The sequence below is a fragment of the Nyctereutes procyonoides genome, unplaced genomic scaffold, assembly GCF_905146905.1.
Source record: "Nyctereutes procyonoides isolate TBG_1078 unplaced genomic scaffold, NYPRO_anot_genome, whole genome shotgun sequence".
In the NCBI taxonomy this organism is placed as follows: domain Eukaryota; kingdom Metazoa; phylum Chordata; class Mammalia; order Carnivora; family Canidae; genus Nyctereutes; species Nyctereutes procyonoides.
The window spans coordinates 2,178,485-2,250,573 of NW_026575123.1; the positions used below are offsets into that span (position 1 = coordinate 2,178,485).

The 72,089-nt window shown below is 40.0% G+C and overlaps 1 protein-coding gene across 2 annotated transcripts; it reads right to left on the minus strand.

Moving 5' to 3' along the window:
* Positions 1-5,070: 5,070 nt before the first annotated feature.
* On the minus strand, positions 5,071-31,564 carry YBX3 (Y-box binding protein 3). Of its 2 annotated transcripts, XM_055336741.1 has the most exons (10): positions 31,043-31,564; positions 26,504-26,567; positions 25,425-25,458; positions 22,622-22,711; positions 19,784-19,906; positions 15,735-15,938; positions 10,006-10,103; positions 8,013-8,184; positions 7,257-7,356; positions 5,071-5,632 (listed from the first exon to the last, which is right to left on the minus strand). In XM_055336741.1, the coding sequence occupies exons 1-9, from the start codon at positions 31,317-31,319 to the stop codon at positions 7,291-7,293; spliced, it is 1,128 nt and encodes a 375-aa protein (XP_055192716.1). In that variant the 5' UTR covers positions 31,320-31,564; the 3' UTR covers positions 5,071-5,632; positions 7,257-7,290. The 2 variants fall into 2 exon arrangements, with proteins under 2 accessions (XP_055192716.1, XP_055192717.1); XM_055336742.1 differs by lacking the exon at positions 15,735-15,938 and having other exon boundaries at positions 31,043-31,560.
* Between the last annotated feature and the right edge of the window lie 40,525 nt (positions 31,565-72,089).

Consider the following 72,089-nt stretch of genomic DNA (forward strand, 5'->3'; position numbering starts at 1 on the left):
AAATCTTGTTCCTAACTACATAGAAAATCCCAAAGAATCTACCAAAATAAACAAACAAACAAACCCTGGAACTGACAAGTTCACTGAATTTGTAGGATAAAAAGTCTGCATCTAAAAATATATTGCGTTTCTATATACTAGTGATGAGGAAGAGAAAGCTGATATTAAGAACGATACTATTTGCAATTGCTAAAAACAAAATGAAACCCTTTGATACAGATCTAACAAAGCATGTACAGGACTTGTATGCTAAAATCTAAAATACTGATGAAAGAATCAAAGATCTGAAGCAATTAGACACATACCATGTTTATGGATTAGAAGACAATGTCAATCCTCTTCTTTTTTTTTTTAAATCCGTGAAATTTTTTAAGATTTTATTTATTTATTCATAGACACAGAGGGAGAGAGGCAGAGACACAGGCATAGGGAGAAGCAGGCTCCATGCAGGGAGCCCGATGTGGGACTCGATCCCGGATCTCCAGGATCACACCCCGGGCTGCAGGCGGCGCCAAACTGCAGCGCCACTGGGGCTGCCCTCTTCAAATTGATCTATAGATTTAATACATTTCCTATCAAAATCCCAGCAAGACTTTTTGTTAGAAATAGACAAGTTTATCCCAAAATGTACAAAGAAAGGAAAAAAACTAGAATAGCTAAAATAATTTTGAAAAAAGGATAAAATAGGAGGATTCACTCTACCTGATTTTAAGGTTTACAGTACTCAAAACAATGTGTTATTGGTGGAGGGATAGGCAAACTAGATCAATGGCAGAGAAATAAACCCACCTTCAGTATGGCCAATTGGATTTTAGCAAAATAAGTGCAATTAAGTAAGAATAGTTTTTCAAGAAATGGTTCTGGAATGACTGGAAATCCACAGGCAAAAAACTGAAACCCAACCAAAATCTTCCTCTCCTACAAAAATTATCTGAGAGGAAACAGAAGAAAATCTTCAAGACTTAGGTTAAGTGTTCTTAGTCATGACACCAATACTATGATCCCTAAAGAAAAAAAATAATTAGACTTCATCAGATGTAAACACTTTTGCCCTACAAAAAGTACTGTTAAAAGGATAAAAAGACAAGTCATAAACTGAAGGAAAAATATTTGCAATTCACATATTTGACAAAGAGCTCATATCTCAACTGCATTCAGAATTCTCAAAATTTAAATTGTTTAAGCCAAAAACAAAATAAAAAGTCCAATAAAAAGATTTACAGAAGACATGAACAGACACTTTACCAGAGAGGAAAAATACATGGCAAATAAGCACATGAAAATCTATTCAACATCACTAGCTATTAGGGAAATGTAAATTAAAACCAGAATAAGTATCACCAGACACATACTATAGAAGAGCTAAAATTTTGTAAGTGACAATTCCAAATGCTGAAAAGGACATAGAGAAATGCTCATACATTGCTGCAAATTAAAATGATATGTATAAGTCTGCTAAGTGTGCCACAGACCGACTTAAAGAACAGAAATTTATTTTCTTACAGTTCTGGAGCTGCAAGTCCAAGATCAAGGTGCCAGCAGTTTTGGCTTCTCCTAAGGCTTCTTTTGGCTTGCAACAGCTGCCCTCTTGCTGCCTCTTCACTTGGCCATTCTTCTGTGCATATGAGCCTCTAGTGTCTGCATCTTCCTCATTGTGTACCAGCACCAATTCTATTGGGTCAGGGCCCTACCTTAATGGGCCCATTTTAACTTAACCACCTCTTCAAAGATCTAATATCCAAATACGGTTACATTCTGAGGTACCAGGGGTTAGGACTTCAAAATTAGGAAGGAAACAATTCAGCCATAATAGCCATTCTAGAAAATAAGTTGAGGAATTTCATAATAAAACATGTAGGTGCACACATACATGCACACATGTGCAAGTACACACACACACACACACACACACATACACACACTATCCCCAGTATTTTTATTGCTTGAGAAGTTCTGTTCTCAACAGACAAAAGGGACTATTGCCAGCAGTGGTGTCATGTCCATGCAGTAAGCACAGGAGTCATTTTGAACCCCATGTGAAGTCCTCTATGAACTAAACAGTGAGATCAACACCCGAGAAGATATTATGGTAAAAACATAGTGATTTGTGGACTCTTATATCACATGCCTCTCTTCTATAACCCTCTTACCAGGATACTGGGCAAACTAGAGAGGAGTAGGGAGGGATCCACAAGCTAATCAAACTGTGTCATGTTACCAACGTGGATTTCAGTTCCAGTACAGTTTGCCATCCCTATTGAGAAAACGTGGGTGATTCTGGAGCTAGATTGTCAGATGAAATGCTTTCACCCAAAGAAAATGACAAAACTAATATAGTTTATCCACCTCTGCTGGATAAGACTACCTAATTTTTAGAGATTATATCAGCCAGTCTCTTTCTAGATTTCTCCTATTAAACAAGAAAGACACTTATGCCATGATTTACAAAATCAGTCCTCTGGTGTCAAGAGATTACATTTATTTTCTCCTCAACTGAAACCAAGTACTAGCTCCCAGAAGTTTCAATCTGCATCAGCTCTACGATTTAAAGAACTTTATTACTTCAAAATCTCAAAGTATTGGTCTGTCTGAATACATTTTTCACTCCTATGTGGAATATAAGAAATAGTGAAAGGGATTATAAGGGAAAGGAGGGAAACTGGGTGGAAAAAATTTAGAGAGGGAGACAAACCATGAGACTCTGGGAAACAAAGGGTTGTGGAAGGGGAGGTTGGGGTAACTGGGTGACAGGCACTAAGGATGGTACTTGATGGGATGAGCACTAGGTGTTATACTATATGTTGGCGAATTGAATTTAAATTTTAAAAATTAAAAAATACATATATACATACACACATTTTTCCATTCCACTGAAAGCAAAAGTACTTTCAAACATTGCACCTTTGCAATAAATGCATAAGTTCCTTAGAATACTGTGCCAATTAAGCTATTTTGTGATAGAAAAGCAGAGCATAAAAAGAAAGAAAGAAAGAAAGAAAGAAAGAAAGAAAGAAAGAAAGAAAGAAAGAAAGAAAGAAAGAAAAAGAAAAAGAAAAGCAGAGCATCACTCTTGGCAAATAGTGGGCCTGCAAATATTTCCAGTTGTGTGGGGTTTTCTCTACAGGTGCTGTTCCGTCAGATATGCTAACTCATGAGCTTGCTACCAATCACAGCTAATATGTGATCATGGGATGACAGCCTTCTAGTTAATCTCTGGCTATGTTCCCATCCAGATAGCCTTTGTTTCTTGATATAGCAACTGAAGTCCCTGATCTCTTGCTGTAAAAAACAAATAAAACAAAACAAAACAAAACAAAAAAACAAGAACTTATTTCAGGCCCATCCTCACATCAATCCAACTCCTATTCTTTCTTGTGTACCTTCAATGAGTGTTTTAGGGTTGTAGTTACACCCACTATCAAAGATTTTTTCCAACTCTTTGCATTCATTGTTACATTGTTTTTTCTCTACAAATAGATTAACTGTAAACCCAAAACAAGATAGAATTTAGAGGTAAGGATGTTGGCACTATGACATAAAGTGCTTATAACTGCAATTTTTTAAGAGCCTCAATATCCAATAAAAGGGCTGACAAAATTATTGATAGCTATAAAATGGAAATGTTGTATAGTCAGTACAAATGATAAAGAGGACTCTACCTATGCTGGATAATAGGATAGCAGTAAAGATAATTAGATGGACAAAAAATGTCTGCCAAGAAGTGTATGGTCTTAAGATATTTAAAAAATGTTTGAAAAACTTCACAAAAAAAATTGTTTAAAATGAGCAGGGAAGAGGAAGGGGGGCAATTAGAGCACCAGCTGAGCAGTAAACCTACCTACAGGATTTTAAAATCAGATATAATGTTTGTTGTTAGAATAACAACAATTAAAACCTCTCCCCCCCCCATCCCTGAATTGCATGTTTGCCAAACACACACACATACACACATATACCCAGGAACATAAAAGATCTGAAATACTTAAACAAACAAACCTGGTTGCCTTGAGGGAATCAGAACTAAGATGACATTTCTTCACAAAATACTTTATACCTTTGAATATTTTTGCCTTGTGTATATTACCAACTTTGTGTTTTTTTAAACTTGAAAGGCAATACAGGGGTTCTTGAACAATCCATTTTCCCTTGCTTGCCATTTCCTGAACAGGCCAAGTACACTCCCTCCCTGCAGCAGTCTTTGCATCTGCTCTCTCTGCCTGGAATGTTCTTCTCTCTAGCTATTCAAATGATTCTGAACTCCCACCTCATGAATCCATTTATTTATTGTTATCATTTAGAGACCCCCTCCCATTTAAAATGAACATATCTCTTACAATTATGCCCATCTTTATCCCTTTACCATGTTTTCTTTGTAATACTTATTGACATTTGACATTAAATTTCACATTTGTTTATTCTCGATATTCATTCACTAAAATGCAAGCTCATTGGGACTAGAATCCTTTGTTAGTTTGTTCCCTCCCGGCCACTAGAATAATGCTTGGCACAGACCCAGGGGTCAGTATGTACCTGATTTCAAGGATAAATAAATCTGAAAGGTGCATCTGAGAAGTGACTACATAGCACTGACATATACTATAACATTTCTCAATTTGAGGACACCATCTTCCCTGGCGAAAGAAATCTGTAGTGCAGTTGGAAAGGTGCCCCCCGCTTTCTTTTCTGAAAGACACACATGTAAACATACAAAACGGCAGTTGGTGTTGAAAATGTCAGGTAAGTTCAAGAAGGTCAGAACTCCTAACTCCTTCATTTATATAAAGAAAACTGTTCATCTGAAGGCCATCGAGTCACCTCAGCGAAGATTATTCAAGAGATACAGAGTACCCAACAAAGCACACCTACTGACAAACTCAGACAAGCGCTTGGCTCATTCCCTCTTCCAAGAGGAATCCCACGGTCTCAAACTCATCTGCCTGCATTTATCAAAGAGCACAAATGCACCTTTACAACACTTGGCTCTGAGTTTACTTTTCATGTGAATAAAATGATGCGAAAAGACAAACCATATACTAAGATAGGAAAACATACTCCACAGTTATACACCTCTTCCTTTCAAGGGTAAAAATTTTATTCTTGAGGAACTTCATACTGCACATTTTTAAAGAGTCACATAAGAAAGCAAAAATGTTATCCTCCCCTCATCCTAGAAATAAATAAGAAGGGCATAAAATTTCTTTTTAAATCACGACACTTGGAAGTTTAGCACCAGCATCCAAAATGAACAAAAAAGGAAAAAAAAGCATTTACTATATATTTCAGATTTCTTTGGTTGGGGTTCCCCCCATGTGGTATTAATATTTCTTCTTTCAATTCATATTACCAAAACAGTAAAAACCAGGAAAAAAATATAAACCTAGTGGTTGCTGAAACTGGGGAGGTTGCTCTCTTGTCTTTTGTGCAGGTATTCCCGGGATCTCAGCTTGCTAGAAATATTGGCTGACATTTTTCTTTTGTAGTTGTTTCATAAAGAATAATAGTAAACATTCTAATGTCCACATCTTGGTTATTAGTCTTCCACATTATTGCTTGGATGTTTCTTTGGTGTTGGTAAGGTCACGGTCTGCTTTATGCTTTATCTTTTCTAATGGTCATTAATTCTTTAGGTCACCTGGAAAAAAATGAAAACCAAACTTAGAATGACAAAATGACAAAGAGTTAAAGAATAAAAAGGCAAAAATATAATTCAAGAAGCTCTAAACAGAAATCTATAGATTTGTAAACTATACATTTAATAAAACATTTTTATAAACCAGAACATTTAGTACATGGTAGTGAAAACTTTATAAAATTATATGAAAGAAAATTACCGTCACTGAAGCCTTTTCAAATAAATGATACTACAGAATCAATAATTCTTCATATCATTTTAGTGGCTGCACAGTATCTCCTAATATGAATATACCCCCAAATTAAGCCCTTTCCCAATGTTAGAGTCTAAGTAGTAGAAATATTTGTTTCTCTGCATTTTAGATTCTTTCCTTAGAAGACCTAGAAATAATACTACTAAGTAGGTTACAGCCAAATGATGGAAACACAATTCTAAATCCGTTAATGCAAGCAGATTTAAAAGAGGGAGTTTAATTCTATGACATATATTGTCCATGCAACCCAGAGATAAAATACAATATTCCTAGCACAGCAAATATGTCTTGATGGAAGGCTATGAATCTTCAACCTCCTTTAACTAAAACCGAATTATTTATTTAATGAAAAGGGCAACAACCCAAGAAATACTCAAACATTTTAAGTCCTGGGAGTTACTAGGTAAAAAACTCAGAATGAAAACAACTATGGGCTTCAAAATTCCTTCAAGAGTGGCTTCACAACTGGGCCAGTCTTTCTAGTTCGATTTCTGCCTACATAAAACGCCCACGGTCTACACTGAGAAAAGACAGCAGGAAACACCAATGAAGACGGCAAGCAAAAAAAAAAAAAAAAAAAAGACGTCAAGCTACCTTTCCGGAGAGGTTGCACTTTACCATGCCCTGTTCAAGCGTATCACACCTGTTCTTTCACTAAATCTCTACAACCCTAGTGAGTAAATCTAGGCAGTATCCCTGTCTTATCAGCAGCAGACACAGCTGAGGCAGGGGATACAAACTGCAGTATCACCCAGCAAGTGCGGAGTAGCAGGTCCTGCACCAAGTATATAAACCTCTTGGTTCCCACTTATTATACTGCCCTGCCTCAAAATAAATTATACTGGTTACCAAAGGGAAAAAAACAATGTCTAAATTTATTCTGTAGATCAGTCTCCTGTTCAAACTGGCCACTGGGTGTCACAGAAGTAAAACCTTCAAAGTTTTCTTAAGAGATACTAGTATTACAAATTATGTCTAGAAAGGGATGCCTAGGTGGCTGAGTGGTTGAGCATCTGTCTGCCTTCGGCTCAGGGTGTGGGTCCTGGGATCAAGTCCCATATCAGGCTCCCTATGAGGAGCCTGCTTCTCCCTCAACCTGTCTCTCCCTTTCTGTGTCTCTCATGAATAAATAAAATATTTAAAAAAAATTATGTCTAGAAAAAAAAAAAGACTATCATTAACTGTCAAATGTTTACACTCTGAAAGCCTAACAAAATAAGGTCAAATCCCATTTTTAACCACTAAAACTACTCTTTCTCCAGAATCCTAAAGGAGATGAGGGGTCGGCCCAGATGAATCACAAAACCAGTTCAGGCTAGAAGTTAACAATACTTAAGAGAAAATATCAACTTCGGCCTAGGGAACTCTTACCTGGTGATGGTAAAGGTGCCTGGGGAGCCTGGTGTTACTCAGCACTGCTCTGCTCGGTGGCTGGAGCGGGGTTCTCAGATGGAACTTCACCTGCCTTGGTCTAAATCATGAAACAACACCATAAATCAGAAATTATTTCAGATGACAATGGAATGTTCAAGACCAAAAGGTCTCAAAAGTTGGAATCTTGCTGCTTATGAAGGTAAATTACTATGCAAAATTAACTATTCTGAAGCAGGAGTCAAAAATTGGTACCACAGAAGAAAGGCCTATAAACGGCAACTAAACACCACCCACCACTCTCCATAACAAAAAGTCTCCGATACCCAACTGCTTTCAGCACATGTTTAGTTAGAGAAAGGAACCTCTCAAAATGCCATCCTTTGTTTGGGGAGCACTAAACATTTTAATTCTGAATCCTTATTAGTATGCATAATTCTTTCAGAGAATGCTGATTAGCTGAATTCGAAGATTTGGTTTGTGTTATGTATAGGCTATTCTCTCTCCCCATAATGTATATCTAATATTAGATATATAATATTATAGAATATATATTAAAATATTATCTTTCATATGCAATATATAGTATGAGGTATAAAATACTTATAAATGTTATTATAAATAACACTTTATATAGAATGCTATATAACTGACAGTTACCAGGTTATCAAGCCACTCTTAGGACGAAGTATTAAATAAAGTCTGAGATGATTAAGGATGACCTGGCAACATTCCCCTCTGGCTGTTTGGATTTACCTCTTTGCCATCTTGTGAAGGAGCATTAGGAGGACGGGGGCGACGCCGATAGTTGTATGGGCGCCGGTATCCACGGCGAGCAGATGGCTGGTTTGGACCATTGGCTGCTTGTTGGTTCTCTTTATCTTCAGCCTCACCAACAGCTGGGGCAGGTCGGGGGCGAGGAGGGCCTCTAGAGCAGAGAACATGAAAGAGAACAACTGCAATGGGACAGGAGGCCTCAAGAATAATCTTTATTTTTGAAGATTAAGTGATCAGTATTTATTGCCAGGATTATACACAGGCTAATGCAGCAAATGGAACAGAGATTTTGTTAAAAAGACAAACAAAAAAAGCCCTATTTTCCCACCATTTTCCCCCCTTCATCTGAACACCTATTTGTTGTGAATAAACCTACATTAGACACACTATGATCCTGACAGGCACCTGACAGGCAACAAGGACAGGAAAGTTTCAAAAGAAAAGCAATGCCTGGTATCTGCCCTCCATGAACAGTTTAGTGGAGGCAACGGGGATTAAAAGTGGCGGAAAAATAACATTACTTTGTGCCAGAGCCTGCACTGCCACATTTGTGTTAAATACTTAATTTCAATTTCAGTGCTAAATCTGGGAGTTGGATTTATGGTGAGAAAACCGAGAGAAGTGGTAGAGAGGGCAAGTATTGGTTGGACCATAGGGAATGCTGCTTTTTATAGTGCGAAAAAGGTAAAATGTAGTTTTCCAAAGATCGCATAGCCAGGGATTGCCAGGGCTGGAATTTACATATACCACTGTCTCCTTTCTGTTTTCATTAAAACATTTCTATGAAGTCTCTTATTTTAAAGGTCCTCAGTAATTGATCATTAGGAGTGATTATGTCGGGCAGCCCCGGTGGCACATGGTTTAGCGCCACCTGCAGCCCGGGGCGTGATCCTGGAGACCCTGGATCGAGTCCCACCTCAGGCTCTCTGCCATGGAGCCTGCTTCTCCCTCTGTCTGTGTCTCTGCCTCTCTCTCTGTCTCTCTGTGACTCTATGAATAGATAAATAAAAAATCTTTAAAAAAAAAAAGGAGTGATTATGTCTAAAACTGGAATGAATCTTGTGAGGAATAAAGGATACAGAGTGGTACAATCCTTTCCCAAAATAATATACTTCCTCTGTATTCAGGAAACCCATAGTGGCCAACCTAAATGTGGAAGAAATGTCAATCAGGAGTGAAGGTCTACTTTTTCCTTGATGTATCAAGGAAACAGGTGAAGGAACAGGAAGGTTTATGATATAAAGAGCTTAAGATAAGGATCTTAAAAATTGTAGTCCAATTATTCAGCTTTCACAAGGGATAAAGCACAAATAACTTACTCCTTCAACTAATATGAACATCACTGGTGTACTACTGCCTCGTATTTACTGAGGGCTTACTATGCCAGGGACCATTATCTCAGATCCATTAGTACTTTTAAAAATTATAAAATATTCCTTAACGTCCATCTTAGAAGAAACCTGAGAACTAAGTCTTAAGAATCCAGGAACCTTCAAAAGGAGACACAGGTACTAACTGGAAGGTGGGAATTTAAACACAACTTCATCTGTAGCCTGACTTAACATCTAGATTGCCTTGGTTAACAGAATATTCACTATCTCAAATACTCTCTCGGTGCTCACTTCTTCCTCCAGTTATTTGTAGCACCACTACCGAATTACCCATCAACTAATTTACTGTTTATTTCATTAAATATAATTTCAAATTAAGTATTAATTCATACCATATGAAAGCTAACAAATAACAATAGTTTGGTACAGAGATACCTAAATATTTTGTTAAGTAGGGGGGAAATGTCACATGGCCATCTGAAGACATACTGCAGAGTTCCCCCAAAACTTAGACATGTGGTCAAAGCAACCATTTCTTCCAGTTACATAACAGATCCATCAAACAAACCCACAAGGGTCTCATCCACTATACTCTTGCTCACAAGTTCTGCAACTGGTCGTTAGTGAAAAACATCACATACCTCCGGTACCTTGGGCGGTAAGTTGGATTTCGATGAACCGGTCCCTGCAGCTGTGTCCCCTCTGGGACTCCCTCCTTCATCTCTCCAATCTCACCGGCCTACAAGAAGGCAGTGAGAGCTAAAAATGAATGTCATACTACCAGATATAAGAGACATAGAGCCCACAGTTGCATTCAGAATTTTTTTTAAAAATAAAATAAAAAGAGGCTTTGTTATGAAGCCAAGAACCATCAACTTTAACTGTTTACTGATTTAGATCTTCATAAGTGATAGCAAAGAATAACTGATTTCCATTTGAACAGTCTTTTTGCCTATCACAGAGCACCTAATTTTATTTTGTAATACTAACTTAACCTTTTGAAGTGTTCCACTCATCTCTTACAAAACAGAATAAAACAAAGCCCCTACATTGCAAAATGAAATAAAATGATACACATTTGAGCCAATAGGAATCTTTTCCACTTTTCAAACTCAGACCCACTAATTCTACAGAGTATCCGTTCAACCATTAATGGTTTCTACATTCAAAGGTATTCCCATACCTTTTAACCACACTTTCACCTCTATTGCCTCCTCTCATCTCTTTGCATTATTTAATTATAATCTTTAAAGAAATCAAATTATACTTTCTTGATGATCAGTTTATTTTAAGCTGGGGGTATAAAATTCGTTTACTGTGGAGCCCCCAGAAAAAGAAACGACTAAAGACTAACAAGACAACCCACCAGACATCTCTGAAATTCTTTATATACAGCTGCATCTCAACCTTCTTTTTCAAAATACTAACATCCCTTGCCTCTGTATTTCACTAAGAAAAGAGAAGCAACTAGCAAAGAATTTCCACATTCCTTCACTCAAAATCTGCCCCTGTACTGTACTCGTGTTTGTTGTCATTTTCTCCCCTCTCCTAACCCTGGGTGTGAGTGGTCCATGCTCCTATCCAAAGCCAACTCATCTCTTACCTCCTAGAAGGCATCGACTTCCTATTCCTCCTCCCCATTTCCCCTCCCCATTTCACTGTATCCCCCTTCTCTAATCCCTCATTTCCATCCAGGCATATAAACATGCTGAAATAGCATCCGTCCTTTGCAATAAAATGAAAATAATCACAAATTTACAGAAAGTTTGGAAATCCAGAACTTAATCCCCGTTCAAACATCATTTGTTCCGCTAATGTCCTTGACAGCCAGAAGCCCCATTCAGAACCATGCACCCTGAATTTAGCGGTCTCTTTGCCTGAAAAAGTTCTTCGATCTTTATACTTGGCTTGCATGACTGTGACACTTTTAAAGATTACAGGCCATTTTATAAAACATCCTTCAGTTTGGGGTTGTTTGGGGTTTCCCCATGATTTAGCTAGCTTATGCTCTTTGGCAGAGAAGCCAAAGTCACACTGCATTCTTCTCATTGCATCCTGTTGGATGGCATATGGTTTCAATTTGTATCCTTACTGACTATGTTCACTTTCAGAAGTAGTTAAGGTGGTGTCTGCCAAGGTTGCTCAGCTGTAAATTTACTCTCTCCCTCTTTGTAAATAGTGAGGAATTTGAGAAGTACTCTCAAAGTCTCTAAGTATTTCATTCCTCATCAAATTCTCAATATATTCATTTCTGTATTTATATCTGTACAGATTCATGGTTTTCTATTTTATTCAATGAGTTATAATCTGTTACTATCCTTACTGGCCAATGGGAGTCCTTTCAAGCTGGCTCATGTCCCTCTGACATGTCTCCAACATTCTTTGAGTACTTTCTTGCTTTTTGGCACAACAAGATGTTCTGGGCTCATATTGTACTTTCTCTGGCCCAGCTCTGAAATCAGCCATTTATCCAAGAGTTTTTTCTTATTGGAGAATGGTATTAGGAAATGAAAAATTGCAGACCAGGTATGCCCAATGTTATTAAGGAGCCCCTGTTTCCAGGCTATTTGTATAGACAGACATAAGAAACACACACACATCCTAATACCTATATATATACATACACACATACGCATACACATGTATACAGTATGAGTTACACATATGTAAATGTGTATATGTGTGTGCGAGTGTATAGCATATTTGACTTGCCCCTCTATAATGGCTTTAGGAGTAAGTTGTTGGTGAGGGAACGGTTAGGGAGACCAGGAGAGAACTCACTAAATGTAAAAACAAAATCAAGGCAAACAAAAAATCCTTCCCTGATCCTGATCCTATATCCTCCTCCATTTCTCTGACGTCTTCTACAGACATACAGACTAAATGAAAACCACTCGCACCACCACAGAAACCTCAAGGGAGAATCTTTTCTTCCTTGTCCTTTGCTGTCTTAAATTCACTCTAACCAGACTTTTGCCGTTACCAGAACCCTAACCTCAAGTTAGCAAACCCAGTAATCAATTCGCAGCTCAACTTCCTCTGCTTAACAGCATCTAAAGCAGCATTTCCTTCTTGAAATATGTTCTCCCTATCTGGTCCTTTATCTTCCTCATCTTGCACTGTCAGTGTGCCCCAGGACTCAGTCCTAGGATCAATTTTTCAACCTACACTCACTTTATAGTTAACATCATCTGTGCCAGGGCTTTTAATATGTCCTTATGGCTCCAAAGTTCGACACAGTATCATCTCTCTGCCTCGGACTCCCTTCAGCCAGTCCCTGACATTCCCTCTCTCTGCTGTTCCTGGTCTTTCCTGGTACCTAAATAACTCACTCCCTCATTTCACTTAGGTCTCTCCTCAAATATGAACCCAAAGACTTTGTCAACTACCTTATCTAAAATGACACCTTCCTAACTCAAGCCATTTTCTCCCTCTCAACTGTGCTTTATTTTTCTGCCTAGTTCACATCTCCACTTGGAGATAAAATTTAATGTGAAGGAGGTAGAGGGAGAAAAGATCTCCAGATGATTTCCAACTTTCCCCCAAACCCAATATTTCTTCAGTCTTCCCGTATTTGTTCAAATCAGAAATCACAGGGGTATCCTTTACTCTTCACACCACACATTCACTCCATTATCAAATGCTGTCACTTCTAGATTTAAAATATTTTCTAAATCTGGCCACTGAGCACACCTCCACAGCTAGCATTCTCATCCATGCCATGACTAACTCTACACAGGAAGATTATAGCAGCTGGTCTCCCTACGTCCACTTTCACCTCCTGTGGTCTAGCTTCCATAAATAGTCCAATGAGCTCCTTAATATGTGTCTTCCCTGTTTATATCCCTTTACTGGCTTTTCATCACATTTAGAGTAGGTCAGCAGTCCTTATCAGTCTACCAGACAGGCTGGATATGCTCTAAGATACTGCCCTAGGGGCACCTCGGTGGCTCAGTGATTGAACGTCTGCCTTTGGCTCATGTGATCCCAGGCTCCTGGGAATGAGTCCCGCAGCAGGCTCCCTGGAGGGAGCCTGTTTCTCCCTCTGCCTGTGTCTCTGCCTTTCTCTGGGTCTCTCATGAATAAATAAATAAATCTTAAAAAAAAAAAAAAAAAAAGATATCGCCCTAATCTCATCTCTGACCCCTTACAGCCTCACTCTCACTGTCCAACCACAGGAGCCTTCCTTGAGTTCTCTAATAAGCCAAGCTGTTTCTTCCTTAGGGAACTTTGATGCACAAAAAGCAGAAAGAAACAGCAATTAACATGTATGAAGGATTAGAATTTACTAGAATGATAGGATGGGAAGAACGTCGGCAGAAACGGAGTTTAAATCAAGCTCTACAACTTCTTTCCCACACAACCTTATGTAAAAGTCGCCAATTTTTAAAAATAATCAAATCTCTTCATTTATAACAACACCAACAAAAATACAGAAGCCATGCCAATTTTATAAAACTACAGAAGACAGAATGAGAGTTGATTTCAAACATCTGTCACTTGGTCAATGCCAAATAATTTATACTCCCTTTCTCCATCATATAGCTCTTTTCTCAAAGACTGCAAATAGTAGCTATTAGCTCAGTAACCAGTTCTACTTAATTACCAAGTGAAAATTAAAGTTAAGCTAGAATATTATCTTTAAAAAAATAAAAGTCATTTGGTCACTGATGTACCATGCTATATTATGTCCTTTGTATATAAGGAAAAGACTATTGGCCTGTATATTACCATTTTTTTCCCCTCTTGGTCCAATAATCTTCAATTTTTATGTAGTGGAAAATGCAAAGACTTTTCTATTTGACTTCAATAATTTTAACATCCTAGAGATCTCTCTATACTTTTAAGCCATTACACTAACAACTTTGAAGTAGCCTAGCTATATGAAAGAGTTTTAGGTATTTTCATTTGATGTGGTCAACTGTCTTAAGCAGACTTCTTTAGTCAATGAACATCCAAACATGGTATGTATTAGAAAGATAGTAAGGAAAAAATGTTGAAGGAAATCTAACGACAGCTTTTATTTCACATATGGAATGGGTAAGAAGTTCAGCTCAAGTTGGAACACCTCCGTGCAATTATCAGAATAAGCACATGTTTCTCAAAATCAGTTTTCAACCAGCTTGTGCAAATGTTGTTCTACATAGATAGCATGGAAGAATCATCTTGCTCTGAACCTTCAATTCCTAAGATGAAACATACTTTATTTTAAACAATGTAAAAAAGAATCAAGTTCTCAAAAAATGATACACATAGATGTGCTAGCTAAATACTAAGAAAGATTATTTCAGGAAAGCACAACTAATGCCCTAAAAATAAATGTGTATTACAACCTCACTGACTCTTCCTGTTCTCCACTTCCTAGAAGCCCAGAATGCTGCCCTAAAGAAACCTACTATGTCTCATGTACCCAATCTCTCCATATATGCAAGTCTACTCGTTATTTTTAGCACATTCGTCAGGGACAGCTGGTAAAGAGTGGAGGGGAAATAATAACAAACAGCAATGTAGAAAGAACATAGTCATGCATGATGGGACAGGAGAAGGGTAGCAAAGAACAGACCGAACATAGTGTTCAGTCAAAACACTTAGTGGAAAAACAGAAAACAAAAACCAAGGACACCAAGAGGAAAAAGTTGTAGCTAGTGATAACAAAAAAGATATCCTATTCGAAGTCTTCCAAGTTTCTTTGGAGCTGCCAAGGTAGTACAAAGTTTATTAATTATAGGTTAAGTTTGCAAAGGCTCTATCGGTATTTCTCAATGAAAAGGAGAATCAATAACCAATCAACAATCTCCGTATCTACATTAGGTTTTCTTAATAATCAAGGCCATCTCATTTAAATGAAGGACTTAGATAGATAGATAGATAGATAGATAAATAAAATGAAGGACTTAGAAATTTTATCTATCCTGAGGCAGTGTGCTACAATCTTCACCTTTGATTTAATCATCAGAAACCCATGGGAGAGGCACCATATTATTATCCCCATTTATGGATGAGGATTAAATTGGTTATCTTGAGAGCTCACAGATTCAAGCCGCAGAAACAAGATTCAAATCCAGGTCTGCTGACTTCAGAGTCCAAGCTCTTAATGCATAACCATCCATCTCTCTACTTTAAAATATACCCTGTTCACCAGGGTGCCCAACTAGAGGCACGCTTCTGTGGTTATGCTTTTGGTACTGCTACTAGAATGGCTGCTCTGAAAAAGCACACTCGAGGCCTTGCCTCAGCTTTTGCAGCATCAGGAAGCCACAAGCAAGATTTGATTCCCGGCGGCTGGTGTTGGAGGAGGAGGAGGAAGAGGAGGCAGAGGAAGGATGGAGGGGTGAGGACTGCTGAAGACAAGTCCCAGGTGCAATTTTACCTGCATTCTGTTGGGATGGGGAAAGACCCGTGAGCGACGGTCAAAGGTCTGTCCCACGTGGTAAGGCGGGAACCGCCTCCGGTACTGAGGGCGATACTGGGGGCGGCGCAGCTGACTCCGGGCCCCAGAGAACTGCCCGTCAGTGGCAGGGGGGTCAAATCCTTCACTGCTGCCGCTCCCTTCCTCCTCCTCCTCCCCAGCGTACTAGCAAGCAAAGAAACAGAGATTCAGAAGAAGTTTCAGCAAGAACAGGACCAAAGAATACCGCTTAGAATGAGTATCACCAAAAGAAAAAAAAAAAAAAAAAAAACTCCCCCAAAAGAATAATCCCTTCTATTATACAGACAGAATGCATTTAACCCAGGGAATCATGTGATTACCTGGGATAAACTACATTGAGATCAAAGTAGATCTGTGCAGTTAAATATCAAAAAGCAGAAAAGCAAAAGCAATCAACCAATTATGAATTTAGTAGCATCTAATTAGAATTAGTGACTCTCACATATCAACCACACCCCCCCCCAAAAAAAAAAAAACAACTACAAGGCTGGTAATAGTTAGCTCTGCCTGCTGTGTGTCTCTCAATGCTTATCATCCAATGGGGCGAAGTCAGGGCAGAGCAAGAAAAAAAAATATTTTGTGGAATTCAACAGGTTTGTCTAGGAGTCCTACATTCCTGCAGCAGTTCCCAAAGTATGGACTAGGTCTCTGAAAACCTTTCAGGGTTGGGGGGAGATGGGTACAGAATTCAAACATTCTTATATAACACTGCTAGAACACTATTTGCCTTTTCCCCTCTTATTCTCTCATGGGTATGTGGAGGGTCACCAAAAAGCTACAATGACATAATAGCCTCTAAGCTGACTGAATGCAGAATGTGAGATGAAAATCCAGAAGGCTTCTATCAAACCAATTATGAGAGATTTACAAAACTATATAGCAACATCATTCTTCTCACTCAATTGAAAAACATAGTTTTCATTAAAAATGGTGTTTGTGTAAGGAGCTTATTTTAAATCAATTAAATATGTTTTAAATGGCTGCTCTAATTGTTAATACAGTATTAATAATAGATATAAACATACAAACAAAAATTCTGGGGTCATCAATAATATTTAAGCATACAATGAGTCCAAAAACCAAAAAGTTTGAGAACCACTGATTCATGGCATGATTCTCCATACATGTTTTGGAATAAAGTATTTATTGCACTTTTATAGTAGTAAGTAATAGAAACAGTTTCTAAATATAGGCCTTAATAACAGCAGAAACTATTGACCTATATTTTTTCCTATTTTTAACCACCATATCACATATTAATATTTTATATTAAAAAACAAACAGCCAAAAATCTCTCAAGGAATTTATTTCAAATCTTAAAGGATATAGATATGCAAATACCAAAGATAGTCAAGAGAAATAATTATAGTTTTCAAAAATGAATAAATTTAAAACTAATAAAATAATAACCCATTTATTTTGGAGGTGAGTATATTTAAGATTTAGAACCCTCCAGGACCAGCCACATGGGCAATTAAATTCCGAAAGAGAACTTTCAACTATTGCCTCGACTAGTCTAATTTCAGAAAAATCAAGCCATTCTACATTTCATAAAACCTGTATCAGACACAATTTCCAACTATATAAAAACATATTAGCATAGAAAATATACACCAACTGTGTAAATTATTCTTCCTTTTGGGCTTTTTTGCATTTTTTTTGAGTTTTATATAGCCAAATCTTCCATTAAGAGTTTTACAAAATAAGAATAATGGTCCTGCCATTGCCAAACATGCTCTTTCCAGCTAAGAAGAAAAGTCTTTCAATAAAATTTCTCACTAAAGTTTTTCTACCATTTATACTTCTGAATTAACCTAGTAAAGTACAGTTGGCCCTTGAACAATATGAAGGTTCAGGATGCCAACCCCCATGCAGTCAAAAATCCATGTGTAACTTCTAACTTCTCAAAAACTTAACTAAAAGGCTATTGTTGGGACTCTTGGGTGGACCATCGGTTTAGCACCTTCAACTCAGGGTGTGATCCTGGAGTCCCCGATCAAGTCCCACATCAGGCTCCCTGCTTGGAGCCTGGTTCTCCCTCTGCCAATGGATCTGCTTCTCTCTCTCTGTGTCTCTCATGAATAAATAAGCAGAATGTTTAAAATAATTTTTTTTAAAAAAGCTTATTGTTGCCTGGAAGCCTAACAATAACAGTCAATAAACACCCAGTTTCTATGTTATATATATGATATACTGCATTCTTACATAAAGTAAGCTACAGACAAGATAATGTTTTTAAGAAAATCACAATGGAAATACATTTACATTACAGTACTATATTCACCAAAAAATATCTGCAATTCAAACATGTGTTATCCAAGGGTCAACTGCCATCAAAACTAGAGTTCCATGAATCTGATGAACTTGAAAAAGTTAACTTGGTATAATAAATGTTATAGTAGCTCATTCCTACTCCTCACCCCCTGCACAGGTTTTCATTAAAAATTGAATAGGATCGGGATGCCTAGGTGGCTCAGTGGTTGAGCATCTGCCTTTGGCTCAGGGCATGATCCTGGGATCCGGGATCGAGTCCCACACAGGGCGGGCTCCTTGCATGGAGCCTGCTTCTCCCTCTCCCTAGGTCTCTACCTCTCTCTCTCTCTCTCTCTCTCTCTCTCTCATGACTAAATAAATAAAATCTTTTAAAGAAATTGAATAGGATACCACTATATGGGAAAGAAAAATACAAAACTGGGGATGGGGGTGGGGGGATAGGAGTGGGAAGATGGGTAAGATAGGTGATGGGGATTAAGGAGTGCGCACCTGTCATGTTGAATGCTGGGTGACATATGGAAGCGCTGAATCACTGTATTATGAAATAATGCATCTGAAACCAATATAATACTGCCTGTATGTTAACTAACTGGAATTAAAATTTTTTTTGATTTTTTCAAAATAAAATAGACCAGTAAAACTTTTTAAAAAGAGAAAAGAAAAATGCAGAAACAGAAAAATAAGATGTCATCAGGTATCTGACAAAAATAAATTTGGGCAGAGTGTTAAGATAACAAAATGAAGAGGGAAAGCATTAAGGTAAGCAGAAAGATACAAACCTATCAAAGCAGAGGGATAAATCATTCTCATTCTGCAGACATATTATTCTGGTGAGATTTTTCAAAAGGTTTCCTTGGATAATAAACACAGCCACAATCTAGTGTGCACAAAGCATGTTCAGTTTTATCCTATAGTGCCAATCCCAAGGACTAATTCTAGAAACATCAAAAAATGACTCAAATTTAATGGGATCCTCATGAGCACAAATGAATGGGATTCTCTTTGGATGCCTTGAGAGTAATTTAAATTGAGCCTTCTAAGTAAGCTGCAGACAATAGTCTTGGTTGTAAACCATTTCACTTTGGTAACCAATCTAAAGAACTAAAAATCTGGAGAATTACTTACTGCTTCTATATTTAAAAAAAAATGGGAAAATGCTATGCTAAATAAAATAGTTACTTAGTCAAGGTAAATTAATACTTCAGTGGTGGTACTGTTTTTTGCCTATTCCCAAGCTATTCCTCATTCTCCCTTGCCATCCAAACACTCATCTTCTTAGAGGTCAACAGTGTTAGTGCCAAGAGATGAATAACAGGTTTATACCAATCATGGAAATCCCATTCCCCTTTGCCAGTGCATGCCACATGACTAGGTTACGGCCAGATAAAAGAGCCAAATAAAGAGAAAGCCCTTTTGACAATCCTGGCACAGACTATCTTAATTAAGCCTTCTTGTTAAAAGATAATTGTCTGTTACTTGCAGCCAAATTTGTACAAACTGATACAACTTCTGAATGGCAAGTTTCCAAAGAGACCTTTGGCTATGGATAAATGCTGGGCACTAAAAATTTCTCATCAAAAAAAAAAAAAAGAAAAAAAGAAAAAAAGAAAAATCATTTTGTGCCTCCAAGAGAAAATATATCTACTTGCTCCAAGTGTGTACACTTAATTTAGATGTGAGAATTTTTTCAGTCACCGTTTAGGAAGAGAGCATACATTACGGGGAGGTCCACGGCGTCTGCCATAGTAACCACGTCTGTATCGACGCCGATCAGCAGCATAACGGCTTCCTTCTACAGGAACTCCGTCTGGTCCAGTCACATTGGCTGCTTCTGCACCCTGAGAAAGAAAATTAACAAAGATGGCCACAAAAGCTGAACTAACCCTCCCCCCCTCCAAAAAAAAGTGAGCCTTGTACAGTCAGAATGTTAAAGACAGGCAGAGTGTACTCACGAATTCCTATGGTGACCTCCACAACACACCCAGGTATCAATAGGATGAGCAGGGTGCTTGGTGTACGGATTAAAATGTAGTTTCTTTGCTCACACAACCTAAACCTTTCCTTCTTGCTTGGTTATACTAAGTTCAAGAGCAGGATGTACTTCTTATATAAACTAGTAAATATAACACAATTATACAAGTAGTAATAGTAGACTAAGAAGAATGTTCCTCAATGGAAAATAACTGAGGCCTTATCTTCTTAGAAAAATGTTGAAACCCGGCGCCTGGGTGGCTCAGTCAGTTAAGAGTCTGCCTTCAGCTCAGGTCATGACCCCGGAGTCCTGGGATGGAGCCCCACCTCCGGCTCCCTGCCTAGCAGGGAGCCTTTTCTCCCTCTACCTCTCCCCACTCCCCGCTTCTGTGCGAGTGCACGCTCTCTCAGTCAAATAGTCTTTAAAAAAAATAAAAAGAAAAACGTTGAGACCTGTGTGATTCTAAGAGGCACTAGGGAATAGCGTTCACAGTCTCAAATGGCTCTGTCCAGCACTGAGTTATTGAGAGGGAAAACTTCTCTCCATCTTGGCAGCAACAGAAAAGATGGGTCCTTAACTTAGCAAGATCTAAGTTCCACTAATGTAGTGCCACATTAGACTTTCTCATTACCCTTGAAACAGACTTAGCGTTCTTATTCTCAGATGGACAGATAAATAGTGCTCCAAAAATATAAACAATTCAGACAAAAGAGATTCGAAAGAGTCTATTTCACACTTTACATCAATTTGTAGAATCTCCAGTTCTGAAAACATACACAGGTAAAAAGAACTTGGCAATGCAAAATTTTAAGAGTTTGATGAGATGATAGAGATCATTACATATCAGCATTACATATCAGCATTTGATGATGTGAAACTCCAGATTTGCAACACAGCCTATGGATCACACTGGTAGAGAAATCATTTCAATCTCCCTATTAAACGCAGTAACCTTTCTTCTTTCAACAAAACAGTTTACAAACTCTTCAGAATGTGGACCATGGAATGGTGTATATGTATATGGAAAGAGCACGTGCATAGTAGTTAACTAGTCATTCACTCAGCTGCCACAATTAGCTACCATGGCAATCGTACCATATATGGTTTTTAAATGATTTTATTTTTATTCCATATTGTTTTAGTGATGTCTATAATAGACTACCGATTTTTTAAAAAGCATAAAAGGCATTACTAATATTGGAATAAATATATAATAGCATAAAAAGAGTTCTATAGATATAGTTCAAGATGATCCATTAGCTCCTTGCTGTTCTTCATCTGAACAAAGTTGTTACACAGTCTTTGAAGATGTCTCTGGCTTTCCAAAATCAAAGCCAAAGAGAAAACAAAATGATTACATTAAATTTGAATTTTTTTTTTTTGGAGTGCCTGGGTGGCTCAGTTAAGTGTCTGACTCAATTTCGGCTCTGGACACAATCTCAGGATTATGAGATTGAGCCCCACAATGGGCTCCATGGTCAGCAGGGAGACTGCCTGACAATCTCTCTCTTTCCCTCTCTGCCCTCTGCTCCTTTGTACACTTGCTCTCTCTCAAACAAATGTATCTTTAAAAAAATTTTGAATCTTCTTGGAGTACCTAGGTGGCTTAGTAGGGTAAGCATCTGCCTTCAGCTCAGGTCATGCATGATCCCAGGATCCTGGGATCCAGTCCCACATGGAGATCCCTGCTTGGGAAGGAGTCTGCTTCTCTCTATCCCTCTAGCCCTCCCACTCAACTCATGCTCTGTCTCTACGATTTCTAATAAATACATACATATACATACATATACATACATAAATAAATAAAATCTTCAAATAAATGAAATTCAAAAATTTGAATCTTCTATTGAGATTAAAACATTCTTTCTGTATATTATTTGTCCAGAAGTGCTTACAAACCACAGCATGAAAACTTTATCCTTATAAAAGAACTCTTTTTCCCAAAGCAACTTTTATTTTTAATACTATGAAAGTTATGGGGCATATGGTTGGTACAGCTTGTAGAGCATGCAACTCAATCTTGGGGTTTTGAGTTTGAGCCCCATGTTGGGTACAGAGATTACTTTAAAAAATACTATAAAAGCTAATTTTTTAAAAGATTTTATTTATTTGACAGAGAGAGAGCACAAGTAGGGGGAGTGACAGAGGGAGCAGCAGACTCCATGCTGAACAGGGAACCTAACTCGGGACTTGAAACGGGACCCTCAGATCATGACCTGAGCTGAAAGCAAACGCAAAATAACTGACTGAGCCACCCAGGCACCGCTATAAAAGTTAAATTTTAACCTACGTTTAAATGTACATTTGGTGCCAAAATAAAATATGTCCTGTAGGTTTTAAAAAATTATCTTCTCCCTCCATACAAAGGGTTCATCATTTATTAAATGAGAAATTAAAATGCCCTTTTATAACAAGCCAAAGAATGTTTATAATGATATTCAATAATCCAAAATTTTCTACTTAAATGTCACTCCTTCCCATCAAAACGGCAAGTTAATTCATAAGAGGCTGGGGGACCATTTATTATGCAAGAAAACTATGTGCCTGCACACTTTGAGACCCAACCACTATATTCCCTCACCTTCTCTCCTTCAACCACATCAAATTCTACAGTTTCTCCATCTCCTACACTGCGCAGGTATTTCCGTGGGTTATTCTTCTTGATGGCAGTCTGTCAACAGAACAGAAAATTCTAAATGAAGCAACATCAATACTGGCCACAGATTTCATCTTTCAAGTTTGCCTGTATTATTACTTTTTTCAATTATCATTCTCCCACTAACCTGGATCTCCAAAACAGTAACAAAATAAACAAACAAACAAACAAAAAAAAAAAAAAAACACTGTAAATCTCTGTTCCACATCATTTTCTTGATTCAGGCTACCTTTGATAATTCTCCTTCATAGGTGGATTAAACAGAATGTTTGGTTGATACTTCTGTTACAGCCTGATGATGATATTCGATACTATTAGTTCCCCCAAACTATTCAGTATCTAAGATTCTGACCGTACCTCTATCACTGGTAGGGCAGTGGCGATGCCCTGATGAATTTCTGTATAAACACACAAATACACATTTCAGGTAGAGAGGTTTCTATAGACAAGAGAAACTGCTAACCTCAAAAAGAATTGTAAACTATGTGGAGGAGAGGAGGGATGATGAAAAATGGAAAAAAGGAATTTAAAAATGCCAGTGAGATAAATATTTCTGACGGGAATACACAAAATTACCCCAGGAATGAAACATTACTGATAATCATAATCTGGCCTCTTCCCCCTGACACCCCATTTTATGGATAAGGAAACATGCAGCTGGTAAGCGATTTAGCTGAAAATCTAAAGAAACAGTCTGGAAGTACATGGGGAATGGATAAGGGAAATTCATCTCCCTGCAGTGTTATCTATGATTATTTATTCAGTATTTGCCCCATCACACCATTCATATCTCACTCACCCCTACACATTCCCTGATGATGCATTAAAAGGTTAATGAATGAAGATATTAGGCTGCATGAGACACCTGCACCTGAAGATATGTCTTCTCAGTCAGTGTGAGGCAGAGAATAATTTCTGCAATGAATTTCCATTTCTTTCCTTGGTCGCTCTAAACAGTTAAAGGGGCTCTGAGTTTCTGTGGAACTAGGTCAACCTTATTTTATAAAGCGATTAGGCATGTGTAATCCAGCCCTTCCCTTACTCTGAGGAGGAGGGAAGAGGGAGGAGGGGATAAAAATGAGCCAATAGGCCAGAGACCTCACCCACAGAGGAAGAAAGGCAGCTCGGGACAGGATATACACGCTGCAGTTAGAACATTGAGCCATTCCAAAAACAGCCCCTCCCTGCCGACTCCTTCCCTTTTTCCTGTGAAACTGGGCAGGCCTCAACACAGTGAGGTGGTGACTCACCACACAGCCTCATGGGGGCTGGAATCAGGTCACAGACTTGCAGGCTGATGATGCTGGCCACCGGTACCGAAACTTGTGAGGTCCTTTAACTCAGGCAGGCAACAAACCCAGAGTTCCCAATCCAAAAGGTCTATTAACCTCTAGCTATTATAAGCAATACTCTTTTTCAGTCTGTTACGACTTGAAAAGTCTCTGTATCCCAACAAAAAAAAAATCTATCCGGATTATCGAGGTACAACTGAATTATATCCAGTCTAGCGGAAACATAAACAATAGAAACCACAACTGGAGAGCTTCATCTTAACTATCACTAGCTCATCACACCCACCTCAAAATCTTAACTATCACTAGCTCATCACACCCACCCCAAAATCACACATAACCCTAAACATAAGGAAACCAAAGCACAGAAAACCAGATGCTTGACAGAACTCTGCAGGTAGGACAGCCCTGATGGCGCAGCGGTTTAGTGCCACCTGCAGCCCGGGGCCTGATCCTGGAGACCCAGGATCGAGTCCCATGTCAGGCTCTCTGCATGGAGCCTGCTTCTCCCTGCCTGTGTCTCTGCCTCTCTCTCTCTCTCTCTCTCTCTCTCTCTCTCTGTGTGTGTGTGTGTGTCTCTATGAATAAATAAATAAATAATCTTAAAAAAAAAAAAAAAAGAACTCTGCAAATAAATGTCCTAGTGTTAGTACCTGGCTCTAGACTTCTCCTGTTTACACTAAGAGCTACCCGTGTATTGGAAACAATTTGCTGAAAAATAAATATACAAAAAGAACAAGAGGAGGCATTTCTTTTTTTAACCTAGAATGCGAAACAGGTCCAGGATACACAATGAAATAAATAGCATCCCAGGCCAGAGTTTAAAGAAAGACAGAGACACTGGTAGTAGAGAAGCCCATGTTTCCCATATTGTACCCATTTTCTACATTTCCTTCAAATCCAAGGGAATGTGTACCTTTTGACCTGGACATGGTGCTCACTATGCCTCATTTTAACAGCAGTGAGGACCATCCTGGGGGTCAGGGCATTTTCTCATGCCTTGGACACACACATCCTGACCTTCTGCTTCACTGTGCTTGACTTACTTCAAGTCAGAACTACTCTGCTAGAGGGCCCTTCACCAAAACCCACCCAGGCAAAAGCCAGATCAGTTCCAGCCAAATGTTAAGGAGGAACCACAAAGTCAGGAAAATAAGATGCTAACATGGAAACAAAGTCCTGTTAAGGACTCAAGGCTTTAAAAATTAGAAACTGGTGAACGGAATATTACTCCACCCAACTGCAAACCTAAAAGCAGTTAATATGAAGGGACAGAAGAGTTTATCTGCCAATCTTAAAATGTGGAAGTGAGATCCCTTGCCAAAATAAAAATCACAGGAAGAGTTTAGGAGTAGAATAATAGCTTACAGGACTTCATTGTGGAAAAGAGACAACCTGAGATTACAGAACAAATGTAACACATTTAGTATCCTTACCTGATGTACAAATACATCTTCTTTGGTGTCATTTCTGTTGGAAGACAAAAAAGTTCATAAATAAAAAGTACTGGCTATACAGAAACTTAAAAGAACAGATGTTTTATGAGTTTAGATCGCAAGACTTCAAAAAGACAACACAAATTTTTGTTTATCCTCTCCACTTCATGCAGATGCCTACAATCAGTCCTTGTGGAAAACTTCCAAAGCTGTCCTACTCCTCCATATTATTAGAGTGCTTAGATCCAAGTGTATAGATTCTACAGAAATGGTCCCTCTCATCCCCTTCCCTCTCAACTCTTCCTAAATCACATGGAATGTAATCAGAGCCCTAGATTTCCCTCCCAGTAAAAGCAAAGCAAGACAGTTAAAAGGACAGGGCACAGCTGTGAACTAGGCTCTCCTTACACTGAAACCTAAAACAGCACCCCCCATCCTGCCCTAACTCACCCCCCACACACACACCAAATCAGATAAGGAAGAAATTAAAGTATTTTAAAGGCACGGGGATGGGGGAGAGGCAAAGAAAATGACAATATCATGTAAAAATATCATCATACTCCCAAGAGCCGATAGTTGTGTTCTTGTTTCTATACAATTAGAAGTTATCATCGTTTAAAGAAAACACTACACTTTCTACATGGGACTTGGGCCAGACCTTACAGATCCAGCTCAATTACTCACTAGTTGTGTGACCTTAGGGAAGTTGCTTAACCAGTCTAAGACTCCATTTCTCCATCCGTGAAATCATGGATATGGTCCCAATTACCCAAAGGCCCTTCCCATTTCTCATTTATCTCCCTCATCTTTTTTTTCTTTTAATGATTGAATTCTATAAAATACATTACTTATCGGTATTCTCGAAATGTATTTTAATTAATATTTAATCAGCAGTAGCTTAGAAATAAGAATGTTTGCAGTGCTTACAACCTTAAAACTTACTCCAGCCATCAATTAAAAACAAAACAAAACAATAAACTTGCATAAGCCATTTAAAAAGCATAGTAAAGGGTTTATGAACTGCTGGTGCCATAAAGCAAGCATGCATTTCAAACATGTACAGAGATACACACACATACCGATTTATAAATCCATATCCATTTCTGACGTTGAACCATTTGACAGTGCCAAGGACTTTGGTGGCTAAAATAAGATTAAGCAGATAAATTAGTATCTGACCTACAAAGAGATAAAGCTCATATCACTAAGGTCTTGATAGCATTACATAAAGCCTAAACATACCTGAGGAAGCCATTAAAGGCTTAATTCTAAAACACAGGAAAAGAACGTGGTACAAGGGAAGATCTCATAGGAAAATATTTTTCAGAAGGGTAAACCTCTCTTGTTAAACTTTTCAGTAAAGTCATAAGATAACCTGTGGTCATAAGTCTATACAAGTCTGCAATAATTAAAATTGGCAAACATTGTTTAAAGGAAAAAGACACACACACACACACACAAATACTCTTTAAGATGAAAGCTTTAATGCTGAAAAATTATTAAGTGCAAAAGAAGGGTCACAATGAAAGAGAAGGTAGATAAACAAGGTTAAGTCCCAATGACCCTAACACATCACTTTCACACTTTGACACCTTAAGCAAACTTTACTAGTGAAACAGCAGCTCCTACAAAGCTACTGTTTTGTAGCTAATCTACAAAGACATAACGTAACTTGTCTAGTTGCCACATGGGGGCCCATCAGAGGAGTCAAGAGTAATAATAGAACTGATGCTGTCTCAATCCCAGTCTGTACTCACCACCCCGAGACATGATGTAACAGGCCTTTCCAAACCATAGTGATGAATCTGGGCTTCTGTTTCATTGTTTACCCTATCTCCACAGTTGGGGAGAGTCAAACTCAGCATTTATTTATTTTTATTTTTTTTACAAAATCCCCCTCTTACACCTGATTGTCTCGACTTTCTATCAAGAATAGGAAAATTTCTGTACAACACCACACTTCACCAGAATTCAACAGAAAGAATCTAAATAATATAGTCATATAACCTCAACTTCACAGATGCATATTTCAGCCATCAAGGATGATTTGAGAAGACTCCTTTGAACCAATTCTGAGTGCTAAATTCAGAACCTCTAGGAAAGGCCTACATCTAAGTTCAGGAAATGCATAAAACAAAGACTCAATGAAACAGGAAATATGACAGTAAGTATACCTTAAAAAAAAAGGCACAGTAAGAGAAGGAAAGTAACAACGTTAATCCATGCTCTAGGAGAGATGCAAAGTCTGTAACTTCCAAGGATAAACAGTAAGGATTCAGTTTTTAAATTCAAGACTAAAATATTAACTAGGACAGCTTTGTTGTGGGCATAGTTCTGAGTTTTGCTATACTGATATGTTTAAGGAAATAGTCTAGCTCTCTTTGTAAAAAAAAAATAAGAACAACTCGTTATGCCTCCAAAATCATTCACCCCACCACTGACTGAGCAATCTCCAGCTCTATGTCCCAGTAACAAAGATCTCTCTACTGAAGACACTGAACCATTGGAATCTTAGTTTTAGGCTACTGTCATCAGAGCAGGTCAAGAAAGAAAAAAAAAAAAAAAAAAAAACACCACCATCTTTTAGATCTAAAGGTACACAGAAGACACTCATTTTCCATAAACCTTACGCTTTTAAGTCACATGTTATTTCAAAGGATAGGTTTTATTTTGTTTTAATTTTATTTAAATTCAATTTGCCAACATAAAGTATCTCATCGTGTGTCAAAGGATAGGCTTTTTTGTGGCACCTTTTGTTTGCCCCAAAATTTATAAATGAAAATATAAAGACAGGAAATCTTTGATTCATTGTCACATAGTTAATGTCAAACAAATAATCTTGATTAGAAAGGCAACACTGATATAACAGAAACAAAGCTGAAAATTAATTTTTTTATAAATTTATTTTTTATTGGTGTTCAATTTGCCAACATATAGAATAACACCCAGTGCTCATCCATCAAGTGCCCCCCTCAGTGCCCGTCACCCAGTCACCCCCACTCCCCACCCACCTCCCTTTCCACCACCACCCCTAGTTCGTTTCCCAGAGTTAGGAGTCTCTCATGTTCTGTCTCCCTTTCTGACATTGCCCACTCATTTTTCTCCTTTCCCCTTTATTCCCTTTCCCTTGAAAACTACTTTCAAGTCTAACTTCATCCCAGGCTGAAGGCCTGTTTTACTCCCCAACGTAGTATTTTTTAAAATTTCCCGGGGATCCCTGGGTGGTGCAGCGGTTTGGCGCCTGCCTTTGGCCCGGGGCGCGATCCTGGGGACCAGGGATCGAGTCCCACATCGGGCTCCAGGTGCATGGAGCCTGCTTCTCCCTCTGCCTGTGTCTCTGCCTCTCTCTGTGTCTCTGTGACTATCATAAATAAATAAAAATTAAAAAAAAAAAATTTCCCGGTTCCACAAATATTCCCAACGATGTCGTATGATCAAACATTCACACACACACCTCTTGCTTTAAAACCAGACTCAGAGGAGGAAGTGAGAAAGTGCAGGAGGAAGACCATGTAGAAGCAAGAGGCTTCCACCGGGCTTCTTGGGAGAGTTTTCTTTCACTCAGGTCAACTGCTCCCCTGGCCCAGGGCTACCCACTCAAGTCAAAGGTTGTGTGAAGGAAGTAGAATGGGAGAACCCAAGAGCAGAATTCCATTTCAGTCAGTACTGTGCCTGGCCCATCTGAGGCACCCGGGTGTTTGCCTGGCAAAGGAGAGGAGCTAGCAGGACACACTGGACAGGGACAAGCAGTATTGAAATGTCATGGAGAAGGTCGTCCTCCATTTTAAGAGTTGGAGTTACAGCAGGAAGATGAAAGACCTCCCAAATCCTCACCTGCAATGAGGTAGAGGCTTAACAGCACCATGGAAATGTTAAGGAAATGTTAAGGAAATTTATCTGCTCCCTTCATCTTTCAAGAAACCTGCGTTTCAGTTTACAATCCAGCAGTCTGGGCACGGGGGTGGGGGTGGGGGGGCGGTGCTCAGGGGCTGAGCCTCTGCCCTCAGCCCAGGGGGTGATCCTGGAGTCCCAGGATGGAGTCCCATATAGGGCTCCCTGCATGGGGCCTGCTTCCTCCAAGTCTCTGCCTTTCTGTCTCTCATGAATAAATAAATAAAATCATAAATAAATAAATAAATAAATAAATAAATAAATAAATAAATAAATGCCAGTTTAGTTTAGATCCAGAAGGGTCCAAGGATCAAGTGAAAACCTGCAAACACTCCTGTATACAAGAACAAGTCGGCATTAAGAATATACCCTAACACTGCTCTGGAAAACCCAAGGTGGTCTCTCTCCCACCTCTCCCTTGGTGGTGTTCCAAGACACACTTGTTGGAAACAGGCTCACAAGACAACACTGACCTGACTTAAGTAAGTAACTTCTAGTCCAGCAAAATGAGGGCAATTTTGTTTCCAAACCTACGCAGGTTCCACTTAGCATGTTGCCCTCCTCAAAGAACTCAGTAAAAGCCAAGACAACAGGCCTTACACTTTGTTCACATTATCTCTTCACTTTTTCTTCCTAGGAAGTTGGGGAGGCAAGGCTCAGAGAGCTCAAACACGCCCCACCCAAAATACTGGAAATTGTTCAGAAGCATCCTCCACCACCTCCTAACTTTCCTATGTAAAAAAAAAAAAAGAGTGAATGACTTAGACACCCTCGAGAATGTCTATTCACCGCCCACCTGCTTCGCAAACCCGCTCAACGCCTCCCCAGGGCGTTGCTTCAGCCCGCACAGCGCTCGCTCCAACAGGCGACAAAACCCGCAGGGACCACAGGGCCCCTTTGCACTGGCCTGCCCCGCACCCCTGAGCGGCTCCGATTCCCGTCTGTCTCCCGAAGTTACAAGTCCCGGAGGAGGAGGTTTTGAACCAGCGTCACTCGCACGCACCCTACCACCCACCAGGTTCTTTCAGCTGCTGCGCCAAGCGCGTTCCCACAGCCCGGGAAGAAGGAAGCGCGTAAGCGGCGGGGAAGCACCGCCTGGCTCTTCGCAGCCGCGGGCACCGGGAGCGCGGAGGCCGCGGGACCCAGATCCAAGTTCCCGGACAGGATTGCAACACCTCCCGGCCGGCATGTGGCCGCCAGGGGCATGGCGTCTTTCCCGTGCCCATGCGGGAAGGGCGTCCGGGACAGACACCTGAGCCTGCCCCCCCCCCGCCCCCGACTGCTCCCCCAGGGCACTGCTCTCCGCACCCGGATCCCAAGCGAGGGCTCCGCGGTGCCCGTCCCACGTGCCCGCCCCTCCACCCCGGACCGTCGCTCGCTCCTCTCCCCTTGGGGCCGAGGTGTTCGCCACTCCTGCGACGGGGGCAGTGCCCGCGCGGGGGGACCGGGCGAGGAGGAGCCCAGCCCGCCGACCCGGGAGCGGGAGCCGGAGCGGAGCCGGAGCCGGAGCGGGAGCCGGAGCGGGAGCCGGAGCGGGACCCGCGCGCGCGGGGCAGCCGGGAGCGCAGGGCTGCGCGCGCCCGGGAGCCTCCGAGGGCGGGCTGGGGACCCCGACTGTCGCTCTGCGGCCCCGGGGGGACCCGCACCGGAGCTGCCCGCACGTGCTCGGCCGCCCCCGCCCCCGCCGCCGCCCCCGCCCGCCGCCCGCCGCCCGCCGCCCGACTCACCGAGAACTTTTTTCTCCGCGTCCTCACCGCCGGCGGGGGCCGAAGAGGCGGGGGCCGCGGTGCCCGTGGCTGCGGGGGCCGCGTCCCCACCGGGGTTTCCCGCGGCGAGGGCGGCGGGCGCGGGGGCCGCGGCCTGGGGCGCGCCGCTGCCCCCCGGGCTCTTGGGCGCGGGGTCCTGGGGCGCCGCGGGGGCCGCCTCCGCCGGAGCCTGCGGGAGGCTGCTGCTGCCGCCGCCGCCGGGGGTGGTGGTGCTGGTGGCCTCGCCCGCTTCGCTCATGCCGCCTCGTCTGCTCTCGCTCGGGCGCCTCGGCGGCGGTTGGTGGGCGGTTAGCGCGGCGGGCGGGCGCGGCTCCGGGGCTCGCTCTCGGGGGGCCGGTGCGGATCGCGCGGCGCAGGCGGCGGCGGCGGCCGGGGGGCGTCTCGCGGCGGAGGCGGCTCGAGCTCTCGGGCTGCGCGCTCGCTCTCGGGCTCCTCGCTCGATCTTACTGCCCCGAAAATGGCCCCGCACAAGTTTCTCTAGGCGGCGCACCGGCCCGGGAGGGAAGGGCGGGCGAGGGAGGAGGGTGGGGAGAGTTGGCTTCGGAGTTGGGCACGACGCTCATTAGCATTTAAAGGCGCCCGATGCCCTTTCCGAGCCGCGGGTCGGCGGGGGCCTGGAGCGCGGGGGCCCCGGCGGAGGGCATCGAGGGAAAGCAGGGGGACTGGGGGGACTGGGGGGACTGGGGGACTGGGGGACTGGGCTGTGCGCCGCAGCCTGGAGTTTCCCGAGCGGCCCGCGCCGCGCGTCCTTTGTTGCGGCGGGGCGGCGGGGCTCCCTCCTCGCGACCTCGTGACACCTGACGCCGACCTGGGGGCGAAGCAAGGGAGGGGAGCCCCATTACGTGGCGCTTCTCTCTCCCAAAGCCCTGTGTAGTCTTTCGACGAGTGAGAAGTACCAGAAACTTTTTTTTTTTAAGATTTTATTTATTTATTCATGAGAGACACGGGGGGGGGGGGGGCGAGAAGCAGGCTCCATGCAGGGAGTCCGATGTGGGACTCGATCCCGGGTCTCCAGGATCACACCCCCGGGCTGAGGGCGGCGCTAAACCGCTGAGCCACCCGGGCTGCCCACCAGAAGCTATTTTTGACACAATTACAAATGAGACCAAAATCTAACCTCTACTTGGCTGCTTATTCCTAGGAGATAAACTTGCGGATGATTTCATCTATAACTCACAGGTAAGGAAATTGAGGTGCAAACGTCAGAGAATCCATGTAAATACCAGACTGTACGCCAAGTGCACGGTAACCAGCTAATGGGCTGTTAATGTGTGTTAAATGCTGTACTTGGGGAAGAAAACTGGGTAACTTCACATCCTCCCTTCTGCCTCAATTGCGTCGCTCAGCTGATAAAAGCTTAAGCAACTGAGCCCTCTTAACCTCAGAGATGAGAGGTGCAGAGAAGCAGATCACCCAATAGACGGTATTCCCAGTTTGAAGGGTCCACGTGGCCTTTAGAGAGTGCACTGGATTATGCTAGACGCACATGGCCAGAGGGACTGCTTAGGACCCTTACCCAGTGGCTATTTGGAATTTAGGAGTATTTGGTATTCTTTGCCCAAACGGTCCGGACAGACCTAGGTATAAATTCTAGTATTGTTGTTTATTGAGGGAGTTTATTTAAGCTAAGTGTGCAATGTCAGGGAGAGTGTGTTTCCTCTTTTATGAGAGTTTCTCAAAGGTGCTATGGAAAGGAGATGAGATTGTCATATGTGACGTCAGGGTCTGGTCCAGCCAAAGCTCATTTTCTTCTTGTCCTAGACTCCTGAATCATTTACCTATTTTCTTCCCCCTGGAATTGTCTGTTTTGTAGCTGCCTCCAGTGGGGTGCCATCAAGTGTATCTCATCATTGTATCCCCACTGGCTAACACACTACCTAGCATAGACCTAGAACACAGTAAATGTTTACTAAATGGAAACAAATCAACAAAAAGATCAACACATTCGTTATCAATAATTATGAAACTATCCAGCCTTATTACTTACTCCAATCATGAAAAAATACTAGTTAAAGAAAGTAAGTTCTCAGGCACCCGGTGTGGCTCAGGGGCTTAGCCCCACCTCCAGCCCAGGGCCTGATTCCAAGGGATCTAGTCCCACATCGGGCTCCCGGCATGGAGCCTGCTTCTCCCTCTGCCTGTGTCTCTGTCTCTGTCTCTCTCTCTCTCTCTCTGTCTCTCATGAATAAATAAAATCTTAAAAAAAACAAAACAAAACAAAAGATATTTTAAGAAAGTAAGTTCTCAGAAGAAAAAAATAGCCAAATACGGATTTTTTTCCTTTTCCATGTGCTTCTGTATTTTAAAAATTGCCAACATCTATCTTTAAAAAAAAATTACAAACATCTAAATGTTAGGTTTATATTTTAGTTTGACTTCAATATGGAGAGTGTGGTAATATTCATGTGGATATATTTTAGAATCCTGGTCAAATACTAAGCAAGATTAATATATTTCTTGATTTTAAAGATTCTAGTCTTTAAGTTATAAGCATGATTGATTCTGGTGTGAACTGGCCATTGACTTTCTTATCCCACAAAATGATTATCACTGCTGTTTACCATGTAGAATTGGATTGCAAGAAAAAAGATGAGAGGGCTTGAACTCTTCAAATTCCAATCTCATTAATACTCAAGCCCTTTATAAAAATATATGCAGGTACCCCTCTGCTTTTCAACAGTTCTTGTCAAGCCATTTCACTTTCACAAAAGACCTACATTAGAACCTGTTTCCACCTAACAGAAAGAAATTGAGAGAGGATTTTGCTTCTATGAAAAATGCAGGTGGAAAAAAGTATTCAGCATTTGTTTGGGAGCAAGGCCTTGGAGAGCAGTGTGCACCCGGAGCAGTGAGAGTGGCCCTCCCTGCCAAGCTCCTGCCCCAGGAAGCACACTCAGCATCTCAGTTTGGATCTGCCATAGCTTTGAACTGTGTCTGTGAGCATCTGTGTTTTATCTTGATTTATTTTGTGCATCTGTTAGCAAGATGTGTCCTAAGGTATCATAAAAGCCCAAGAGAGGTTATTTTTTGGGTCTGGGAATGCTCAGAAATGTTTCCATAAAAATAAATGATAATTGTGTCTTGCTACCACTTTAGGTTCATGGAAACACTCTACATTCCAATAGCAAGGGAAACCTGTGTATATATTCACCCTTGGAAAATATTTCCTAATTAACAGGTGTGGTCTCCAACCTCTGGAAGATCCTAAAATACTTACAGATGCATCCTGGGATTTCCTAGAATTTTGTGCTGGAATGACTCCCAAAGCTACTCATCATTTTCATCCAAGAAAAAGCAGTGAGCAGCTGGTAATTCTTGGTATTGTGCTAAATAAATCCAGAGATAATTAGTTAGAACAAACAAAATCTATGTTGTTTTATTTTTTTTAAGATTTTTGTTTATTTATTTTAGAGAGAGTGTGCATAGGCTCATGTGAGTGCACAGGCATGCAAGAGGGGAAGGAAGGTCAGAGGGAGAGGGAGAGGGAGAGAGAGAATCTCAAGCCGACTCCACCCTGAGCACAGAGCCCAACACAGGCTCTGTCTCACCTCCCTGAGACCATGACCAGAGCTGAAATAAAGAGTTAAGATGTTTAAGCCACTGAGTCACCCAGGCAGTCCAAGGTCTTAATTATCAGAACTAGAGAGCAACTTGGATAGATACATAGAAAGTCTTTTTCATTCACTCACTAACTCACACACTCACTTAGCAGGTATTTACCAAGCGCACACTATATGCCAAAATGCTATGCTATGAGTTTCCAGTGTGTACTAAACTGAAGTTTGCACTACGATTTTCTTTTTTTTTTTCATGTGATGTTAAATAAATTTTTTCACTATCATTTCCATTGTAAGAGAATGTCATTTAAAAAAAAGAAAAAGGGATCCCTGGGTGGCGCAGTGGTTTGGCGCCTGCCTTTGGCCCAGGGCGTGATCCTGGAGACCCCGGATCGAATCCCCTATCGGGCTCCCGGTGCATGGAGCCTGCTTCTCCCTCTGCCTGTGTCTCTGCCTCTCTCTCTCTCTCTCTCTCTCTCTCTCTCTCTCTCTGTGACTATCATAAAATAAATAAATTTAAAAAAATAAAATAAAAATAAAAATAAAATAAAAAAAAAGAAAAAGAGGGGCAGCCCCGGTTGTTCAACAGTTTAGCAACGCCTTCAGCCCAGGGCCTGATCCTGGAGACCTGGGATCAAGTCCCATGTCAGGCTCCCTGCATGGAGCCTGTTTCTCCCTCTCCCTGTGTCTCTGCCTCTCTCTGTGTGTCTCTCATGAGTAAATAAATAAAAATCTTTAAATAAAATAAATAAATAAATAAATAAATAAATAAATAAGTCATTTCCTAACTTTGAGATTAAATGCAACAACAAAAAATGAGTTGTAACCTGATTGTTGGCAGAAATCATTTTTTTACGGATTTTATTTATTTATTCATGAGAGACACAGAGAGAGAGAGAGAGAGACAGGCCAAGGACTAAGCAGGCTCCCTGCAAGGAGCCCAATGTGGGACTCGATCCCGGATCCCAGGATCATGCCCTGAGCCGAAGGCAGACAGACGCTCAACCACTGAGCCACCCAGGCATCCCTGGATCAATCATTTTTAAGCAATGATTGACTACATCATGAAAATAAAAGCCACTCTGTTCCTAGTGTGAAGGGACTTAGAGCTTCCACAACTTCCAGGTCTGTAGGGGGGTGGAGGTGAGAGAGAAAAATCCAAGAGGACCATTGAAGATCTTGGAATCCAGCTCCAGAGCCAGTGATTCTTGAGAACTCTCCCAAAGCCACCAGAATCACAGGATCTCTCTAGGAGACTCTCAACCATTCAAGGCTACAGCCGGGTTTAGGGAGACTTAAAGCTTATGTAATTTACATAGCTCTCTTTAAGAAAAAAATAATGAGGGGCGGACCGGGTGGCTCAGCGGTTTAGCGCCTGCCTTCAGCCCAGATGTGATCCTGGAGACCTGGGATTGAGTCCCACATCGGGCTCCCTGCATGGAGCCTGCTTCTCCCTCTGCCTGTGTCTCTGACTCTCTCTCTCTGTGTGTGTATCTCATGAATAAATAAAATCTTAAAAAAAAAAAAAAGAAAAGAAAGAAGAAAGAAACAATGAATACAAAATTGTCAAGTCACTTTCCCAATCTTAGAAGTCAAGAAAGGAGCCCTTAAATCACAACTTTATTAGCTTCAACATGTGTCCACCCATATCAGCTATCTTAATGAGCAACATGGATGCTAGAATTCCTCAAGAAGTTTATCTGTACGCAGCTTTGAACCTTCATCTGTCCATGCGTCTTCCAGTACCTAACTCTGGAAAACAATGACATCCTTCTCTTCTGCCTTCTAAATCTTGAACTAGTTTCATTGACAGAATCCAACCTGGAATCCTACAGGGAAGGAGATTCTGGAAGTACAGTTCCTGCCTTTAAAGAGGTTAAGGATGATGCTGAGTTGTCAAGAGACTATCCAGCATATCACCTTAGGGAGGAAAATACAATTAATTGACTAAAGGAGATTAAGGGGAGTTTAAGCCATTCATGGAACTAGATCTTTAAAGTAAGCAAGCATTACTATATTAGCATACCTGAGACTGAAAATGGGCACTCATCTAAACCTGATTGATCCTAAAACAACAGAGGGGGGAAAATGGGCAGTTTGGGATAAAAAAAAAAAAAAAAAAAAAAAAAAAAAACTGGAAAAATAAGAGAGCAAAGATTTATCATGGTCTACAGGAATGTTCTTCTTCCAGGGGAGGAGATAACCTGACTATAAGCCTGTCATTGGTATTCAGTAATTATGCCAACACTTTTATTGGCCATTCAAATTAGATGCTAAAGATACCATGCATATGAAGACCAGAATGGTCCCTGCATTAAAGGAACTTTTGGTCTAGACAAGCACTGTATAACCAAAATATAACTTGAGCCCCAAATATGAGACATATGTATATAATTTTAACATTTGTGGCAGCCATAATAAGCAAGGAAAAAGAAATGGATTAAATAATTGATTTTAATGTTTTCCTTAACCTGATATATCCAAAATATGTATTATCATTTCAATATTTAACCAATATAAAGTTACTAATTATCTATTCTACATTCTCTTTTATTTCCTTTGGTAATGTCTTTCAACTCTGGTGTATATTTTAAGCTTACAGCACCTCTTAATTTGGATTTGCTGCACTTAAAGTGCTCAGTGTGGCAAGTGGCTACCATATTGAGTCGTACAAATCCTCTGACAATTCTGGTTGAAAAAAATCCCCATTGCTCTGACATTTAATCTAGCAGTGTTTCAACTCTCCTCTTTGATTAAGCACATAAGAATTGGAATCTGGTAAAATGTAAGAAACATGCATAGAAATCTGTGAACACTCTGAAACTCACCTCAGATTAAAATCAGCTGATGGGACACCTAGCTGGCTCAGTTGGTAGTGCATTCAACTCTTGAACTCACCCCTTGTAAGTTGAAGGAAGAAGAAGGAGAAGGAGAAGAAAGAAGAAGAATCCACTGAGCAAGACCCTCTAGCCACTAGAAGATGTTCATGTTTCCAATGAGGACCCCTGGAGAGGAAATCAAACAGCTGTGTGCAATTTTAGTTTATAGCATTTGGAACTAATTCTCTAAAACAATGCATAACATATATTCTCTTCTTCCTGAAAAAGCTTTCCTCTGTCTCTTTCTACACAGATTAATTCTCTTGTTTTTTCCTGTTCTAATCCACTGTCTGTATTCCTTTTCATCTTCATTACCTCCCTTTATATCTTTACTTGGTCAAAAATTAAATATCATTGGATCTCTAAACTCTTGTCTGGGAGATCTAATGCCTTACGAGTGTGTTTGTTTGTTTCTTTGGGGGGGGCAGGTAGATAAGATATTCTGTGAAATAATTCCTCAACCCACAAAAGAAAAAAGGGAAAGCATTCAAGAGATCTCTTGTCAGGGATCCCTGGGTGGCTCAGCGGTTGAGTGCCTGCCTTCAACCCGGGGCGTGATCCTGGAGACCTAGGATCGAGTCCCATGCGGGCTCCCTGCGTGGAGCCTGCTTCTCCCTCTGCCTGTGTCTCTCATGAATAAATAAATAGTATCTTTTAAAAAAAAGAGATCTCTTGTCAATTTTTGCTCTTCAGAATTCTTTCTCCTCTCCTCCCCCACCCCCATCTGAGAGATGAGCTTTATTAGCATCTCTAACTGCTCCCTGTAGTCATCTATTTTGTTTTTGGAGACACATGTTTACTTTGTGATACTCCCCCAACAAGGGAACTTTGGAGTAGAAACTGAGAATGAGAAAATTTGTGAGGGTAAGGAGAAAACTAGCTCATAATAAAACCACAGGAGGGAAAGATTAGTTAAGTACCATCAGGATTTTGACTTCCATATGATAAATTCACAATGTCAAAGAAAAACATTATTATGAAGTAGCAAATTTTTCTAGTGTAGTATGAGAGTGTACCTAATTTGATACTATGAATTAAAAGTAAACAAGGGGAGTAATAGCTACCTCTTTCTGTTGTGCCCAAGATTGCGAATCCGAGAAACCACCAAGGAGCCGACACCGATGCAAGCACACCAGGGTTTATTAGCAAGCTCGAGCTTGGGTCCAAGTATACCGGACACAGCGGAGCAGGGACTTGGACCCCGAAGTGGGTTACAGCTGGGTTTTTATGGGCTGGTCTAGGGGATTTTCAGAAGGGGTGGAGAAATTTCTCAAGTTCTGTGTACATTCTGATATGGGGCTTTCAAGGGCATTGAGCTCTGTTCTCATTCTAATATGGGACTTTCTACCACGGATGTGTGCTCTGTTGTCTTTCTGATATGGGATTCTCTGCGGAGGGCAATTCTGAGCTCTGTTGTCTTTCTGATATGGGATTCCCTGGGAGGACATTGAGGACATTCAGCAGTTTTTCCTATAAAGTTCAGCTCTTATTCATAGGGGCCTAAGATGGCTGTACTTGTGCAAATGCTAAACTTGAGGTGGAATGGCCTTGATTTTTCTCGGCCTCCAGACTTTCAAGTGTTTAGATCTCTAGAACTCACTGCACTCTGAGCAAACTATTTCTAGTCCTCTTTTTTTTTTTTTTTGAAGGTAACCTCTACACCCAATGTGGGGCTCACACTCTCAGCCCCAAGATCAAGAGTTACATGCTCTACCAACTGAGCCAGCCAGGTGCCCCACATAGTCCTCTTTTTGTTTGTTTGCTTTTTTTAAGATTTTATTTATATATTCATGACAGACAAAGAGAGGCAGAGACATAGGCAGAGGAAGAAGCAGGCCCCATGCAAGGAGCCCGATGTGGGACTGGATCCTGCAACTCCAGGATCATGCCCTGAGGGGAAGGCAGACACTCAACTACTGAGCTACCCAGGCAACCCCCTAGTCCTCTTCTTTTTATTAGGCATTTACCTGAATCCTTTGTTCCCAACACTATTGGTCTTGGTCTTCTAATAGACTGTTGAAGAATTTGAATTTGAATGATAACAAAGAGTTGAGTGATGGAATGAAGTATGTAACACCCTCCAGAGCAGACTTCTGCTCCTGTCAAATCCGATAATAGAATACCAATTAAGCACATCCCTCTAAGCCTTTCACAGTAAGTCAAGAGTATCCCACACCAACTTTCTGCCCACAAAGATTGTCTTTATAACCTTCCCAAACAGGGATACCTCAAAGTCATTTTGTCACATGATTGAATTTAAACAAAAATAAGTATTATGATAGGATACCTGTGTCCTAAATAGATTGTATTTTACTACAATTTATAATTACATATAAATGTGTTGCAAATTTCCACAAATACATCCACCTAATACTGTTTGCTTTGAGACATGAAATATATTTTCAAAAATTGTTTTAGTAAAATAATCTTTCCTTTAATTGCAATCCTGGTTAGGCATCTTACAGTGATTTTCAACATCTTGACTCTCCCAGCCAATTTTTTCTTCTTTGACTTTTATGCTATTCATCCTGAAAAGGAGTCAATTATAAAAGAGTAGTCTCACTGGTAAAAATGAAACAAATTTAGTCTTGGTCTCAAAGGCAGAAAGATGAAGGGGATGTCATCATTCGGAAAGCATCACAATAAGGCACCGTAGTTGTGTCACTGCTGTGGCTCTAAGGCCTATTGCCTTCAGAAGTTGACCTGTGGGGGATCCCTGGGTGGCCCAGCGGTTTGGCGCCTGCCTTTGGCCCAGGGCGCGATCCTGGAGACCCGGGATCGAATCCCACGTCGGGCTCCCGGTGCATGGAGCCTGCTTCTCCCTCTGCCTGTGTCTCTGCCTCTCTCTCTCTCTCTCTCTCTCTCTCTCTCTCTCTCATTCTCTCTCTGTGACTATCATAAATAAATAAATAAATAAACAAATAAATAATTAAATAAATAAATAATTAAATAAATAATAAATAAATAAATAAAAAAGTTGACCTGTGGCAAATGTGGCTAAAATTCCACTGGGATTGATGGAATGAGGCACCTAAAAATTGTATACTGGAGATTCAGGCCTGCATTCCATGAAGGAACAACACCTAAACCCAAGAGGGCAGCTGTTGCAACATCCGGTTTATCTGAAGGATTTCAAGGATTAGTCACACGATAAATATTCTGGTTTTTTTTTTTAATGGAACAGTTCTAGAGTTCTTTAAAAATTTTTTTGAAGATTTTATTATTATTATTTATTTATTTATTTTATTTATTTATTTATTTTGTGAGGGAGAGAGAGAGCATATGGGGAGCAGGGGGAGGTGCAGAGGGAGAGAGAGAATCTCAAGCAGACTCCCCACTGAGCAGGAGCTGACCAAGGGGCTTGATCTCATGACCCTGAGATCATGATCTGAGCCCAAATCAAGAGTTGGCTACTTAATTGTCTGAGCCACCCAAGTGCCTTGCTGTTTTAGAATTTTTAAGGATGACAGCAGGGATGCCTTGGCAGCTCAGTGGATGAGTGTCTGCCTTCAGCTCAGGGCGTGATCCCAGGTCCGGGGATTGAGTCCTGCATAGGGCTCCCTGCAAAGAGCCTACCTCTCCCTCTCCCTATGTCTCTGCCTCTGTCTGTGTCTCTCATGAACAAATCTTAAACATCTTAAAAAAAAAAAAAAGTAAAGATGAAAGCAGAAATTTTTAAATTTAGAGTATTACCATCCTAGGAGTCTGCACAATGAGAGTTTACGTGGAAAATGAAAATGAAAAAAACTCAGAGTTATGAAATATTAACAGGAAAAACTTAAATTCAGATAGGCTAATTTTTAAAGCCAAATTGAAAGAATGAAGTAGAATGGTTTCATTTGTATTCTGAGGAGGTTACTTTGTTTTAGTAGTTGTTGAGGGTCATGATTTGTGTGTGTATGAGGGTAAATCTATTAAAATTATTATTATTCTGCCATTGTGGAAAAAAAAAACCCCACTAAGCTAAAAACATCTCTTTGTGATGATTGTCAAGGTGAAGAAGTATGTTATAATAAAGGTATATGTTATGCTGTTTAGCTATGGCTACTCCTATTCTCCTGTATCTTAATGCTAGAAGTTTCTATTCAATCTCAATCTCCCCTTCTGCTATTGTACCCAACACAATTTAAATTTCCAATATGATTTATGTAAGTCAGGTTATATGTTACTTATGTGGCAATAGAAGAACCAGAATTCTGAACAACTGGTTTTTTCCTGTGATTTTCTTCTTCCTTGTTCCAAGATTTTGGTAGTTAGTAGTTGGCAAGACTGGCAACAAAAGCTGCTCAAGAAGCCCTCTCTTATATTATAAAGACCCAAATCCAGGGTGCTTGGGCAGCTCAGTCAGTTAAGCATCCTTCTCTTGATTTCGGCTCAGGTCATAATCTCAGGGTCCTGGGATCGAGCTCTGGATCAGGCTCCATGCTCAACAGGGAGTCGGCTTTTCCCTCTCCTTACTCTCTCAACCTCTCTCTCCCTCTCTCTCTCCTTCTCTCTCTTTTTCCCTAAAATAAATAAATTAAAAAATATATATATTTTAAAAAGCCTCACAAATCCACTAAAGATAATATGTGAAGATGTTTTGAGTGGAAGGGGAAAAGACCTAGTGTCCTTGTAAAAAGATACGTAAAAGCAGGAGCCAACACAAGATTCTCAAGCCTGGGAAGAGGACAGTAGTGAACTATGGATAACTGGGACTGGGACCTGCTCTCTCTAGAGCCCCCTGGAAAGACTTCATAGTGTGGAAGCTGTCTGCATGGTGGGCATATGTGGGTAGCATCATGTTCCTCTGTGTTCTCAACTCTGGTAAAAACTGCCATGAATTCCATAATTCAATCACAGAGGTTGGACTTTCTTGCAAGCTTGGATAATGCCCATCTCAGCAGCAATCATGAATACAATGTAGACTAGTTTACTCTATATAATAAAGGTCTTAAATGGATGGGACATGGGTGAGAAGAGAAAGCAGATTAATGTATGAACTTCTGTATGAGTTCCACTAGTGACTGAACTTCTTACAACTTTGATGGGATAGATTCTTCAAATAATATTACTTGTATTTGTGTTTGTCTCTTAGATCCATTCTCCACCTTTTTCTTCCCTGTTCTGTACCACAGGGGGCTAACCTTTCTGGGAAGCTTCTGCAGACTTCTTTGCCCCTGGATTCCACTTGTATCCAGCCAATAGGAGGCCCTGGCAGGAGATCAGAAGAAGGGAGATGAGAGGAGAATGAATTGGGGCATTTATTTCCAAGGATCTTTTCTTATGGGTTGACTGGGTCACTTTACTGAAGGCAGCAGATCCTATCTAGTGGCCCTGTCTTATAGTTAATCCCTCTAGGTTGAGTTCTGGTAACCATTTCTTCTCTTTGCCTCCTCAAGCCCAAGATGTTTAGAAATTTCCCCATTCTTCTTAGCCTGAGGTGAATGCAGGGGTGGGGGTAAAGTGAGAGGTACTGAACTATTTCTAGTTGATTTCCCTTAATCCTATCTATTCCTTTTAAGATGTTTCTACTTAGGTCCTCCTCAATTAATTATTTTTTATCCTGCCATATTTTTCCTACCAGGACCCTTAATAATGCATCATATGACTTTTCCCCCCATACCTAAATATGGACTCATAATCCTTGTATGTTGCTCCACCTCCCACCCCCTCCCAAATTACCTTTTGTGACCCAAATCAGATCTATGGTATATTATAATTCCTAGCACTGAAACCAGATTATTTTAATATTTTAGCAGTGGAAGTCCCACATTCTGAGAAATACCTCAGTACCAGGCAATCAGATGGTTGATCAACCTAGGTATTACTCTGGTGTACAGTTGGGTGAGCAATCTCAGAAGTCCCTGGTGATTTGTGCCTAGTGGACTAGAATGAGACAGTTTGAAAATTACTACACAATTCTACATGTAGATTCTACATCTACATTGTCCAGAAGGAGATGAAAGAAACATACAACTCTGTTCAACAATCATTTGAAGAATATTCTTTGGTGGGTCTTGAATATAAAACTTTCATTTCAGAAAAAAAGTGTGAAAATTAAAGCACTTCTTGAAGATGGAGGAGCAGTATTGTCAGAATCTTGGATACAAGGTTAAAATCATTCTCCAAACCTGGACCTGCCATCTGAGCCATTGTTTAACATGTTAGAGTAGGTGATAGAGCTAAGGAATGGCCATTTAGCTAGTGATGGAAATAATTACCAGAAAATGAGAGTGTTTTTAGGAGATACAATTTCGATCCCAAGAGGAAAGACAATTCTATCCTTCACAAAACTAATATTAAGATGGCAGGGAACTGAGAACAAGAACATAATCTACGGAATGTCTGAGGAGGTCACTAGTGCTCTCAAATGTGTCAGGTGGCTGTGGTTGAAGGTGCTTGAGAGTTGGTTCCAGGGGCTTAAATACAGAGACTATAGTAGGCAAACCACCTAAGTATTGCCAGAAAGTTAGGGAAAGCCGACTATATTTATACTAAGTTTATAGACTTTGTTATAAAGATCTGCCCTGAAAGCCTGAGGAAAAGTGAAACTGACCTACTTAGCATAAGAGTGGTCAGAAGAAAAAATGAGCATCTCTCCCTGTGCAAAGCTTAACCTGACTGAACTCAATGACTTTCCAAACTTCTCCCAAATAGTGAAGCTAGTGAAAAAGGAGAAATAAGAAAAAGCTTTTTGCCTCCACAGCAGGGAGGTAGAGTTCAGGAAGACAGGCCCTTTTCAGTTGGCCCAAACCAGGCAAGAGTAGATGGGTAATTAAAATGGCAGTTAAAGTCTTCTGAATGCTAACCACTTCTCAGAGTTTTAGATAAGGAGTGGTTACCTTTCTCCAGTTCTCCCTGAGGACAAACTTCTTCAATGAGTGAAATCTGTTACTCCCATCAAATTTCTGTAGACTTTAAGCTGCCATCAACATGGTGACCTGAGACACCCGCAGAGAACCTGTGACTGGAAAGGGGTGAAGCTACCATTGTCCTTCATGCTGGAGTTCAGAATGGAGATCTGAAGCCATATTGCCTGAGTTTTAATCTTACAAGCTGTACAACTTCGGGAAAGTTTATATCTCCTCACTTAAGTTTCCTTATTGTTTCCTATAAAACGATAGTACTTCTTTTATAAAGTTGTTGTGATGATTTAATGAGATATCATATATAAAATCTTAGAATAATACCTGTCACATGGAAAGTATTCAGGAAGTGTCTATCCTCTTTATCATCAGAAGAAACACATTTATAAGATAGCTATTTACACTTTGGGGTACACACTCAATCTTTTTTTTTTTTTTTTTACTGTGCTTTTGAGGAAGATGACCATTCCATGACTGACTACTCAATGAATGCTTGTGAAGGAAAGCTACAGTATGCTTTGAAGTTCCAAAGGGAGCACCAATTGGGCCACTGTCATCTCAGTAGAGGTCACACTCAATTGGCACCTCTTTTGCTTGACTCATAGCCCCTTAACTCAACCCTTTTGTGACTTACTTCATGTACCCATGATCAAATAGCAGTAGCTCTACACAGTACTTTCAAAATGGGTTATTAGTTGTTACCAGAAAATTTCTCTCCACTGGAGAACTTTCTGTGCTATATTTGGGGAAGAATTTTAGGAAATAATAAATATACCAGAATTTGAAAGGGGAGGGAGGGACAATCTCAACATGGAAGAATGTGAGTGGGAGACTGACAAAGAGGGTAAAAGGAAAAGGAGGGAGGTGGTGTCTCAAAAGTTGAGGAGGCTTGGCTGAAGATTTGGTTTGGGTGAGCAACCCACATTTCTTCTCACCAATAGCCCCCATGTTTCTGTCCTAACCCCCTGTCAAATTAATTAAGCAAGGAGACTGACTATTAGGCTGGAGTGGCTTTAATGCCTTAGTAATCTATGGTAGCATACCAAAATCTAAGTTTGTAATGCCTCAAGGTTAAGAAACTAAAACCCAAGGACAACCAATCACCAAGAGCCACCTAAGCTTTCCCAAATAATGCAACAACTAAACCTATAGCCAGTCAATTTCCTGGCTTTGCTTCCTGTCTTCTGTATACCAGTCTTTCCCCTAGTTCCTATTGGTGGAGTACTCCCAATGTTTTTTGGTTCGGCCAATTTGAGTCCATTTTTGTTCAAATAAACTTTTCGAATTGTTAATATGCCTCTGTTAAACTTTTTACAATTCTGGTGTCAGTAGTGAGAATCCTGTTCCTGGAGCTGCTCCCCGCACCAACCCAACCCTTGAGAACAATGAAACATAGGTGCACACAGAGCTCACTGTGCTCATTGCTTTCTTGCTGCATCTGGGGGTCACGAGTAAGTCCCTCTGAGATCTATGAGCTCCAAAGCTTTTGTATTATGAGCTCCCAGTATATTTTGACCATTCCTTTTATCAGACTGGTTGCAACTTAAACCAGATTGGGTCTCACCTAAACCAAACTGGTTCAGTGTCAGACCTCAGGTAAATAAAATTTTCTTTTAAGGGAAAAGAAAAAAGGAGGGAGAAAGAGAGGAAAGGGTGCTTCCAAGTCCAAAGAGTCTAGGACCCCAGCTAGTCATAAGTATAAAAACTATGAACACAGAACTTACGTTTGTCTGGACAAGTAGGTTACCTTTATGAGATAATCTTGAATAACGATTTACACTGTGGGAGACTTTTAATGGAGATAAGCTTATGCATTTATAAGTTGCCCTAGAGAAAAAGGAGTCTCAGCCAAGAACTCAGAAGGGTAGAGGAAACATTATTTTTCTTCTCCTACAGTTTCTGATGATCCAGATGGGACCTGCTGGGACACCCCACTCCTTCTGGAACCTGCAGATGGGATCCTGGGAAAACTAGCAGAAGCTGGCAAAGGGCAGGAATTCGTACCAAAGTCAGCTCTCTCTCTTTTTCTCCCTCCCTTTTTTTCCCCCCTTAAAAGAAAATTTTATTTACCTGAGGTCTGACACTGAACCAGTTTGGTTTAGGTGAGATCCAATCTGGTTTAAGTTGCAACCAGTCTGATAAAAGAAATGGTCAAAATATTCTGGAAGCTCTTAATACAAAAGGCAGATGCTCAACCTCTGAGCTATCCAGGCGTCCCAGACCTATCCAGGCGTCCCTGATTTGGGTTTTAGATCATTTTAAAATATACCTTTCATTTGAAAGAAAAAACATTCTGAAGCCATTGCGGAAGGATTTACTAAAACAATCCTAAGACATGCAGCTCTAAAGCTTTTGATTTCCATCTTAGTTGGAAATCTTCTCCCTGATATGAAGAAACAGTTTAGGGGCACCTGGATGGCTTAGCCAGTTAAGTGTCTGCCTTTGGCTCAGGTCAAGATCCTGGATTCCTGAGATCAAGCCACACAGCATTGCTCCTGACTCAGCGGGAAGCCTGTTTCTCCCCTTCCCTCTGCCCTACCCTCACTCCCCTTCCTGTTCTCTCTTTCCCTCTCACTTTCTCCCAAATAAATAAATGCATTCTTTTAAAAAATAAAATAAAATAAAATAAAATAAATAAATAAAATAAAATAAAAAATAAAAAAACAATTAAGATGGATCTGTCAGCCCCTTGATGTCTTTCAGGTCACAACCCAATTCTCTAAGGAATTAAAAAAACAAAACAAAACTGTGCTTGTTTTGTAATAATAGAAATGCAGCACTAGAAGCAATTCAAAGCCTATCAATCCTTTTTCATAGTCCCCAAACCTTCCCTATTCATCTCAAAAAGTTTGTGGGTGTTGTAAAAGATCCAGACATTGGAAATATAACACCTTCTTAGAGAAAACTTACATCCTTTCTCTGCGCCTTTGAGATGTAAATTTTTGACCTAGTCTCCTCTAGGAACCCAAAGCCATCTCTTTGAAATGCAAACTTCAGGGAGATAATTATTATCTGAAGAGGGGGGCTGGAAGATGAATTAAATTGGAAGTTATGTAAATAAAAAAAAATCTTAAAAGTCTTCATAAATATTAGTATAAAGCTTATGCTAGATGAGTAAGTTAACTTATTTCTTCTGCCAGAAACACAGGTTGCATCTCTCCTTTCATAAACTATAAATTTCTGTATCAGTGAACCTGTCTCATGCCTAAAAGTTTTAAATACAAGCTATAAGATCTGTTTGTGTCTGTCTGTATGTTGATGTATGTCTGGTTATGTATGTATAGATTTGTGATTTCTCTGCCTCCAGATGGTATTGCCAAAATTAATTTGTAAAAGAACTCTTTTTTTTTTTTTTTAAATTTTTATTTATTTATTTGTGATAGTCACAGAGAGAGAGAGAGGCAGAGACACAGGCGGAGGGAGAAGCAGGCTCCATGCACCGGGAGCCCGACGTGGGACTCGATCCCGGGTCTCCAGGATCGCGCCCTGGGCCAAAGGCAGGCGCTAAACCGCTGCGCCACCCAGGGATCCCAAAGAACTCTTTTTAATTAGCATGAAGTAAAATACGGGTTTATATCCATCAATTATTTTTTCAGAAATAAGGAACAAACTCAAATGTCTTTCAAGTTCAAGTGATGTAGGATAATCTTCAGTTAATGAAAGCTACTGTGTTTTATTACTTTAGTAAAAACTGGCATGTCTTCAGAGTTATCAGCATTAAGTACAATACAGACACACAAACTTTATGCTACCTGGCTTCATTAAAAGTCTAATTAGCTCTTGTTCTCTTGTTACAGAATTTGTCAGCAAAGAGAATAACTTCAGAAGATAGCTGTTTAATGTCTTCTGCAATTTTCATGACTAATCTATACATAATTGTTTAAAAATCACTTCCAACATCTTTTTGGTAACTTGAAACCTTAAAGTGATACTGTCAAGGTAAATGATGGATAGTCATTGACTATCTAGATCATTTCCAAATAAGATAAAACTCTAAAAGGTTAATTACTGAACATAGTAATTTCTATGGATAAGGAATTCCTTAGGATAAGGAAATGTATAAAGGACATGCTTTTGTTAAGAGAAAAAGGGAGTCATTTTGTCCTACAGTAGAATGACTGATTGTTCCAAACTGAGAATGGAAATATATAGGACAAAACTGTAATGGATGCAAAAACATTGTAGAAAGTTTGTAGAAAAGAAATTCTGAAAAGAGATTTTTTTTTAAATTTTTTTAAATTTATTTATGATAGTCACAGAGAGAGAGAGAGGCGCAGAGACACAGGCAGAGGGAGAAGCAGGCTCCATGCACCGGGAGCCCGACGTGGAATTCGATCCCGGGTCTCCAGGATCGCGCCCTGGGCCAACGGCAGGCGCCAAACCGCTGCGCCACCCAGGGATCCCTGAAAAGAGATTTTATGTGTGATCAATTGGCCATGATTGGAATAGATTTGTTTATGTTTTTAAAGAATGAACCCTAATATAAAAGAGTACACTAGTGCAAAATTAGAATTTGCTTTTCTGTCTATAAAGATGACAACTTTCTTTTTTTAAAATAATATTTATTTATTTATTCATTTTTATTAAAGATTTCGTTTATTCATGACACACAGAGAGAGAGAGAGAGAGAGAGAGAGAGAGAGATAGGCAGAGACAGGCAGAGGGAGTAACAGGCTCCATGCAAGGAGCCTGACCTGGGACTCCATCCCAGGCCTCCAGGATCACACCCTGGGCTGAAGGTGGCGCTAAACCGCTGAGCTACACGAGCTGCCTTTTTTTTTTTAGATGACAGTTTTCTTGGAAAGAGATCTTGACAGGTTTTTCTGTGTGTGTGTTTGTGTGCGCGCGTGCGCGCGGCACGTGCACGCACGTGTGTGTGTGTGTGTGTGTGTGTGTGTGTGTGTGTGTGTAAAACTGTCTGGAAAGCAAAGATTTTGCGTCTTGACAAAATAATTTCCTGTGCTTCGTGTTGTCTTTATCAGGTCTTTGATTATGGCAGAACTGAATCTTTTCAATATTAAAAAGAGCTAAGTTTTGTTCACAATGTAACCTTCTGTATTTGCCTTTAAAACCTTCCCTCAACACTTTTGGTAAATAGGTAAATATTATTTCATAATGACTTGTGATCCTATTTGATCAAACTTTTTTTTAAAGATTTATTTATATTTGATCGAACTTTAAATCTTTTGGCATTCTTTACAACTTCCCAAAATCAAATCAAAATGAAATATTTTTTGTCCCTCAAACCTACTTTGAGATTTCCTCTGGGGTCCCTGAAAGAAATTTCAAGAGATTTGTTTCTCATCTTGTGAAGGAGATGTTAAACTAATAAGGCCTATTTGGCATGTTAACTATGTGGGAAGGATTGTCAAGAAAGAAGTGATAGAAACACACAGAACAAACTCTTGGTTAACAGAGGGAAAAGGAGTAGAGATAAGAGCAAGATACGTTAAGGGGATTGAGAGGTACAAACTTCTAGTTATAAAATAAAGAAGTCACAGGATGAAAAGTACAGTATCGGGAATACAATCCAACTCCAAGGGGACAGATGCTCCTGTGCTCAGGACGCTTTGGAACTACATCCTATGTATCTCTTCATCTAACTGTTCACACATATCCTTTGTAATAAACTGGTAATCTAGTAAGTAAACTTCCTGAATTCTGTATACCACTCTAGCAAATTAATCAAACCTGAGGGGATCATGGGAGCCTCAGATCTATAGCTGATGGATCAGAAGCACAGGTTGCAATCTGAACAGGTGATTCACATCTAAAGCGTGTCTGTTGGGGAAGGGAGACAAAGGAAGTCTTTCCTCTATAATTGCCCACATATCCAGGCATCATTGATTTTTCAGGCAGTTCCTATCATTGAATAACCTCTCATTCCAGTCAAACAAAAAAATTATATTAAAAGGACAACAGAATAGAGGTAAATTTTTTTTACAGAAATGTATGAATTCATAGTGAGAATGGTATAGAATAATATATTGAAATATAAACATGAAATTGGGGCACCTGGCTGGCTCTGACAGAGCATCTGACTCATGATCTTGGGGTTGTGAGTTTGAGCCCCATGTTGGGTATAGAGATTACTTAAAATTTAAATCTTTTATATATATATATAAAATATATATATATATTTTATATATATATATATATATAAAATATATATATATATAAAATATATAGCAAATGGGGTGCCTGAGTGGCTCAATCAGTTGAGGATCTGACACTTGGTTTCAGCCCAGGTCATAATCTCAGGGTCATGCAATTGAGTCCTTCATCAGGCTCTCTGCTTAGCAGGGAGTCTGCTTGAGAGTCTCTCCTTCTCCCTCTGGGTGTCCCCCTGCCCTACCATTTGCATGTGTTTTTGTGTGTGTACCTGTGTGTGCATGCTGTCTCTAAAATAAATCTTTTAAAAATGAATAAATAAAATTATATGTATGTGTATACATGTATATAAATATAATGCAAGGATATGTATTTTTGCCAGTCTTTTGAGTGAGATTGTATTTATTGAAAGTAAAATAATCATTATAAGACAATTCTTAAATATCAACTTTGTGAAGATTTATGTCCTTTTATTATTTTTTCCTCAAAACCTTCTTAAAACCACCCCAAATTCTCTAACAGGTAAATATTTTTTTTTGAGATATCTTGATAACAGTTAATTTAGCTTCCAGCATTTCTTTCTTTTTCTTATTTTAGCTCCAGTATACAGTATTATATTAGTTTCAGGTACACAATATAGTGATTCAGCAACTCTATACATCACCCAGTGGTCACCAGACAAGTGCCCTCCTTGATCCCCATCACCTATTTAATCCCTCCCCACACACCCTCCCCTCTGGTAACAACCATTTTGTTCTCTAAAGTTAAGAATCTGTTTCTTGGTTTCATTATCTCTCTATATATATTTCCTTTCCTTGTTTGTTTTCTTTCTTAAATTCCACATATGAGTGAAATCATGTGGTATTGTCTTTTTCTGACTGGCTTATTTCACTTAGCATTATACTCTCTAGCTCTATACATGTCATATAAATGGCAAGATTTCATTATTTCCTGTGGCTGAATAATATTCTATTATATATTTATATGGAATATTATATAATACATATGGAATATTATATATATACATGTATATATACATGCATATATGTATATATATATATCATCTTCTTTATCCATTCATCTGTCAATGGACACTTGGATTGCTTCCATAATTTCTCTATTGTAAATAGTGCTTCAATAATCATAGGGATGCATGTATCCCTTTGAATTAGTGTTTCTGTATTTTTTTAATAAATATCCAGTGGGATTACTGAATCATAGAGTAGTTCTTTTTTAACTTTTTGAGGAACCTTTATACTGTTTTCCACAATGTCTGCACCAGGTTGCACCTCCAGCATTTCTTAAGCAATATGCTATAGAACCAATTCTAACTGGTTCACTTGTACACCCAGTCAATTGATTGCAAGGTTAGTTTAGAGGCCATGAATCATCAGTGCAAATTCATTACTACTACTGGAATTTCAGTTCCAGAAATTTACTTTCTTTTGTTTGCTACTTATATAAGAAACAGAGCATTTGGAGTGCTCACCTTGTCAAAGCCATGACATGGTGACTCTAGAGGTCCCTAAGGAAATTTTCTCTCTCACAGCTTTATTATGTTTCCATTTGATTGTTTTAAAAAAGGAATAATATGTAATACTTATATTAAAAAGTATAAACTTTTAAAACTTTCTCCATATATCCAACTCATCAGAGATAACCACTATTAAGTCTGTTTTATGTAATTCAGTACAGCAATAAATTATAGCTCATTGAAAAAAAATGGGAGTTCATGAGTTATACTGATAAAAATAAATAAGTGGAGAAAAAGGAGTGACTTTCTTAACAAGATGCTAAGTACTGATGGAGATGGTGGAGGACGTGCTGGATTCAAATCAGCATTCTGTAACTGTCATGGTACAAACTGGATCAGGTAAGATTCATCCATAGATACTATGTAGAAGAGTCATCTGAGGTATTCATTCTAGAAGAGTCTCCTACTGTAAAATATTAGGCTCCCTAGACTGAAATTCTACCAAATAGAAGTTTCTACACTGCAGGTAGGGAAGTTTTGGTAGATAGGATTCATAGTCTGTGGAAACTTCAGTTGATGGCCGTGGCCTCATGGACCAACTTGCTAGGAAGGAATCTGAGATAGCTGAGCTCAGTATAAAGGAAGAGAACCCTGATAGGTCAGTGATGTCAAGAACAGTGGAATAAGGGACTAGTGGGAGCATTTCTGAGTTAGATCTGTCTTTATAGGTAAATGGATTGTATCCTCTAGAAATTCTTTCTACTCACATGCTGTCACATCTCTGTGCATTTTTGCAGATTCATTCACATGTCTCCAATATACACTTCTGCACTTCTGAGAGCTTTCATTATTCCTTCAGACTCTGTTCAAACTTTACTTTCTTTATGAAGTGTTCTCTAGCTTCTCCAAGGATATTCTGAGATGAGCAGATTGTGTGCCTCTGGAAATCTGATTCTTGGTCTCTCTTACCATACAGTCTCTGCAGCAGCAGTGCAGTGACTGACTAGAAGAAAGCATCAAAAGTATGATGAATAAGTAACTAAATGATTAGTCTCAAGAATGTCATAATCTGGGGTGACTGGGTGTCTCAGGTGGTGACGCCTGTGCCCTCTGTTCAGGTCAGGATCTGCTGGGGCTTTGACCCTGCATATTGCCCTATGTGACCTAGGGATTCTATTTTCTTGTTTGCAAAATGGGAATGATGATGGTTACAATGATGATGACCATACTGGAGGGGATTTCATGAGTACGACACAAGCTAACACATCCAGTGGGCTCCCACCTACACAGTAGGACTCTTCTATATGGTGGCTTTTACTTGTGAATGCATAGGATGTGTCCCCACATTTCAACGTGTTACCTCATAGTGTTCTCTACAGTCACTTTTATTGGGTATGATAAAATCCAATACAAACATTTCCATACTTGGTAAGTGGCGGTGTAGGATATAACCTGGATTGGCCTGATAACAAATTCTGTAAAGATTCCATTATACCCTCATCTTTCACAGACATGTGACAATCTGAACACACAGAGCGTGGCTTCTCATTTTGTCTAGTACTAGCCCTGTTGCCAGCTTTTGAGCTTTCATTTATCTCTGAGAAGATATGGGATGTTATTTGTGAATGTGTGTATATGTATTTAACTCTGCTGACTGCCATGATCCCTATGTCCAAATTGGGTCAACCAGGATCCTGAGAAGTATGGCAGTAACGTTTTGCTGTATGTTTGTTGGCTTAGAGCTTTGAGTGCATTTGGTTGTGTTTGGTATAACTGTATGAGCCCAGAAAAATATCAGTTAGAAATGGTCCTTCTGTCCTGAGCTGTTTATAGGAGTTCTTAAAGTTCTCAAAGGTCCTCGACATTAGTCTTGATGAGGACTCTTTGGATTTGACTACAAAAAGGAAGGCCAATATAAACAGGTGAGACTACATCACTCTAAAATGCATCTGCACAGTAAAGGAAACCATCAACAAGATGAAAAGGCAACCTCTAGGATGGGAGAAAACAGAGTAGTAGAAAAGTGGTTACCAGGGACTGGAGGGTAGAAGAAATAAGGAAAGGTTGGTAAAGGGGCACAAACTCTCAGCTACACATGAATAAAGTCTCAGGATCCAAAACAGAACATATGGACCTGATGCATCTTTATTCCACTGAATATTTTTCTATTTTTTTTAGATTTTATTTTGTTATTTGACAGAGAAAGAGTGGGCACACAGGGGAAGCCAGAGAGGGAGAAGCAGACTCCTCACTGAGCAGGAACCTACCATTAGGCTCCATCACAAGGTCCCAGGACAATGACCCAACCAAATACAGATGCTTAACTGACTGAGTCACACAGGTGCCCCAAAACACATCTTTTTTTTTCTTTAAGTTTCAATGAAATTCTTAAAGTGCCTCAAGATGACAGCCAATGAAAAAATGTTCCTGAGCACATGGTTGGCTCATTTTGTTAAGCATCTGAGTGTGACTCAGGTCATGATCCTGGCTTCTTGGAATGGAGCCTTGAGTTGGGCTCCCTGATCAGGGAGGAGTCTGTTTCTCTTTCTCCCTCTGCCACCCCCCCCATCATGTTCTCTCTTTCTCTCTCATACTCTCAAATAAATAAATAAATAAAAACAAAAGACATTTCCTCTTCCATTTAAGAAGCAGGAGAGAATGTGAGTGATCCTGACATAAACCCTAAAGTGAAATTGCTATAGCAATGAAACCATTATTTAATAGTGGTTGTGAAAGTTATTTGTATTTTCCCATCCTAAAAAGTGAATCAAATCTTTTAAGCATCCCTTCTGTTATAAAGAAAATAGCCAACATCTCATTTCTATAGCAATGAGGAAACTGGTTAGGAGGAAGGAAGGTAAATCTGTGTTAGTCAAATTGGTTGGGTTTGTTTTTGATTTTGTTTTTGTTTTCCCCAGCTCTCAAGTGTGGTGGAAGGACCATGGACTTTGACCAGAGCCACTAACTTTTGAATTCTGGCTCCATCACTTCCTCTCCATCCCCTTGAGAATTTACTTAGTTTCTCCCTGCTTTCTTTCTTCTGCAAAATAAGGGTGAGGATGGTGAAGTCTCCTTTGCTGGACTGTGAGGAAGGCAGGAAGTCTGGAGGGCAGTTGGTCCCACGGTGCGAGTCCTCCCCCTCCTGCTGTGTGTGCAGCCTCCTTCTCTAAGCTCCTCTGGCCTGGGTGACGTCATCAGAACCGGGGAAGAGAAATCTGGACACATGAGCCATTGAAGAAACCTGCTTCTTAGAATTCAGCTTTGAATTTAGTTTTAGTTCAGGGCTACTTCCGCCCTGTGGATGTCTTGGGTAGTGAAACAGTCTGAGAAATTAAAAGGGGCACTGCTGTCCCTGTAACCTTCCTGAGAGTCCCCTTGTGAGCATGGGAGGACTGAGCACAGGCAGCCTTCCAGTGTGGTCTGTGAGGTGGGATGTGTGTAGAGCAGGGTCAGGGAATGAAATCCTTAAAGCATCCATCCTCCTCTGTAGACCTGGCCCCTCCTCAGGTTAGACTCGAATGCTCAATCCTAAGGAATCTGAATGTCCAGGAGTCACCCCAGAAAGGGAATTTTAGGCCTCCTGACTTCCAGTTGAACACACTTCCCACTTACACAATTGGATAGGAGAAGCTTAGAGCTGCAGTTAGCTGAGGGTTATTTTTCCTTTATATATTATTTTATGGGCTGCAGTTTGTTCATCAGTTAATTAATTTGCCTTATGACACTGTATTTACAGGCTCTCTTCTAGTTATTTCCTGGGTGCTGCCAATTTCTTATCTTTCTAATCATTTTCTTGTCGTGTGTGTGTGTGTGTGTGTGTGTGTGTGTATAACTTTTGGGTAAAGGTTTAATACGCTGCCCGAGTCGGCTGAAGATCCTTTGCAAATTTCGACTTCTGTGGATTCCTCCTGCTTTCTGAAATATCCCTCCCCATCTCCCATGCATGCAAATGCTATTTTTTTAAGGCACATTTCAAGATCTGCTACTTCTTTTGAGACCTCAGGCCACCATAGCTAGGGCTGTCTCCTTTGAGGATTCATATCACTGACATATGTTATTGAAACATGGATAGTATCATTTCTTTAGCTTCTCTATGCCCTCTTTGAAAGCAAAGTCTGGGTCTTAATTGTGTTCCTATGAGCACTTGAATACCCAGCCTATAGATGATTAATACATATTGCCTGATTCATTGGCGTGTCCCTGCTTTCATTTCCCTTTTCATTCACATTTCCACCTTTCCAAGGAAGCGGGTGAAGAAACCTCTGATCTGTTTAAGATGAATGCTTTTTGTTTCCAATGTTTACATGTCACCTGGGTCCTCATTTGTGCACATTGCTTTATAAGCAGACAAGTGAGCCTAAGACAGAGGTAGAGAGCTTGACTTCTCCCATATATTCCAGTTCCCAGCAGTTTTCCTATGAGTTGGGATCTCTGTTCAAGCGCTTTCTCCCATAAAGGGTTTCTTTTTCCCCTCTCTGAGTCAACTGATGGTATCACTCTAAATTCTCAGGTGGAGGTTTGGAGAACTAAATGTGACAACATGTTTGAAGACTGATTTCTGGTTATGAATTTTCAGTGCAGATTCTTTTTCTTTCTCCCCTTATTTCCAAGGTTCAAACCTATAGTTTACTATTTCTTTTTCTGAGGAGAGGAGTGGTTTGTTGTTGTGTTCCTTTAATATGTCTGTTTTTTTGCATTGCCCCTTACAATGAGAGTGTAGTTTTATCTGTTCCATGCGCATGCATGTGTGTGGAGGGATTCGTGCCCATGAATTATCATCCAGCTGAATAATGATTGTTAGGGATTGGGATCCCTGAGTGGCGCAGCGGTTTGGCACCTGCCTTTGGCTCAGGGCGCGATCCTGGAGACCCGGGATCGAATCCCATATCAGGCTCCCGGTGCATGGAGCCTGCTTCTCCCTCTGCCTGTGTCTCTGCCTCTCTCTCTCTCTGACTATCATAAATAAATAAATTAAAAAAAATGATTGTTAGGGATTGATTATTAGGGATCTTGAGTGAGTACTCAGTTTTTTGTCTGTTCTTTTTTCTCATGGGCTATTATCTGGTTGGGCTGATTCCCTTAGGGGGATCACAATGTGAGGCTTTACTTCCCTCTGTGGATTGTTCCTTTTGTTTAATTTTGTTACATCTATGAGCATTTCCTTTGATATTGTCCAGCTTGAGAATGCACTGAAAAACATTTTTTTTTCATATCATACCTGGAATTCTAGTTGTTGGAATTGCAATGGTTCCCTTCCAAGTGCACAATGATGGCTCATTAATTTGTTTATTTCACAGAGCAGTTCTATTCTGATTTTTGACTGAGATTACATTGAGTTGATTGAAGAATTCATGAAGGCTTAATATGTTTTCAAAAACTTACTATTTTTAAGATTTTATTTATTTATTCATGAGATACACAGAGAGAGAGAAGCAGAGACATAGGCAGAGGGAGAAGCATGCAGGGAGCCTGATGTGGGACTCAATCCTGGATCCGGGTTCAAAGCCTGAACCAAAGGCAGACACCCAACCGCTAAGCCATCCAGGCGTTCCTCCAATAACTTATTCTTGCCATTCTTAAGCATGGCAAGCATCTTTCCATTTCTTTACCTCTTTGTTATGTCTTTCAGGGACTTTTATCTTTTCCTTTTAAAGCTTTTACAATTTAAGTTTTTGTAATAGTTTCTTCTCAAACTTGTAATTTTTTTTAAAGATCTTATTTGTATATACACGAAAGACAGAGAGAGAGAGAGAGAGGCAGAGACACAGGCAGAGGGAGAAGCAGGCTCCATGCAGGGAGCCCGATGTGGGACTCGATCCCATGACTCCAGGATCATGGGCTGACCCTAAGGCAAATGCTTAACTGCTGAGCCACCCAGGCATCTCAAACAAACTTGCGATTTTGATTAGTTACTGCAATAGAAATAGTTAACAATTAGATTGTACATACTATGTGCCAGACATTCGTTCAAATCCTTTAGTAATCTTTTACCTGGCAAGTCTGTTTACTACCTTGAAGTTTCCTGTCATTAGATTTCTCTTGCATTTCCAGTAAATGCAATTATATCACCATTGTTATTTGACTCTTTCCTTGCTTTCTTTTTAAATACTTATGCCTATTTTTCGTTTAATCATTTTTTATTTTTATTTATTTGTTTAATCATTTTTTAAATTGCTGTCTTATTTGGTGCCTCCCTTTAAGGAAATTGCTTTTTTCCTGTGTGTTTCATTAGTCTTGATTGTAAGTTTATCTTTGCATTTGAGAATTCTCCTTTTCCTGACTGTGGACACTTTTCAAATTCACTGTCACCTACCCCCAGTGTTGGAGTAGAGACACTTGGTGACCAGCATAAAATTTTCCTATTATTCCTACTAGGATTTTCTATTCCTTTTGAGTGTTGCCAGCCACCTGGAACCTATAATGACTCTGTGACCCAGTTTTTCATACTGGTTTCTTCAGTCTGGAGCAGTTGCTGAACTGTGGACTGTTTGATTCTGTGTGTGTGTGTGTGTGTGTGTGTGTGTGTGCAGGAGGTGTGGTATCAGGGCCAACCTGCCCGACTGCTTTACATTCCTTCTCTTTGTAGTCACCCTACTGATTGTCCTTGGCTCCCCTTTCCTCTTTATTTTCATTAGTTATGAGTTAGAGAAGTCTTTATAAGTAATGCAACTTTTCTGCTTTCCTTATGACATTCTTTTTTCCAGTAGTTACAGATTTATTCCTTATTTTTTGTTAATTTTCAAGATTTGTTGTGAAGTGAATTTTGTTGTTTTTACACATTCTGTTACTAATATCCACCTACTAATTATTAATGCCACTTATTAATTGTTTCTCTCATTCCTAGATATTTGTTATTGTCTCAACTGTTAGGAAACCACACTAACAATAGCAGTAGTGAAAGGATATTTGTAACCAGCAATCTCTGATGAGTACATAGATCAGGGAAATGCTGGGCTGAGTAAAACTGAATAATTATCAGAGATCATCCTATAAATTGACTTCATCTTGCACTTTCTAAAAGTGCAATTTACAATTATTTCACCAATTTCTCTCCACAAGTAGATAATAATCAGTAGAACTTCAAGTTGAGAAAAATATGTTCAAGTATTACCAGGGATTTACATTATTGGTACACAGCAGAGTAACACTCAATGCCCAAGGTAACACAGCTAGTAAAAGCACAAAATCTACAGCCAGACAGTGGGTACAAGTTCCCTTCACTTACACACAAGTTGTATCATTTTTGGAATCCTTTTAATTTCCCCATCTCTTACTTTCTCACCTGCAAAATGTTATTAATTAGACTACAGTCCTCAAATATTTACTGATAGATAGAAAGAGCTTAGAAATGTTACAAGCACATAATATGGGCTCAATAAATCATCATTGTCCATATGATTGTGAACTATTTTGAACTCACAGCCAGAGTATTTTAAGATTTTTTATTTATTTGAAAGAGAGGAAGAGAGAAAACAAGAGCTGGGTGAGGGACAATGGCAGAGAGAAAAGCAGCACCTCCATAAGCAGGGAGCCCAACGTGGGGGTTCATCACAGGACCCTGGTATCATGAACTGAGCCAAAGGCAGCAACTTAACTGCCTGAGCCACCTAGCCACTCCACCACATCCAACATCTTTTAACATTGTATTGTTATATGTATGACTAATTGTTTTTTGAGAGAACAAGACAGACAGGGCACGGGTGGGCAGCAGTGGGAGAAGGGGCAGATGGAGAAAGGGAGAGAGAAGCCTAAGCAGGATCCATGGCCAGCACGGAGTCCATTGTAGGGCTCGATCCAAAACCCTAAGATCATGACCCAAGCTGGATCAAGAGTAAGACACTAACTGACTGAGCCACCCAGGTACCCTAGACTAATTTTAAAGGTACTTTTGAATTTAGGCATAAGGTCAAAAGAAAAAATGAGAACCCTCCTAAGTGCAAATATACACACAGTACATAAGTATTGTCTAACCATTTGCAGTGCTAACTTAACCTAGATTCTAGACAATATAAAATGTGGCAGGAGAGCAGTGTTGAAGAAGAAAGATTCTGCTATCTCATGGAGCTTACATACGGAAAAGGAGACAAGTGATAAAATATAATTATACTAGTGGCCCCTGGAGGGCTCAATTGGAAGAACATGTAACTCTTGAGCATCTGACTCTTGATTCGGCTCAGGTCATGATCTCAGGTTTGTGAGTAAAAGCCCCATGTTGAGTCTAGAGATTACTTACAAATAAAATCTTTAAAAACACAATTAGGGATCCCTGGGTGGTGCAGCGGTTTAGCGCCTGCCTTTGGCCCAGGGCGCGATCCTGGAGACCCGGGATCGAATCCCACGTCGGGCTCCCGGTGCATGGAGCCTGCTTCTCCCTCTGCCTGTGTCTCTGCCTCTCTCTGTGTGTGTGTGTGTGTGTGTGTGTGTGAGAGACTATCATAAATAAATAAAAAAAAATTTAAAAACTTTAAAAAAACAATTATACCAAAACAAAGTCATTAGAGTTGTACTAGGGGCTTTAATGCATGACATCATTTTGTAATGTACTACTCATAAAACTTAAATATTCAAGGTCAATTGCAGTGACTAGAATTTTATTTTCCCAAATGCATATCTGGAATATGACTGCCTTTATTTTTAAAGACTTATTTATTTGAGAGAGAGAGTGGGGCAGCCCAGGTGGCTCAGCAGTTTAGTGCCACCTTCAGCCCAGAGATGGGCTTGAAGACCCAGGATCGAGTCCTGCGTCAGGCTCCCTGTTTGGAGCCTGCTTCTCCCTCTGCCTGTGTCTCTGCCTCTCTCTCTGTGTGTCTCTCATGAATAAATAAATAAATAAACATTTTTTTTTAAAAAAAAGCTCAAAAAATAAATAAAATAAAAAGGGAGAGAGAGTGAATGAGTGTTGGGAAGGGTAGATGGAGAGGGAGAAAAAGAATCTAAAGCAGACTCCCGTAAGTCAATCGGAAAAAGACAAACAGTGTATGTTCTCATTCATTTGGGGAATGTGAATAATAGTGAAAGGGAATATAAGGGAAGGGAGAAGAAATGTGTGGGAAATATCAGAAAGGGACACAGAACATAAAGACTCCTAACTCTGGGAAACGAACTAGGGGTGGTGGAAGGGGAGGAGGGCGGGGGGTGGGGGTGAATGGGTGACGGGCACTGAGGGACACTTGACGGGATGAGCACTGGGTGTTATTCTGTATGTTGGTAAATTGAACACCAATAAAAATTAATTTATTAAAAAAATAATAAAGCAGACTCCCCGCTGAGCACCCAATCCAATATTGGGCTGGACACCAAGACTTCAAGAACATGACCTTAGCTGAAATCAAGAGTCAGATGCTCAACCGATTGAAGCACCCAGGCACCCTAATAAATGCCTTTGGAAATGTTGAAAGATGTTATAGCGGAATATCCGTGGTTTCTATTAAGAGAGTCAAAAACAAAACTTTATCATTTTTATCTTTTACTATTCAAGTGAGGAAAACAAAGCACCTGACAGGTGAAAGGTCAGCTCTTGGGAGACATGTTCTCAATTGTGAAAAGAAGGACAGATCTTCTGTCTGCTTTTGTTGTTGCAAGTTTCCAGAGGGAGATGCCCGAGACAGAACAAATATGCATCATTGTGTTCATGGACTACAGGTAGGATGTTACTAAATGGCTGTGTTTTGAGTGCTGTGTCCCTTCAAATTCCTATCTTGAAATCCTAATCCCAAAGATGATGGTATTAGGAGGTAGGGCCTCAAGGAGATGCTAAGGTCATCAAGATGGTTCTTTGTGAATGGGAAGAGTGTTCTTCTGAGAGATCCTTCAGAGGTCCCTCCTCCCTCCCCCCTTTCACTGAGTGAGGATACAGGGAGAGGTTGGCAGTGTGCAATTGCAAGAAGGCCTTTGCCCAACCACACTGGCAAAATTGGACTGCCAGTGCCACCCTGCAGCTGGACTTCCAGCCTCCAGAATTGTGAGAAATATATTTCTGTTGTTCTTAAGTTGCCCAGTCTGTGGTATTTTGTTATGGGCAGACTGAATGGCCTATGACAAATAAAAAATTAATACTTCCTGTGTATTGATCAGAGATCACTGACTATAAAAATTCTTTCATTACTTGTGTTGTTAACTTTGTGATTTATTCCCATGTGGCCCAATAAGAAATATCCTTCAGGTTCTAAGGATTTGTTAATATATAAATAATATAATAACATATAAATATATATTTATATATAAAAAGTAAATAAGTATATTAATGGTATTATATAATATTTAAATATGTAAATTACAAGTATTGATATTGGTGGAATCAATAAATTAGCAATTAATATATAAATAATATCTACCATTTCAGATACATGCTGACTGCTCACTATGTCCTAGGCACATTTCTAGGCATTTGGGGACATATCACTGGGAAAAATGGGCCAGGATATCTGATTTTGGTTACTTTAAGTAAGGCAACAGAAAATACCCTCTGTTCTCTATGTGGGGAAAGATGAGGGAGGGGCAGGTCCCTGCTACTGAGGGAAGAATAAAGACACCTGAGCTCTAATCAAGGCAAGGGACCTCTGAAATGTATCTCTTATCTTGAGGTTTGCTGGCCTGAGGTATTTTCACAGATCACCCTCCTTAGGGTGTGCGCTGTGGGCTCACTGGCAGCCACGGATGTTCTCTCAGGGGTCACGTACCATGCCAAGCATTACAGGGCCTCTCTATCTGCAGGCAGAGCATTCAGGGCACATGGAGAGGATGGTGACCTTTCCAGAGTCATGCGACAGAGTAATGGGAGTTGAAGCCAGTACAAAGGATGAGGAAGGAAAGGATTGTTAAGGAAGCATTGCTAAAAGAATGAGATTTGAAGCTTTAGATACATTAAAACAGTCACCTGGATCCTTTCCGTTAGATTTTTGCCTTAGGAGTCCTCCCTGAGAAGATTCTATGAAAAGAAGAGTGGACAAAAGAAGAGCACACTGCAGTGGAGCAGCCTCTAACACAGAATGCAGAAGCCAGGTCTGAACACAAGGTGGAAAATCATGGAGTGATACAAATACCCATGAACATCTTGTAATTGACTCAAGTGAAAGGACTTCACATGTGTCATGTTTACAACTATACATAAGTTCCTATCACTCTTTGTTACTCACTTTTTTTTGTGCCTTTACTCAACTCTTTAATCTTTGTCTCAGGAAGATTAACAAATCCAGCACCACCCACACATCTGGCCACATGATCCACACATTTCTTTTCCTATTTATTTCCATATCAAAAATCCTTGGGCAACCCGGGTGGCTCAGCGGTTTAGCACTGCCTTCAGCCCAGGGCATGATCCTTGAGACCCGGGATTGAGTTCCACGTCAGGCTCTCTGCATGGAGCCTGCTCCTCCCTCTGCCTGTGTCTTTGCCTCTCTCTCTCTCTCTCTCTCTCTCTCTCTCTGAGTCTCTCATGAATAAATAAATAAAATCTTTAAAAAAAATCCTTCACATCAATTGCACCAATGTCCTTCGTCAATATACATTGACTCTCTTCAGCTTGACTGGACTTAGTCTAAGTGATGATCAATGTATATCCAATATTTTAATAAATTAAATGTGTGTATGAAAACTTTCTTTGTAACATTGGAAATCATCTGGGTGAACAGTAGGTAGTGCAGGGCTCTTTGGGATAAACTGGATTGGAAGTCTGGAGGTTTAAGTGAGGCCTCTAGCCCTCTTTATCTCTCTGTGCATATCTCACAAAGGCTGAGCCCAAGAGGGACCCTTGAGTCCTTACTGACCTAGCCACAAGATAGGGAGACAATGATCAGTCTGCCTTAAGGGAACAAGGCCAGCTAGGATTTACTCCAGGAAGCGCATGAACAAGAAAGTGTACTCTCATGGTATTGGCCAGATAATGCCCTGATATTTTTGTTGCTGAACGAAAATATTAGTAAATCCTCTCCTCCCCTGAGAGGGAGCAGCAAGAGAGGTGGGCAGAGGGTGAGAGGAAGGACTGGAGACATAGGAGGAAGGACACAAGTGTATTTAGCAGGGTAAACAAGCCTCTCTCTCTATAAACCCCATTACAAACCAACTATGCTTATAGGGACATAAGGAACCCAAGCTTCTAATGAAAAACACCACCAAAGGAAAAATGCCTCGTATTATTACTTTTTCAAAGAGAAGTACCAATGCCTTCTACAGTAGAATGTTAAAAAAAAAAAAAAAAACAAAAACCAAAAACCAAAAAGCAAAAGACCCTGGAGTCCAACATTGCCTCTTCTGCAAATTCAACTTCTGTGTATCTTCCCTGAGCCATTCAGATACCTAGCTGGAGTCTACCTTCCTTTTGTTGTAACTGAGCTTCAGCCCTCTGTCATTTGAATAATTATAGATCCATGAATCACTAAAGTTGAAAACTATCCCATTTATTGTCCAACTGCAGCATCTCATATGTTTTATTTCCTGAGGGAAAAAATTGCACGTAAAAAATTAGAAAAATATCTTTGTACTTAAGTTCAGGATTTTCCTTAAGTAATAACATATAGTGAGCAAAACCAATTTTCCCTCATTATTGCCAGTCACAGAAATAGGAAAATGGAAAAAGAAAAAAAAAAGAAAAGATATTGTTTTGACCTTCAACTATCAAATTCTACCAGAAGTGCATAGTCCACACATCTTGAGCCAAAAAATCAACTGGAAAAAGCAAAATCAATTGGAAGAGGTCTCTCCTTTAAACAGTTAGCAGCGATCTTATGCTGTCTCTATAAATTCTCTATCAGAGAGCGGAATGCACACCTCTGTCTTCTTTAAAACTTCATAAATATTGTCTACAGTTTCCTTTAGAAATTTCTCTTTCCCATAGGTTTATGAGAAGCCTCTGAATTCCCATTTCCTTGTTGAATCTCATGTTCCTAGCATCACAATGTTAAGTGGTGTTTGAGTTCTTCCACAAGAATTTTTTAAAGGTTTCTTCATTTATTTTAGGGAGAGACAGAGAGAGCATTGGAGCAAGGGGGCAGGGCGGAGGGAGAGAAGCTCAAGCTGCTGAGCACAGAGCCCCCCAAGGTGGCTGGATCTCATGACCAAGGGATCATGCCCTGAGCTGAAATCAAGAGTCAGATTCTTCACAGACAGAGCCCTCTAGGGGCCCCCACAGGACTGTTTTAAACACGACTCCCTTATGTGTAGTAGGGACATCTAAGCAACCTTATACTAAATTCATTTCTTCCGCTTTGAATGATGTATGTCTTCATCCCCAGCAGGAGCCTCAAACCTCTCAGCCAATTACTGTGTCTGTCACTGGTATTTCCTATAGTGAAATTCTTTAGGCCTATGAATCTTGTCCCTAGAGGAGGCTTCTTTCTTGTGCTCAAGGTTACTTCAGCTGGAGAATCACTCTTACCTTATGCTTTCAACTAACTGCCCTTTTTATTGAGGAGTAACTTATACACAGGCTAGTGCACAGATAGATCTTAGTCTATAGCTGGTACCATTGTACATTTGAATATACTTGCTTGATTGCCTCCGCAATCAAGCTAAAGGACTTGTCAGTTGATTCAAAAATGAAACTCTTGATGTATGGGGAGCAAAATCAGTGCCTCTAGTTCTAGATGAGAAATAGGAGATCCCCTCCTGTAAGCCCTTTCCTTTCACCAAGCATGCTTTTTTCTAACTTCTGATATTTTTCAGGTCATAAGTGTTTTTTAAAATTTGAATTTTAAATTTGAGGATTCAGATTTGAAATGGAAGAGTCTCATTTCCACAAAATTTCCCATTCTTACCTTCCCAAAAGGCTGTTTCTTGGAGTGATGGGATCTTTTAAATTGTTCTTGGATAAACAGGGTGTTAAGCTAGACTTCTATTTCTGGGTTTATTTATACTATTTGGATGTTAACTAAAGAGCAGTTACAATTTTCTAAAGAAGTTTTAACTAATTTTTTAATCAAATTGTGTCAAACCCCCACAGACGAACACTGAGTATTTTCTTTCAGAAACATGAGGTGAGGGGTGCTTGGCTGGCTTAGTATGGGAGTATGAGACTCTTGATCTGGGAGTGGTGAGTTTGAGCCCCACATGGGTGTACAGATTACATACATACATACATACATACATACATAAACAAACAAACTGAATAAATAAATAACATTGAAGGGATTAAGAATTATCTCTTATGAAAGCCGTGAGGGTTTATACAGGAGGATTAGGAAGATTAATGGACCACAAATATCTTGGATTCTTTTTTCTGTTTTTACTGTAGTGATGCCCACATCACATCTTTGGACTATTCTGAGCTTCAGTTCAGAGAATATTCTCCTTATCCATTAAATGGGGATCATTTGACTGAGTTGCTGTGGTTTTTCCCAGGCCCATGTGAGATAGCAGAGCTTTGCACATAGTAGCTGCTTAATGAATGTCAGTTTTCTTTTTCCTATGGTTTTCTGGCTTATCTTCTATTCATTGTTAAGTAGTTCAAGGACCCATCATAACCAGAATAAGAGCTAAGATGCTTAAGGGTCTCTCTCTTTTTTTTTTCCAGAGAGATCTTATTTATTTATTTATTTATTTATTTATTTATTTATTTATTTATTCATGAGAGACACAGAGAGAAAGAGAGTTACAAAGGCAGAGGGAGAAGCAGGCTTCAAGCAGGGAGCCCAATGTGGGACTGATCCCAGGACCTGAGGATTAGGCCCTGAGCCAAAGGCAGACACTCAATCACTGAGCCACCCGGGCATCCCTGCTTGCAGGTCTTGAAATGGACTGCCAGGGTCCCACTAATCCTTAGCTGTGTGACCTTACTTACATAGGTTTTAGTATTTTATTTGCAAAATGCAAAAAATAATAGTAAATACTTGTGATGTTTTGGTAGGGATTGAATGAGACAAACTTATAAAGTCCTTCACACAGTGCATGGCACATGTAATACTAAATAGATGTTGCCATGTAAAACAGCAAAGGAAATGAAAAGGTAGAAATAGGTATTTCTATTAAGCTTTAAGGTAGCCATAGGAATTCAGCTAATGGCCACATCAATATAAGAATGCAGAATTTAAGGAAAGATGGTAGGGAAGCCACAGTGTGCAATGGGTCTATGTTTCTAATAACTGTTCTTCAGTTACCTACTGGGGCTACTTTTCTGTTACTTGAAACATACCAACATGTTCATATGGTCGCTGATCTCTAAAGCTCTCCAGTCACCCCTGCAGTTGTCCCTGTGACCTACCACCAGATGCCCACCTCACCTCAATAATGACTGCCATGAACACACTTCTTGACCCTGACCAGCTTGTTCTCTAATGTCTACCCTTATTTTGTGTAAAAAATAGAAAAAGAAAGACAGTTGGCTGTGTAGGACCAGGGAAGACACCCCAAGAGAACATCTTTGACGTGAACATTATCTTTGAGTTAAAAAGCAATCAAGAAAAAAAAAGCAATCAAGACTCAGCAGATTCAGCTTTTTATCTCCCCCTCAACTGCCTAAGAAACATTGAGATAGAGGACTTGTTCCAGCAGGAGAGCTATCACGTGAGTTAGGTCAGTACATACCTAGCTATGGTAGAGAGAGAGGAACCCCAGAAGCCTGCTTGAACAAAGTCCTCTATGTCCCATTGTTTCTGAGTGGCTCAAACATTTGTTTGCCAAACACTTACTCTTCTTCATCTTCCTGTAACTTGAACTCTGTCCCTTTGAAGTCCCAGACACCTACTCCCTTCTTTTTAGTTCAGAATGCCATGTATATCTCATTTTGCCTGTCTTTGGAACTCTCCTGTCTGTGTAGATTCCCCATATGCAGAAAAAAAATTTATTTTCTCCTGCTAATCTGTCTCATGTTGATAGAAGACTTTACCTAAATTTTGACCATAATCTCTATTTTCTAACTGATTTAATTCTTTACAGCATATCTTTTAATTCAGGCAAAAGACTATGTACGCAAAGCATCCTGTGATGAGAACAGAAATTACCCCCAACCCTGATGCTAGAAAGACCCTGCATGATTGACCACAAGACAACGATTGAGCTGACCTTTTACTGTCTACATGCATGACTTCTGACCTTTGTTCCACATTTGCCTCCTATGAACCAAGAAATAGTTTCAGCACCTGGAGACAGTTTCTGAGACGTTAGCCTGTGTCTTCTCAGTGTTGGCTCCACTGAAATAAATTCCTTTCTTATTTCATCACCACTTGTTTCTCTGCCTTTGGATTTTGTCAGTGGCAAGTTTCCCAACCTGATCTGTTTGGAGCCCCTACAGCCATGTGCTCTTGCACACTGGGGCCTGAGTTACAACATATATTTAATTCTTAGTTGTGCTAGAAGGATGCTGAAGGGCAGAGGAAATTCTTCCTCCCCAACAACTGCAGTGTCACTTCCTTTAGGAGATAGTTCTGATTGTTCTCTGCCAATATCACCACTACCCTCAACACATGTCTTTATTGCCTTGGCTCACATCTTCCTTTCCGTTTTCTCCATGACTTTTTAAATTTTTTTAAAGATTTATTTATTTATAATAGACATAGAGAGAGAGAGAGAGAGAGAGAGAGAGGCAGAGACACAGGCAGAGGAATAAGCAGGCTCCATGCTGGGAGCCTGACGCGGGACTCGATCCCGGGACCCCAGGATCGCTCCCTGGGCCAAAGGCAGGGGCCAAACCGCTGACCACCCAGGGACCCCTCCATGACTTTTTAAACAACTCAACTCCCCACTCCCCCATCCCCACCCCTCACATACCTTATAATCTGTCACATGCTCAGTAGATGAGAGGTAATCTTCTCTTTCATCCAGCTGTTCACACCAAAAGAAAGAATTCATATGATCTAAGAAAGATCATGTCACTATCCTCCTCCTCCTCATCAGTCATACTTATTGTACTTTTCTGGTAGGTCAGGATAAGCACTTTACAGGAGTCATCTCCCTCATTCTCAAAAAATATTGTAAGCTAATTACTCCTATTTCTCTTCTACAGACAAATAGATTGAGGTTAGAGAGCTGTACTATTTTGCCCAGATTACAAAAATAGTAAGTGAAGAAGACAGATTTTGAAACCACATGTGTTCAGGGCACAAAGGTAGCCCCTATATTTTACTCAGAATCAAAGGAGCTTAATTTCTTGGTGTGTTCTTCCAATCAAGTATTTTTCTAGTGCATGCTAAATAGTTTTGATTTGAATTGTTTGGTTTTTGGTTGTTTTTTTTTTTTTTTGGTTTCATTGTAATTTTCCATAGACAATTGATAAAATAGCATTTTCAATCCTTAGAAATGCTGTTCAGACTCCCAGCATGTGACATAAACATTTCTTCAGAGAGCATTTCATTCAGCTCTTTAGGGTGTTGTTTTTAAAAAAAATCTTAAATAGATTTTTAATTGGGATCGCTGTGTTGACATTTGTTTCTCATTCCTCGTCATCAGCTCTTTAGGTTTTAATGCTGGCAAATTCACAAGGACAATAAATGGAGGAACCAAGCCTCAAGTTCACTGAAATCACTGGACTTGAACTTTCATGTTTGTGCAAGAAAGCCAACTTCTATTTAATTTTTTTTAACTCTGTCCGTCCCTTCCATGGAAGTTAGTTTGTCTTAACCTCCTTTCCTTGGTGCTCTGAAAAGGGCCATCCCCCACCAAATGGTTTTCTGGACTCTAATATGTCCAACTCATCACATGCAACAGTTTTGCTAAGGAATTTGGTGTCATAAATTATCTTCACTTAATAGTTCTATATGATTTTAATTAATTCTAAATTAGATATATTATAATAAATTGGGTCTCTCCTTTGTAGACTCTTGACTTGGCACTACTTACTCATTCCTTGGCTCTATTGACAAATCACAATGTTCTTCCCAAATCCTCACCTTAAAAGTAGTTCCTGTGTCATCAAGCAATTACATTTGCATTTTCTTAACCTTTCATTATCTGTCAATCTTGTCACAGTTAAAGAAGACAGTGGAAGACCTGTTATCATTTGACCATTCAATAATATGGAAAACAATGAGATTAGTGATAAATCCTGTAGAGGAAATGTTCTGGTTAAAGCAACCCAATGAAAGACTAGAGGTTCTTCCTATGTAACAGCAATACTTTTATTGTTCTTTAGGAGCTATATAAGTGAGAAACTCTGAATTTCTCCAGAAAAAAGAAGAGAATACCTGTAATTTAAAAGTAAGTAGCTTCTTCTCCCCCTCCTCTTCCACTCCTCCTGTTCCTCGTCTTCCTCCACCTTCTCTCTTCCATCTTCATTATTATTTCTTCTTCTTCTTCTTCTTCTTCTTCTTCTTCTTCTTCTTCTTCTTCTTCTTCTTCTTCCTTCTTTCTTCTTTCTTCTTTCTTCTTCTTCTTCTTCTTCTTCTTCTTCTTCTTCTTCTTCTTCTTCTTCATTCTTTTGGCATTGGGAACACCTCAGTAAATGGCAAAAGACCAACCTTCGTAGTCTGATATGATAAGAGGTAGGATAAAGTTTTGATGAGTAGACATTTTAGCGACTAGATTGTCTCTCAGTCATTATTTTGCTTTTCTTTTTTGGAGAGCAATACCAGGGCAAGAAGCGGCAGAATTATTATTTTTTAAAAGATTTTTTTAAAATTTACTTATTCATGAGAGACACAGAGAGAGGCAGACAAAGAGACAGAGACAGGGGAAGCAGGGTCCATGCAGGGAGCCCGATGTGGGACTCAGTCCTGGGATTCCGAGATCACGCCCTGAGCAGAAGGCAGACACTAAACTGCTGAGGCACCCAGGTGTCCTGAAGTGGCAAAATTAGATTAATATATCATCTCAGTTCCAAAAGATCTATGACAAGGAATAATTTACTCAGCAGATAATTTGTTTAAACATGATTTCACTTCATCTCTGTTCCTTAAGTCTGTTGATCCTTCTAGCAATTTTTTAGAGTGTCATTATTCTAACCACTAGGACAGATTAACATTTCTAAACTTGCTCTTACCACCTTCTGAGAATTGTGCCCTATTATGTTAGTTAAATGCTACTCAAATTTTAGGGAGAAATTTGTTTTATTTTGAATAGTATTTCTCAAAGCTGATTGGATTAATCAATGAAAAGAGAAGGGTTCTTGTTGATACGCTGGTCAATAAAAATAAATTTTTGCAAATATAAGTAATTAATTTGATGAAATTGTAGTTTGAAATATACTTTTAGAAATTCAGCCTTCATCAAACTATGACCTTTAAATTAAAGATGTGTTTCTACAGAGGATACAAAAGAAATATGGGATGAGGCTTATTGCCTCATTAACAATCTTCACTGGAGGGTAAGGCTTGAGTACATTTAGTAGAGTAAGTGTGTAAAGAAGTAGTTCAACATTTTACTGCTGGAGTATCTGATAGAAATAAGTGACACATATGCTATGTGTCCTGGGGTCCTAAGGCAATAGTAAGTTGTTAGAATAAAATAAAAAGAGATTAAGAAGGGCAAGGAGATGGGACCCTGGGTGGCTCAGCGGTTAAGCACCTGCCTTTGACCCAGGGCATGATTCCAGAGTCCCGGGATCGAGTCCTACATCGGGCTCCCTGCATGGAGCGTGCTTCTCTCTCTGCCTATGTCTCTGCCTCTCTCTCTGTGTGTCTTTCATGAATAAATAAATAAAATCTTTTTTTTTTTTAAAGAGAAGGACAAGGAGAAGTGAACAAAAATGGAGTCTGTGTGATTGAATGACTCTCTTATAGTTAGGCTTGCAGTTATTATCCTATGTGTGCTCTAGAATGAGTATGAAAAAAAGTGATTGGAACAGACTGATAATACCTATTTTTTTTGATAAGACCTATTGCAGCATCTTATTTAAACCTCTTTATCCTTATGAATTCCATTATTTTAAAATGTGGTATTTCTTTTTAACATGGAAACTATATTACAATTTAAAAGTTAATTTACTACAACTTAAGCTCAGAGCAAGAGTGCAGAGTGTGAGAGCAAGAGAATAAAGAGGGAGAGGGAGAAGCTGATCCCCACTGAGTAGAGAGCTCAATTTGGGGCTTGATCTCAGAAGCCTGAGATCATAATCAGAGCCAAAGGCATCTGCTTAACTGACTAAGCCACCCAGGTGCCCCAATCCTGCCAAAGTAGCCAACTGATGTTTCTAATTATATGTGTATGTCTTATCACCCATTTGGATTCTTACTACTTTACTTCCTAGTTTTTTTGTACCTTGCATTGTCTGTTTTG

Coding starts and splice junctions, on each gene's coding strand:
- YBX3 (XM_055336741.1), bottom strand. CDS start 31,319: ATGAGCGAAGCGGGCGAGGCCACCAGCACCACCACCCCCGGCGGCGGC. Junction 25,459..26,503: donor GGATATGGATTTATAAATCG/GTATGTGTGTGT, acceptor GTCTTCCAACAG/AAATGACACCAAAGAAGATG. Junction 19,907..22,621: donor ATGTGGTTGAAGGAGAGAAG/GTGAGGGAATAT, acceptor TTTCTTTCTCAG/GGTGCAGAAGCAGCCAATGT.